Source organism: Argentina anserina, chromosome 2, assembly GCF_933775445.1.
Source record: "Argentina anserina chromosome 2, drPotAnse1.1, whole genome shotgun sequence".
Classification (NCBI taxonomy): domain Eukaryota; kingdom Viridiplantae; phylum Streptophyta; class Magnoliopsida; order Rosales; family Rosaceae; genus Argentina; species Argentina anserina.
The window spans coordinates 21,863,433-21,916,725 of NC_065873.1; the positions used below are offsets into that span (position 1 = coordinate 21,863,433).

General features: G+C 37.6%; 7 protein-coding genes across 9 annotated transcripts; 5 read left to right on the plus strand and 2 right to left on the minus strand.

The window, feature by feature from the left end:
• The first annotated feature begins 7,080 nt into the window (after positions 1-7,080).
• LOC126784537 (pectinesterase inhibitor 6-like) lies at positions 7,081-7,898 on the plus strand. The gene has a single exon (XM_050510001.1). It carries the CDS (start codon positions 7,154-7,156, stop codon positions 7,745-7,747), a length of 594 nt encoding a protein of 197 aa, XP_050365958.1. The 5' UTR covers positions 7,081-7,153; the 3' UTR covers positions 7,748-7,898.
• Positions 7,899-20,337: 12,439 nt separating this feature from the next.
• LOC126785294 (UDP-glucuronic acid decarboxylase 2) lies at positions 20,338-23,726 on the plus strand. Its single transcript, XM_050510933.1, has 7 exons — positions 20,338-21,148; positions 21,262-21,409; positions 21,855-21,934; positions 22,032-22,115; positions 22,209-22,283; positions 23,003-23,095; positions 23,195-23,726. The coding sequence occupies exons 1-7, from the start codon at positions 20,531-20,533 to the stop codon at positions 23,420-23,422; spliced, it is 1,326 nt and encodes a 441-aa protein (XP_050366890.1). The 5' UTR covers positions 20,338-20,530; the 3' UTR covers positions 23,423-23,726.
• Positions 23,617-27,507, minus strand: LOC126785293 (caffeoylshikimate esterase). Of its 2 annotated transcripts, XR_007671037.1 has the most exons (9): positions 27,094-27,507; positions 26,877-26,967; positions 26,727-26,759; positions 25,329-25,475; positions 25,008-25,138; positions 24,784-24,921; positions 24,601-24,699; positions 24,053-24,505; positions 23,617-23,757 (listed from the first exon to the last, which is right to left on the minus strand). XR_007671037.1 is itself a non-coding variant. In XM_050510932.1 (8 exons), exons 1-8 carry the CDS (start codon positions 27,112-27,114, stop codon positions 24,134-24,136), a joined length of 1,032 nt encoding a protein of 343 aa, XP_050366889.1. In that variant the 5' UTR covers positions 27,115-27,507; the 3' UTR covers positions 23,997-24,133. The 2 variants fall into 2 exon arrangements, 1 of the variants encoding a protein (XP_050366889.1); XM_050510932.1 differs by lacking the exon at positions 23,617-23,757 and having other exon boundaries at positions 23,997-24,505.
• A 2,632-nt stretch (positions 27,508-30,139) lies between these two features.
• Positions 30,140-31,889, minus strand: LOC126782073 (outer envelope pore protein 16-4, chloroplastic). Of its 2 annotated transcripts, XM_050507235.1 has the most exons (7): positions 31,774-31,889; positions 31,631-31,682; positions 31,506-31,537; positions 31,388-31,421; positions 31,236-31,303; positions 30,967-31,123; positions 30,140-30,257 (listed from the first exon to the last, which is right to left on the minus strand). In XM_050507235.1, the coding sequence occupies exons 1-6, from the start codon at positions 31,879-31,881 to the stop codon at positions 30,980-30,982; spliced, it is 438 nt and encodes a 145-aa protein (XP_050363192.1). In that variant the 5' UTR covers positions 31,882-31,889; the 3' UTR covers positions 30,140-30,257; positions 30,967-30,979. The 2 variants fall into 2 exon arrangements, with proteins under 2 accessions (XP_050363192.1, XP_050363191.1); XM_050507234.1 differs by lacking the exon at positions 30,140-30,257 and having other exon boundaries at positions 30,790-31,123.
• A 2,238-nt stretch (positions 31,890-34,127) lies between these two features.
• On the plus strand, positions 34,128-35,553 carry LOC126782074 (60S ribosomal protein L22-2). The gene is made up of 3 exons (XM_050507236.1): positions 34,128-34,271; positions 34,366-34,603; positions 35,177-35,553. Exons 2-3 carry the CDS (start codon positions 34,374-34,376, stop codon positions 35,319-35,321), a joined length of 375 nt encoding a protein of 124 aa, XP_050363193.1. The 5' UTR covers positions 34,128-34,271; positions 34,366-34,373; the 3' UTR covers positions 35,322-35,553.
• Positions 35,554-38,682: 3,129 nt separating this feature from the next.
• On the plus strand, positions 38,683-40,338 carry LOC126783261 (pentatricopeptide repeat-containing protein At3g62890). Its single transcript, XM_050508700.1, is given in 4 exon segments — positions 38,683-39,397; positions 39,400-40,026; positions 40,029-40,222; positions 40,225-40,338. Coding segments are annotated over 4 exon segments (1,650 nt in total).
• A 1,268-nt stretch (positions 40,339-41,606) lies between these two features.
• Positions 41,607-45,779, plus strand: LOC126783262 (magnesium/proton exchanger). Its single transcript, XM_050508701.1, has 9 exons — positions 41,607-41,845; positions 42,081-42,504; positions 43,290-43,465; positions 43,800-43,918; positions 44,054-44,220; positions 44,372-44,505; positions 44,596-44,812; positions 44,915-45,044; positions 45,237-45,779. Exons 2-9 carry the CDS (start codon positions 42,144-42,146, stop codon positions 45,532-45,534), a joined length of 1,602 nt encoding a protein of 533 aa, XP_050364658.1. The 5' UTR covers positions 41,607-41,845; positions 42,081-42,143; the 3' UTR covers positions 45,535-45,779.
• The last annotated feature ends 7,514 nt before the right edge of the window (positions 45,780-53,293 follow it).

Here is a 53,293-nt window from a genome sequence, read left to right on the forward strand (position 1 = left end):
CTCTCTGTTTAACCCTTTAGTTAAAGGATCAACAATATTATCCTTAGACTTTATATAGTCTATAGAGATAACTCCAGTTGAGAGTAGTTGTCTAATGGTATTATGTCTTCGACGAATGTGTCTAGACTTACCATTATACATCTTACTCTGTGCCCTGCTAATTGCAGATTGACTATCACAATGTATACCAATCGCAGGCACAAGTCTTGTCCATCTAGGAATGTCCTCTATGAACTGGCGTAGCCATTCTGCTTCCTCCCCACATTTTTCTAGTGCTACAAACTCAGACTCCATTGTGGATCTAGTTATAACTGTTTGTTTTGAGGACTTCCAGGACACGGCTGCACCCCCTAGCGTAAATACATATCCGCTAGTAGACTTTGAGTCTTTCATGTCAGATATCCAGTTCGCATCAGTGAACCCTTCTATAACAGCTGGGTATGATGTGTAGTGCAACCCGTAGGTACGAGTATACCTTAGGTATTTGAGTACTCTTCCAATCGCTTGCCAATGCATAGCTCCAGGATTACTCGTGTACCTACTTAGCTTATGAACCGCATAAGCTAGATCTTGTACAACTTGTTAAGTACATTAGACTCCCAATTATTCTTGAATACTCTAATTGAGAAACACTTTCACCTTTATTCTTGGACAAATGTAGATTCAAATCTACAGGAGTTCTGACAATTCCATAACCTTCCTTGTCAAAATTCCCAAGAATATTGTCCACATAGTGTGTTTGACTCAACACTAGCCCTTCTCATGTTCTCGTAATTTTAATTCCTAAAATGACATCAGCAAGTCCCAAGTCTTTCATGTCAAACTTAGAATTCAACATGTCTTTAGTAGACTTGATCATCTTATCGTTGCTCCCACCGATAAGCATATCATCCACATACAGACATAAAATGATGTATCCATTTTCAGTGTCTTTGATATATACACACTTATCACCTTCATTTATTCTAAATCCACTGGTGATCATGGCATTATCAAATTTCTCATGCCATTGTTTTGGTGCTTGTTTTAAGCCATATAATGACTTAACCAATCTGCACACCTTCTTACTCTGAGAAGGAGCAGAAAAACCTTCTGGTTGTTCCATGTAGATTTCTTCTTCTACATCTCCATTTAGGAAAGCCGTCTTTACATCCATTTGGTGTACTTCAAGTTTGTGCAACGCTGCACTTGCAAGTACCATCCGTATGGATGTTATTCTCGTCACAGGAGAATAAGTGTCAAAATAAACCAAACCCTCATTTTGCCTATAGCCTTTAATAACAAGTCTAGCCTTGTACTTGTCTATTGACCCATCAACTTTTAATTTCGTTTTGAAAATCCACTTGGAAGTCAAAGGCTTACATCCAGGTGGCAAATCCACTAATTCCCAAGTGTGATTTTGCATGATGGAGTCAACCTCACTTTTGATTGCTTCTTTCCATAGATGACCATTAATAGAGCTAACTGCCTCTTTGAAGGTGCGGGGATCACCTTCAACCATATATGACAAGAAGTCAGGTCCATAGGACTTTGCGGTCCTTGCCCTTTTACTTCGTCTAGGTTCAACCTCAGACTCAGATTCGGACTTCGACTCAGATTCTTGATCCTGAGCATCATCAGTTTCGGCTCGGTTGTCTTCACGTGCCCGTTTAGAAGAATTAAATTCCTCTCTAGACTTCCGTGGAAATACATTTTCAAAGAAAGATGCATTTCTCGATTCCATTATCGTATCCTTATGAATTTCAGGAATATTCGAATCGTGGGCTAGGAATCGATAAGCCGAACTGTTATGTGCATATCCAATAAAGATGCAATCACTGTTTTAGGCCAATTCTTCACCTTTTTAGGCTTAGGAATTTCCACTTTGGCCAAACATCCCCAAACTTTTAAATATTTGTAGGATGGTTTTCTCCATTTCCATAACTCATATGGAGTTTTCTCTTCTTTCTTTTTGGGCACCTTATTTAAAAGGTAATTTGCCGTGAGAATCGCGTCTCCCCACATGTTGGGTGGCATCCCAGAACTGAGTAGCATAGCATTCATCATATCCTTTAGAGTACGATTTTTGCGTTCTGCTACACCATTAGATTGTGGTGAGTATGGAGCAGTCCTTTGATGTATAATCCCATTCTGAGCACAAATCTCAGCAAATGGCAATTCATACTCACCCCCTCGGTCACTTCTTAGTGCCTTAATTTTCTTGTTGAGTTGATTCTCAACCTCATTTTTTATAGAGAATGAATTTCTCTATGGCCTCACTTTTGCATTTTAGCAAATACACATAGCAATATTTCGTGCTATCATCTATGAAGGTAATAAAGTATTTATTATTCCCTCTAGATACCGTAGATTTTAAATCACACACATCTGTATGAATCAGATCAAGGGGTTCATTGTTTCTTTCAATACTTTGGAAGATGATCTAATCAGTTTTGTCTCTACACAAGTTCACACTTGTGCATGTTAATTGACATATATTATATTCTTCACTACCATAAATTAGGAAGACTCATATAGGTGTAATAACTAGTTTTTGACAATAAACAATCTACCACCCATGGCTCTATGTCAATTTCAGACAAAACACATTTGTCAACACGGAGTTTTATACTCATAAAACCCTTAAGAACATACATCAATTTATTCGATAATTTCAGTTCTGTTCTACAGATCAATCCAAAAACTTGGTTTGGTCATACCATAGCTCTAAGTCATTTAGTCCCCAGTCATAATCACTGACTTTTTCCATGTTATCATCTGATATCATACAACAGTGGTTCATGTCTGCAACCTCCTGAGTGACGGCTTCAATCAGGTTTGCCTCTCTCTTTTTGTTCCTCTTTGGTTTGTTGCAGTCCACAGACTTGTGACCAGTCTTGTCACAGTTGTAGCACTTGCCTTCAAACCTTGGCTTCTTGGAGATGCCTCCTTTCGGCCCCAGTTTGGACCCATGATACTTGCCTTTCTTGTTTTTGGAACCTTGACCATGTTCCATCATGTTTGCCTTGCAGAGACATCATTGATCCATGCTTTCTTTTCGGATCCTCGGTTGTCTTCCTTAATGCGAAGTCTAACCTCTAGATCCTCCATAGTCATTTCCTTCCGCTTGTGCTTCAAATAATTCTTGAAGTCCTTCCAAGCAGGTGGTAACTTTTCAATAGCACATGCCACTTGAAAACTTTCACCTAGTTGCATTCCTTCAGCGTGAATCTCATGCAGGATTAGCTGAATCTCAGAGAATTGACTCATTACAGTTTTGGAATCCACCATTTTATAATCAAGGAAGCGGCCCACGATAAACTTCCTGGCGCCGGCATCCTCGGTTTTATATTTTTTCTCCAAGGATTCTCATAGCTCCTTTGCCGTTCCCATGCTAATGTACACATTGTACAATGAGTCGGCTAGACCATTCATGATATAATTCCTACATAAGTAGTAAGAATTATTCCATGCATTCACAACAGCAATCTTTGCTTGATCGCCTCTTTGAAATGCAAACCGTTGAACTTCTCAGGTTTTTCCCCATGGGATACTGAGACAGGTACAACGGGAGCAGTAGGCACAGTTGACACCAAAGGTCCCTTGCCATTTCCGGAATTTTCTCCGTTAGTCATTTTTAGAAACTGAAACACACACACAAGGTGTAAGTTTACTTGAAAAAATTCAGATAAATATCGAATACAAATTATATAAGAAATATCAAAATTAAACGTCTTAAGATTGTTGTAAAAAACAGTGATATATTGCATACATAATTTAATAAGTTGAATTATAAATAATTATAAATCAGAAATCAAGAACACGAAAAGAAATTCAACAAAAATACCGAACGATTTGTGATGGAAGAACTAGTCGAGACGTGTGTGATACCACACTGTCCTTAAGCCGTTTACGCCTCCTCTACCGGTGCAAGGATGCTTGGCGTTTGTCTCCCAGGATATAACGACTAAACAATTCTAGAAAGTTGCACTACTAACTAGAACCCTCAACGAACTCGAAATGTACCTCTATCTATCACCATAGAAGAACTAAGAACTTTGAGAGTGGGAGAGAAATGTGTTTCGAATGAGATGATTTTACAATGAAAGGATGGTGGCTATTTATACTGTGAGGATTTGCAATCAGCAATTAATAAGATGGATGTTATAGAAATCAAAAAATCATAACATATATGAGTTATATATGTTACAAACATTGATTTCAATTCTGTTATAATTCTCCATAACACACAATAACTCAGTTGTTACAAAAGAAGAATTTGAACAGTCAAGAGAATTTGAAAAGTCAAAACCGAATTTTCAGAAATGCAAAAAGAATCTGCGTTCCGACCCTCAATTCGGTGTTGCATTCGTGTCCGCAGGTCGCACGGGCATACACGAGTTTCCCTTGCGACCTAGGATTTGCACCCCCCCTGCGCGTGCGCGAGAGGGTTTAAGGGGGCTTACACACTTTACAATCCATACACAATGGATTCTATATAAAGTCTTTTCAACACTTCTCTTTTCCAATGTGGGACAAATACCTTTCCCTAATTCTAAGCAGCCATCTTTGAGTGACAATTTCTTATTCACCCACAAACTAAATTACACAAAGAAACATATGATCTTGTAGCCCTCATTATGGAGAACTCAAATCTATGTTCATCTTTGATTAATTATAAGTTTAACTTAATTTAATTAATCAATTAAAATTTGGTTTTAAATGGTTTTTCCAACCATTTTTCCAACAGTAGCATGGACACGCCTCTTTACCCGCATATCGCGTGTCTGACACGGATACGGACACGAATACGCCCGGATACGCTGGACACGCGTACTAACTACTAAGTTTGGACACGGTGTCAACATATGTGTCTCCTGACCGGACACATAACCGGACACGCGAATAAGCATTTCCCCAAAACTTCTTTGATCTCAGTTGGGAGAGCTCTCCCCACAACCTGGTATTGATGATTACTGCTTTCCACACAACAAAACAAACACCAAGCAATCAGTAAAACCCAGAGTCAAAAACCAACAAAAGCTCAAGACTTGGAAAAACCAATGCATCATAAAAATGGCCGATACAACATGTAAAGTTGCAAGGGAACAAGAGGCGATGTATGAATGAGGATGGGAGGAAGAAGATAATGATATCCTGAAAGGAGCCATTAGAGAATTGAGGAGGAGAGATGGCTGTGAGTATTCAGAGAGTAGTGTTGCTGCCTCCAAAACTCTGTCTTCAGCGACTATAAACATGTCTCTTAAGTGTTTAATACCCTAGCTCATTGTCTCGGTATCTGGGCCTTTTCACGAATCAACCTAATGAGCCCTAGTTGCTTTACAAAGATTCAGGCCCACATTTGTTCAAGTTTTTTTTATAGAGATTATAACTTATAAACAAGATGATAAAAATGGGGAAGGAGTAGCTCGTCAGATGAAATTGGCTTGGCAATAGGTTGTACAATAATAGATATCTTGAGGATATGAGGTCGTTAACAATGTTAAGATTAGACAAGGAGTTCAAACCCAAAAGCATGATATCTTTTCTTTGATAATATTAACACGGCTAATCACTTCAATGATATTGATAGCATTAGGTTAATGCGTTATAAATTACAATAATTTCCTACAATAATATTGTTTTTATATATTGTCAATAAGATATAAATATGTATATTTATATATTAAATAATTTAAATATAATTATAATTAATGTGTCCGTGTCTAATAAAAATTTCATGTACTGTGTCCGCGTATCGAATTGTGTCCAATACAGACACTCATGTCCGTATCCGTGCTACATAGGATATGATTATCGATTCTTAGCGAGTTTAACAACAATTTTCGAACAATTTTCGTAAATGTGTAGTCACTAATATGAGTTTCTTGTCATTGGCATTGTACGTGGTAACATGCATCTCTTTGCTACGTACCTTATTCCCAAGGGAATGCCATGTGGGTATATTATATAGATCGATTTGTGGACTGTGGTGTGTGGGTGATGAAGTTTTAGGGGATCTAGCAGTACGTAGTGATGATCGATGAAGCAAGAGTCGATCAACCTAGCAGTCCCAGAGGCGGTGGTGGAGCTGGAAAAAAGGTCAAAAGGTGAACGAGGCGCTGATCGAGCAAGAGCTTCGGGAACAGGCCGGCCGGAGAGGAAAGAAACAATGGAGGACACGGCTAAATCAACAGCCAAAGCAGTAGGTAAAACCGTGCATGCATGCATGAGACCAAGGATGGAGAAGGTGAAAAGGAGCTTTTCTGACAGAGGGGGTCATTGACCAAAAAAAGAAGAAGACAGGTGGTCGTCAACCTCTCATTAACCTGAGCTGTTTTCTTAATTAGCTTGGGTCGATCTTTCTTAATTAGCTTGTTTTCTTCCATTTCTAGAACAAGTAATTGCCCATGGACCACGTCATTGATGATCCATACCCATGCATGAACCTTAATTAGTTTCCGAGTACTCTTCTTGGTGGTAACTTTATGAAGAGTCCGTGTTTGATGTTTCTCAAGATACGATGATTTCCCTCTTTTATTTTTCGATTTAAAGTACGAGACATGATTGACATGAGATGTTTGTTAATTAAATTGCTCGTAAGGAACTTCATGAGAAAACAAAATACATGGATAGTGCAAAGCGATTAAAACTTTTTGCAACCTCTTCAACTTGCCGGAAAACGTATAATTAGGTAAGAAATTGAAACTTTAACTCGGAGAACGTACAATAAACCAAGTTTAATTAGTAGATCTCCGGTTTGTTGTGAGTAATATATGATCACATAATTCCTATGGTGCTGTGTATGGCAAGAACAAGCCAAGATGGTCATCAATGATCCCCATCTCAATACTAAGTACAAGACAATATCCTTGCACCAAAATTGCAAATGATAAAAGAACAACTTATTCACCTGTCCTTCACATGTTTTTCACCATTTCAACCTCCACTTTTTCCCAGTCTTTATTGAACTCACCGGCCTCATGCCTATGTAGCAAGCCAAACCAAACCTTCCACAAAAAAGCTTCTCACCCTTAAACCCTTTATAACACCACCTCCATAGCCCTGGACCTTCCACACATTCAGATAGAATTTCTCAATTTCATTTCTCAATGGTTCTCAATTTCATCTTCTTCTAGGGATCCAACTCTCCCAATACTACATTTTCCAAAAGATGGCATACGCTAATATCTTTCCGGCATTCTTTTTTGCATTTCTGATCATTCCAACTTCCTTGGCAGCAGGAAATGCGGATCGTAGCTATGTCGAAGACGCCTGCAGCGTGACAAGGTACCGTGACCTATGCATCCACTCGCTAGCATCGTTTTCGAGCATAGCAAAGAAGAGCCCCAGCCGGTGGGCTAGAGCTGGGGTTTCGGTGACATTGGGAGAGACCAAAAACGTTGCTGGGTACTTGGTCACACTCAAGAAGCAAAAGAACGGCATGAAGGGAAAGAGTGGAGCTGCTCTATCCGATTGCATCGAGTGTTTCGGCAATGCAATCGATGAGCTTCACAAATCGCTTGGTGTACTAAGAAAGCTGAGCAGAACTACATTCGTCACGCAAATGGGGAACCTTAACACATGGCTGAGCGCCGCTCTTACTGACGGAAATACATGCCTGGACGGTTTTGAGGAGGATCAGAGAGGAAAACAAATCAAATCGCTTCAGAGTCGGGTTTTGAGAGCAACTCGTTTCACCAGTAACGCGCTGGCTCTTGCTAACAAACTTGCTGCCACTGGCTTGGAAAGCTTCCCTGATCCATAGGAATGAGACTTGTCAAGTGTACTTTATCATAATATGTACTCTATAATAAGAGCAATGCTAGCTGAGCCAAAAGGGCTAGCTGGATTTCCTTTTTTTTCAAACTGCAACGAATTAGTTGTTCTGATTAGTGGTTACTTTATTTAAATTATAAGATTTGATGTTCAGTGTCGGCAGGTGAAATTATGTAAGTTACCAAACGAATTGGAATTAACGACCAAGCAATATAATTGTTGTTGTACATCATAGTTTTCCTAGTTGTAGACGATAAATTATTAAAGTTGGTGGCAGAGTTCATAGCATCATGCTATCAAGGGAAAGAGAGGAAAATGTTGCGAGTCTTAGACTATTGAGGCCCTTACATGTACCATGAGATTGTTCCCCAAATTTGACTCAACCATCTGAATCTTTCCCCGTAGCTATGTTTTGATCATTGGACTCAGCTATCATAACTTTTCTCAATCCATAACTTTCCTAAAGCATATATTATTCCTAATTTCTTATCGAGAAGTGTTGACATTTCGTGCTCATTTGATTACTTCACTATTATCACTTTCGTTGTAGACTTGCACTATACATGCATTTTGTCTATTTCAATCGTGTTCATCTTTGGAAAACAACGTTGAACGTTACGTTGATATAGCAAAGGGGTGGTCGGATTGATTTTGATTTCTGATCCATTGAGGATAGTCACTGAACTAAGTCCACTAAAACAGATTACGTACAGGATTAAGTGATCTAAGTTGACTTTGCATTCTTCTTTCTTCTTCCATGGAAGTCATTTTCAGAGATAAGAAAAATTGACAGAGATCGATTGATCTAACCCTAAATTTCCTTGAAGTAGTAAGGTACATAAACACGTGTGCATCATAGTCAGATCCATTCGTCTTCTATATTTTTGGATGTGGATCCATTTATTTGGGTACAGACATATTAGAGCAGTCCATTTTATGCATTAGACTGTTTTTCGTGTACTTAGCTAGTTTCCACGTACGTTGTTAACTGAATTAACATTAATTCTAGTTAAGGATTAAGAAGAAAAATGTAAAAGTGCAAAATCAAAATCAAAGATTAACTTTACGTTGCAATGGGTAAAATTTAAAAACTCTAAAGCTGTGTTTGTTTCACATATTTTGGAACTCTAGAAAGGAAAGTCGTTACTTCTATCTTATGAACATTAACTAGTCAACATGACCGCGCTTTACTGCGGCTTTGCGGATTAAAAAAAAACTTATCATAGACTAAAATATAGAACAAAATGAAAAATTGCTTGGCAATTTCAGTTATGAAAACAGAAGTTGTTTAATCTATTGTATAATATTGTTTATTACATTAAAAGGGATATGGAAAAAAACTTTAGATACAATTCATACAAAGGATCCTATATTGCAAAAGCTTGTCTGCAATTATGTACACATTTGTATTCAAGTGCTCAAAATTATTTGACAACTTCTATATTGTAGTAGATACAACAGCAAATAGTTAACAATGACCTTAATTAAGCTTCATAAAAGGTAGCAGTTGGATAATTGACCTCAACTAAGCTTCATAATTTCTTTAAATTGTGCCAAAGCAGAAAAAAGCCTAGCATGTGCATAACAAAATGAATGCCGATTGCATTTAGCAATCTCTACCCTGCAAGAATTTTAGAGCAAGAGATTAATGAAGACTAATTATTGACCTATATATAGTTAGTTTAATGCAAGTATTGCAATATCAATTAGAAATCAAGACTGAAACTTTTGTATGGTACAATTCAAACTCCCAAACCCACAAACAAAACCTAAGTATGAGTTTAGCAATAAACAAATCTCAAGTACTAAGCATTAAATTACCCGTCTAGTTAAATCAACTGAGACTTCATTCTAACTTTGAACATGCTCCTTTATTTCTTGTAAAATAAAACAAATGAAAATTTCATAGAAATTAAACATGCAATTGCTAATTGATACTGTATAAAGATCAAATAATAATGAAACAAAGAACCTGAAGAAAGAAAAATTAAAAAGCGGTAAAGAAATAATATTGTAGATGTTAATGATATTCATTTCATTTGATAAGTAAACACTTAATTTAGGTGGGCAAAGAAAGGAGCAAATGGCTTTAAATTTGAGTTTTGTTTGTTATCCTACCTCCGTAATCGTGATCATAGTGCTAAATTTATCAAACACAACAACCTGCAAAACATAAATCACCAATAAATAAATGAGAAGAAAAAATTAAACCTGTAGGATGAAATCAACAACATAGATAAATAACCCACCATGAAGCCCCCATATAACCGAAAAAGAACTCAATTCAAGTAGAATATAACAACTTCATAATAATACGTATCAGCAAACATGTATACATAAATTTTTTTGAAGGGAAATAAATGAAAGATATTACCTCTTCGACTGTCGGTCAATCTAAATTATTCTTGATGTGGTATTCTGTCATTATACTGGATTCGGTCACCATAAACTTAGTCCAGCGTGCTTGATGGCTGAAGTGCCTTCAGATAAGTTGGAACCAAATATCAGTAAATTCTAAAACTTCACACCCAAAATTCAAGCTTACCTAAGCTCAAATTTTCAAATTCCCAATTGAAAAAAAATGCTACAACATATATCGATTGTAGAAGATAAAACTCAGATGACTTTCTCTTTTTCTCCTCATTAGAAGAGGATAAAAGTATCTGGAGAGGTGAAGAAACATGGAATTGAACTAAAAGTAACAACACAAAAACAATTGAAATTGTCTCATGATCCATTAATCTCAAAAAAGAAACTGAAATCCTTACCAAAATTCAAGGATCCGGATTCATTTTCATCACCTAAAAGCTCCACGTAATGAAATTCAATCGAATCCTCCAATTAAAACCACCAATGAAACTGTGTAGAATTCAATCGCCTCTCGAATTACTCTCTTTGTTCTCTCTCAGCCTATCCTCTGTTGTGAAGAGGAAGAAAGCAGAGAATCGACCACGTGGAGGTGGAAATTTGATGGACACAAAGAAGGAATGCCACACGCGTCAATCAAATAACCAAACAGGCTGAAGCCCAATCACTCAGTCCAATTAAGAGCCCGGGCCCGTCACGGTAGCCTCAGCGCGTACTGTAGCAATACTATAACTACACTGTTTAAATTACTACCGGCGTATAATATATAGGAAATTACGAAACTGTTAGTCAACACTTACCCTGTCAAAATATTCTATTGCCAATTCTACCCATTAAAACTCTTTGCTTTGAGCCTCTATTTTCCATAAGTCACAGTAACCAAAGGTCAAGTTTCACATTTGCATATACACAAACAATTAATACAGAAGAGGAATTATAAGGATTGCAAAGTTACTTCTTAATAATTAGTGCAATTTCCTTTAAACAAGGCAATTGAATAGATTTACCGTTATAGTTTGCCTTAAACAACTCTTGTCCTTCTGATTGGGTGTTGAATCCCCGTTCCCTGTTTAATGTTTTAGTTCATGATTGAGTGTCATGTCCTCTTTAGGGGTGTGTTTGATACAACTGGACTTATAAAAAAAGTCAGCTTATGCTGATTTCTGAAAATAAGTGGCTGATAAATAAAGTTGCAGACTGTTTGGTAAACTGGCTTATATAAGTAGCTGTTAGTGACAGAAGTAATGGCAAAGCGTTTGGTAAACTCAAACTAGCTTATGCCTTTAATTTTTCAAATGACCAATTTAGACATGTAAGATAATTTTTAGTTAATTTTAGTTTAAAACAATGCCTAAAAATATATGGCATATTAATATTAGATAATTTTAAAATTATCTTAAACCAATATACTCTGATATTGATAATTTTGTTTTGATTAGGATCATGTCAATACATAAATATTTAATCACGTGCATTCATCAAACTTTGAGCAATCATGTCTCTTAATATATCAATTTCTTGTACGCCATGATGATTTTGTTCATCATCATCATCTTCTTCTTCTTCCTCATCTCCACCACCTTCCCTTTCTTCGTCTCGGACAAAATGTCTATCACGATGTGCATATCTTCGGATATAATTATGAAGTGTCATAGTAGCGATGACAATCTTCACTTGTTTCTCGAATGAATATCCTTGCATGTCTTTTAAAATCTTCCATTTTTTTCTAAACTCCAAATGAGCGTTCTATAACTCCTCTAAGTGAAGAGTGTGCTTGGTTAAATAGTTCTCTTTTATTTCTTGGTTCTCGGCCACGATATTGTTGGAAGTGTTGTGGTGGCCCTTTATAAAGTCTCAAATACCCTGGCAGAGTGGAATATCCTGAATTCACAACATAATATTTTCTTGCAAAATTATCATGTAATAAAATTTGTGAAAATGTCATTTGAAACATGAATTGAAATGAAATTTTTGACTAAAATTAAATATATTACCTGGTGGAGGATGAGGAAAGTTCATATTAGGATTTCGAAGAACGGATTGTAATACTCTTGTATCATGAGCCACTTCCCAACCCGCACATACAAAGATAAATTGCATATCAAAATTGCATACCGCCATAACATTTTGTGATGGAAATCCTTTCCTATTAATGTATGGAGTTTTTTCGCTGAGACACTGTCAAATTTGACAGCCTCCCTATCTTTGTCTTTTGCGTTTCACTTGCTCCTTCACTGAAAATTTCACCCATCTCGCATCCTCACTTTCTCGCCCAAAAATTTCCTGAAACAAGAACTCATCCACCTCTAATCTGTTTTTCAAGTTTAATACCCCCAATAGAAGTTTACTACCTCTAGTAAACTTTAGTAAAAAATTTACTAACCCCAGTAAACTTTATTTTTTGCATCTAAGTTGATTTTTCTCCATTTTAAGGTGTGTTATGGCCTTTAGAAATACTGTTTTTCAAGTTTAATACCCCCAGTAGAAGTTTACTAGAGGTAGTAAACTTTAGTAAATTTTTACTACCCCCAGTAAACTTTATTTTTTTACATCTAAGTTGATTTTTCTCCGTTTTAAGGTGTGTTATGGTCTTTAGAAATACTGTTTTTCAAGTTTAATACCACCAGTAGAAGTTTACTAGAGGTAGTAAACTTTATTAAATTTGTACTACCCCCAGTAAACTTTATTTTTTTGCATCTAAGTTGATTTTTCTCCGTTTTAAGGTGTGTTATGGCATTTAGAAATACTGTTTTTCAAGTTTAATACCCCCAGTAGAAGTTTACTAGAGGTAGTAAACTTTAGTAAATTTTTACTACCCCCAGTAAATTTTATTTTTTTTGCATCTAAGTTGATTTTTCTCCGTTTTAAGGTGTGTTATGGCCTTTAGAAATACTGTTTTTCAAGTTTAATACCCCCAGTAGAAGTTTACTAGAGGTAGTAAACTTTAGTAAATTTTTACTACCCCCAGTAAACTTTATTTTTTTGCATCTAAGTTGATTTTTCTCCGTTTTAAGGTGTGTTATGGCCCTTAGAAATACTGTTTTCAAGTTTAATACCCCCAGTAGAAGTTTACTAGAGGTAGTAAACTTTAGTAAATTTTTACTACCCCCAGTAAACTTTATTTTTTTGCATCTAAGTTGATTTTTCTTCGTTTTAAGGTGTGTTATGACCTTTAGAAATACTGTTTTTTCAAGTTTAATACCCCCAGTAGAAGTTTACTACCTCTAGTAAACTTTAGTAAATTTTTACTACCCCCAGTAAACTTTATTTTTTTGCATCTAAGTTGATTTTTCTCCGTTTTAAGGTGTGTTATGACCTTTAGAAAACTCCAGAATATATTTAATAAAAAATTTAAAACCATTCAATATTAATCCTGGAGTTTTCCTCATCCGGCTCAACCCTTGAATACTTCTTCTTCAAATTCACATCATTCCTAATCAAGTACAAGAATAAGAATAACATTAACATTTTAGGAATGCAAAAACCTTATAATTCAAGATAACAATGAAATTGAACAAATTTTGAAACAAATTAGAGCCAACCCAGAGGTGCCCATGGGTAGAAGAAGAGAGAAGGAACAAATCTAGTTGAAGACGGAGGAGGAGGGCCGCCGTCGGGGGTCGAAGGTGGGAGGGAGAGGACGAAGTCTTTATGGGTGTACTGCCCGGAGAGAGGGAGGTCGCCCTTGGCGGTGGGTTTGGCCTAGTTGATGGTATTTCTGTTTGATATGTGGTGGGTCGTAATTAGTTGAAACCACTAAGGGTACCCATTGGTATTTTGGAATGTTCATTAATTCGCCGCTACAGTGCGCGCGTTAAGAAGTAGAAGCGGCTTCTAAAAGGAGGGTAGGAGCTACTTCTCATTTTGGCTTGAAAAAGCCCCAACTTTTGGAAGTTAGAAGGCAGAAGCCAGTTTACCAAACGGGTTGTTGGGCTTCACTTATAATCACTAGAGCTCATAAGCTTTACCAAACACAGCCTAGGTCTTTTTTCCTGTTTCTGGGTTTTGCTTTGTTGCAGCCCCTGTTTGGTTTCTCTGTTCTTTTGTCTCATCGCCGAAAAAAAAATAGAATTACAGTAATTGCTGACTATATAATTCTCCTACATTACTCTTCCTCTATTTTTGTATATGTCAAATTCAATCTTTAAATGAGTTTGCTAGATAAAATTTGGAAAAATTTATATCAAGTCATTTAGCTGCATGAGGAACAATAGCAATGCGTTTACCATTTGCAAATATTATCCAGGGGTATTGTTGGAACTGTTGCAAATTTTTACTATGCTTTCCTGTGGAAAACAAAAACTGGGAGTCAAATGAGATGTACTTTCCGGAATAGTTTGGCTGCTATACCAAACACAAGAAATGAAACTTGATAGGAACTTCACTTTCTCGTTCCCATGGGAAAGATTCGGGAATTGATTTCCCTTCTGGTAACCAAAGGAGTCCAATGTGTAAGTTTGTTTTGGGAAACAGTTTTTTTTTTTACCAGAAGATCTAAACCTTCTGGAAAGTTGAAGAGTAGTATGTGTTTGACTTTTGATGATGCGTCTTGTTTGGTAATAGAGGACAAATTTGGAACTTTTGACGCAAATTTTCTTTCTACATGAGCTTTCTAGCACAAGTAATCATACTTGCAACTCAGATACATCTGAACATGTGGTGCCGATTTCTAATTTCTAGAGTATTTTTTATATGGCAATTACTAATTAACCTTGGTTTAGCATCTTCGAGCATCGTGGTCAAACTACATTGACAAACACAAACTAATAACATCAACTTACTCGTTATACTGCCTAAAGAGAATTTGAAGATTGTTTTTATTTCTAGGGCTAGTTGATAACTTTTAAAATTATGGTTTTTATTTTTCAATACATTTTAACATCTCATCCGTTTAATTTATAGGTCTATATGAGTACAAAATTTCAGTCAAATTAGTAATTGTTAAAATATCAAACTAGATCAAATTATTGGACGAACCAAATCTGTCAAACATAAACCGTTCAAGTTCATAATTGGTAAATCACACTTATGAATGTTTTCACGATTCTCAATTTGGTTGAAAATTTATATAATAATCTACTCATAAATATATGTAAATTGAGTGTAGTTAAGATGAAAATATAAGATAAAAAAATGACATAAGCTGAAAGTCTTCAATTTAAGGGTTCTAATTAAAAGGGCTCCCATTATTTTATTATTATGTTTTTTTTTTGGAAATGAAGAAGCTTCATTGAAGGGACAAGTAAACCAAGTAAAACAATATGAAGGCTTCTATCGACGTTATTGTATAGCAAAGGACACCAACATTGCTCATATCATATAGCAAAGGGGCCCTTTTTTATCATACAGTTGACAAATTTGATGATGATATAGGGTCGTTCCAAGTTGGCGGGATCTAGCTAGTTGGCTCCAAACCTTTGCCCTACTACAACTAATTAAGTTCTAAATCGATGAGTGGGGCGTGACCTAATTAAGGAACGTTCATGTATGAATCACAAAGGTTGCAAATCGCCATCGTGTAAAGACCAAATGTGACAAATTTCAAATAAACAAATAAAACAAAGAATGAATCATTAGGTTCTTGTACTGAGGTCTCTCCAGTCTCCACTACTAGCTAGTCGACACCAGCGGAGCTGGGCTAGAGTTATTTTGAAGGAACGGGTTGGTGTTTTGGATCTTATTTGGGCATTTTCAGTAGACATGAAATGCCAAATGGCACAGAACATAAATAGATATATATTTTTCTTTTGTGAAAATTACATGCTAGTTATCGTAGTTGAAAAGACTTTTATGCCTACAGCCAATATTTCTCATTCCCTTGTGTAATCTTTTTTTCAATAATATATCTATTAATTCTCACGGAAAAAAAAATTCAATACATAACTAGGTCATATTGGAATAAATATCTGAAGTCTGCCTCTTGGGTTTAAAAAACAAAAGTTTGACCAATCATGGGTGCTGGTGGCAAAATGGGAGAAAACGTGCGAAATCGTTAAGAGGCACGTGTACGGAGCAGCGTCAACGTTGCTTGCATATAAATCCGACGTGCAAACCAAGTCCTATCTTCTATTAGGTGCAACCCTCATAATATACAAATGCCTCAATTTCTAACCCCATGCAAACCCGATCTCAGGGACAACCCAGAGACATCGAGATCTATGACACGATCCGACGTTATAGAGTGTAGTCAAGAGATAATCTTACCATTCACTTCTTCTTAATTGGGGGGTTAATTAGTAGACTATCAAAATTTGCTTACGTAATTACAAAAGTACCTAGCTTTTTTACTAACAAGCTAGCTTCTCCGACGACCAACTGATATGCTTTGCGGCATGTTGGTATGAAAATCACATAAAATATCGTGTTATATGTAGTTTTAGTAATTTCATTCAAAACACTACTCGATCGGTTGTTTTACGTAATAGCGTGATTTGAAATGAATGTACATTTTCTAATTATTTTGTACACCAAAACTTCTTAATGAACGACAAACAATAAGATGCTCATGTATACATATAGTCATCCATTTATTCCTTGTGTGTAATGAATAGATGATGCTATTGTATGGGACCGTACGTAGATATAATGCCAATATGTATAGGATACATAAATGGTAGATCGATCGAGGTCCCCCCCCCCAAACTATTTTCTTGTTATGTCTAATGTCTTAGTCTTGGAGTACCTAATTAGCCCTAGCCAATCCTAATCCTTACCTAACTTGAATACCAAGCCATGCATAGACTTTTCAATTTCCCGGCTTGAAACGACATTGCACGCTCGATTTGAAAATGGTCATTTTTGTTTCAAATGGAAGAAAGTACGAAAGGTAAAGATGCAAGTGTGGCACCATTACCATATGTCTCGCGTCTGCCAACGCACATATCTCATGTGGCTTAGCATTTTCATTACAACATTTTGCATGTTTTATAAACTAATATCATACTAGACCGGTATGCGATCTGGTAGAAGTACGTGGTGTGGCGTATGTATACGTTTATGCATGGATGATAAAGAATGAAAGGAAAAAGGATAGTGTCTCTATTCATCGAAGGCAAGAAAAATTGCTAAACTACGTAAAGGGTGTCTAGCTTTCTTAATTAAGAACCCTAACCGTAAAGATGAAAAAGGGGAGTAAACACGAGGATGCATGTTCTCAATTTTATTTAACCTGTTTCCGTTTGCCAAAGTGTTGTTTTAACCAAGAACTGTTCACCACTTACTCATGAGAAAGTATCATATTCTAAAATTTATCATTAGAACAATAATTTAATATGAATGTGTGAATTATATATAAAAGCGAGCTAGCTATAACGAAAAAAAAAACTGAGAAAAATTCATAATCATCAAAAATTTGAAAGTTACAAACCAATTTGAACTAACATTACGAAAACCTCATGTTAAACAACAATTAGGAAACTCTCATAAAGTTATAAACGTTTTGTATATATGAAAGCCCAATTAGAGGCTTTCTTTTACGTATCAATTAGTTTTAGTCATGAATCCATGATCGAGATACGTCTCACTACTATAATTTCCTTTCTTTTGGAAGATGTGTTGTTCATTGTTTGCTCAAATGACCAAAACAGTCCTTCATAGAATATTAGAACGTAGACCATGATTCTTTGTTGCATCATTGGGCTGCTTGACGAAAAATGCTAAATTTTGAAAAGCCGACGAGCACTAAACTTTCGAGTTTCGAGGCTTTGATCAATATCATTAGCTGGAATTACATGAATGAGTAACCAAAATAAATTGTCATCAAATTCCTAAAATGTAATGAATTGTGACAATATGCGTCGACTTGAGCAGTAGAGCTTTTACGATGCATTAATTCAATCTTTAACTAAACTTAAACTTGGAGGAACCTTAATCGGTGGATTATACTCTGCTTAGATCTTTCTAGCGTTTATGCCACCCTTATGAGAAATCGAGCTAAATCCCAAACAAATTATACACCTAATGATCGACATTTTTGTTGTAGTAACATAACTCACATAAGTACACATGATGAACTTGTAAATATAAAAGGCTCTAATTTAACTCATATACGATTAATCGACACTTTAGTCTAAAGTATTAGCTCGCTCAAAGTATTTTGAGTTACAGCTGAATTCATCCTGTTAATCGTTAGTTTTTTGTTGTCTCATATATGTGATGAAAAGCTTCCATTGAAAACTAATAGAATTCAAGCTCGGATTTATTGACCCAAAAAAAAGAGAGAGAGAGCCTAATTAACGTTTCCACCGAATTTTTTATTGATAAGAAAACAAAAAAGAGTCTGGTGAGGTTGTTTTAAGCCTTAATGAAACATCCGTTTAATCTAATTGAAGATTTAACTGGCAGCCTTACTTCACATAATTCGTGTCGAACGTACAAAGTGCAATGAAGCTGCATGGATTTGCGACTTATGTACAAAAATGCACGATATGCGTGACTTATACCCTCTAACGTTTCCAAATCAACGCTAAAAAAAACTCTCAAATTGTACGTTGACGGGATTTGGAGGTTCTAATAAAGTTAAGGTTGAACTGCACCAGTAATCAACACCATAAAAAAATCACTACAGGCACTGTGGCACAGCTACGTCATGCTTTCACACAAATTATTATTTTCATTTTGTTTTGTTAACCTATATTTTACTAATTTTTTTAATAATAAAAGCAGAATCACTAGTTACATAATTATATTCAATCTTTCTGTCAAAATTAACCGTCAAAATTCTAAATTTGTCTAATTCCAGCTCAATTTTCGAATCTTACTTGTAACAGTGATGAAAAATATTTTACTTGTTTTTATGATAACACTTGTATGATTACCCAAAACAATCACAAGTCAATAAGACGGACGATGCTAATGGGTAAAATATTGGTTGTCAGTATTGTTACAAAGATCGTATCAATAGACAATAGTCATGTGTCAGTTCCCTCCCTTGTATCTAAAGTATGTAACATTGTGATCTTTTGATGTGGCCCCTTGCATTACTGAGATATTGAGTGATTTGAGTCTACCACATTTCCTTAAACGTACGTATTGACTATGTCTCGCATGTTTACAATCTAACGATTTTAGTTTCCTTAATTTGGTTTCCAATGCGATTTCATTTGTGACCCAATTTGCCACATCAATTACGTAACTAAACACAGGCGCCTAAATTATATTTTTATTGTAATTAGGAGTAATATAGTTTTTCTTCTCAAAATTGCAATAAAACAAACAATACTCATTTATGCGACTTTATTTGTCATGAAAACATATCATACAATATTTTAAACTTGCACTTCAATATTTTTGGATGGACTGATGGCAATGGCTGCAGTGTGGTTAGGCAGGGTTTGGCCGACGTCATGTAGTTTTTCGACACCCTTGGATAAGGTTTCAGTTTGGGCTTTGATGTTGGGCCCAACCAAAGTATTTTGCTATTTTTTGTTTTTTGTTTGTGTTATTATTGTTATGTTAATAAGTTCTTACCTTAGTTGTGTAGGATTAGTCGGTTTCGTGTATGTGAGTATACTTTTTGTGCATTGTCTGCTCTAATTAGACGGTGAGTTCCTTACTTTGTAAAATGGTTGTTGTCGTCTAGTGGCAGGGTGAAGTTAAGTGGTGTCAGATTTATTTTTCGGCGGTAACATAGTGAGAAAGTTGTGTTATTAGCCATTATTATTCGCAGTAGTCGAGTTATCTTTCCGATATGTCACCGTTATTTTAAAGCAAATAGAGTAGTCACTAGTGTACTATTTGCTAGTTGGTGCTTTGTTGAGTACAAATTTGTAGATATATCTGATATTATTTCAGGTATTTATAATTAAAGATTTATGCTTAATATCTCCTCTTATCTTCGTCAATTTCATTAATTAAGATTTAAGGTACCTCACAAGTTATCTTAAAAAAAAAAGGGAAGAAGAAAGTATTGCACACCGAAATAGGTATCAACCTCCCCAGCTAAAGAAAGTGATTAAAAGCTTAATCATAATTGTAATCAATAATGAATAGGTAATTAGTTTAATGAAAATTCATTAACCACAAACCTCCGATTCACCAACTATTGACGATTTTGAATCACACCAAATGTCACCCGTTTACTTTTCAAATCGAGAGAAGGGAAACCCAATGGCGTTTTCGCAATTAAACCAAAAATGCTGCCTTGTTCTGAAACCCTTCACTAGTTAAATATACCAGAGCCGTCTGAGAGAGCCTTCATAACCCAGACAAGTGGAGAAAGAGAGACACAACACCCCCGCACCGCCACAAACCGCCACGACTGAGTTCCCGGCGAGTCGAACTCGTCCGACTCAGCCCTCTTCTCTAATTTCTCTACACATTTCCTTCCAAACCCATCACCCTCTTTCAGACTTTCATCAATCAAAACAGTATCTGTTCTGATTTTTGTGAATCAAAAACGTTAGAAATGGGCTCGGAGCTGATATTCCGGGGCGGGCACGACGAGGCCCAGCCAGCTTCCGACGCCTACTCGCCAAAACTCCCCAAGCCGTGGGCTTCGGTGACCCGCCCGATCGGCTACCTTCTCCGTGAACAGCGCCTGATTTTCATCCTGGTCGGCATTACCATCGCCACCGTCTGCTTCACCCTCCTGCCGTCGTCTCGCCCCGCCTACCGCGGCCAGGACCCGATCCCCAACGACATGGTCAAGTTCGACTTCCAGTCCACCCACCTCTCCCACAAACCCGCCTACGAGCGCCGCTTTGGTCTCACCAATTACAATTCTGGCGGGAAGGTCCCTCTCGGCCTGAAGCGCAAGGGCCTCCGTATCGTCGTTACCGGCGGGGCCGGGTTCGTCGGGTCCCACCTCGTCGACCGACTGATAGAGAGAGGCGACAGTGTGATCGTGGTGGATAATTTCTTCACCGGAAGAAAAGAGAATGTGCAGCACCATTTCGGCAACCCTAGATTCGAATTAATCCGACACGACGTTGTTGAACCTCTCCTTCTCGAAGTCGACCAGATCTACCATCTCGCCTGCCCCGCCTCCCCTGTCCATTACAAGTTCAACCCCGTCAAGACTATCATATCCTTTTGATCGAAACCGTGTCGTTTTTCATTCTCAGTTTTGATTTTGGATGCGTTTGTTTTAGTTTCGTTTAGTTTTGTTGTGTGTTTCCTTAATTCTGGTGATCGCACAAGACCAATGTGGTGGGAACTCTGAACATGCTCGGGCTGGCGAAGCGGATCGGAGCTCGGTTCTTGTTGACCAGCACCAGCGAGGTCTACGGCGATCCTCTGCAGCACCCTCAGGTCGAGACCTACTGGGGCAACGTCAATCCCATCGGTAACTGTCTTCTTCTATTCTCATTTTTATTTTTAGAATCGGCGCATTTTAGTTTTCCCTCCCCGGTGAGATATTAGTTTCCAGTTTCGATTTTGAAACCGAAGTTCGGGGAGGGCTTGTCCTTTTCTCGAAGGCACGACGCCACCCACGTTGGACCCACTGGGTGTGGGACCTGCCGAGGAGCAGTAGCCTCCTAGATCCGGTCGGGGTGGGTTTTCAGTATCGCACGGTCTCCCAGATGGCCCGTGATTTGCGGGTCCACTCATCGGACGGTGGAGATGGCTATAGGCCGGAGGGCGTGTCCCGGTAGGAAGGGTAAAACCATAAGCCGGGGGAGGGCTTGGTGGTCATTTAATTTACAAATGATCCGATGTAGATCTGACAGGCACTGAGCCTTGGTCTGAGTATGTGACAAATGATCGTTGGCTGTCTGAATGTGCAACAGGTGTCCGAAGTTGCTACGATGAGGGAAAGCGCACGGCAGAGACTTTGACTATGGACTATCACAGAGGAGCTGGAGTCGAGGTAAATTACTGTAACTCTAACCAATTTTAACTATACTGTATAACTTTATTACAGTAGGCTAATGGTATAGATTTTCATTTGATATGGGGTAATGCAGGTTAGGATTGCTAGAATTTTCAACACATACGGCCCGAGAATGTGCATAGACGACGGTCGAGTCGTGAGTAACTTTGTTGCTCAGGTAAATTCGGCTGTGCGTAGTTGTTTAGTTTACGACTTTTTGTTGTGAAGTGAATGTTAGGGGTGAATTGCTGATTTGTGAATTGTAACGCAGGCGCTGAGGAAAGAGCCTATGACTGTGTACGGCGATGGAAAGCAGACAAGGAGTTTCCAATATGTGTCTGATCTGGTAATTTAGTTTTATTCTTCTACTTTAAAATGCGCAATCCTAGAATTGGCGAATTTATTATTATTCTTGCTGTGATTGTTAGCTAGCTCTACTTTATCAGATTAGATTGTGTTGTTTGCTTATTTTAAGGGTATCGAGCCAAGTGAAACGTTTTTAAAATGCAAGCTAGGCTGGGGTAGTGAGATTTTGATTGGTAGTGTTATAAGTGAATCTGGGTAGGTTCCTGAAGTAGATTGACTATTATGTTTGCCATGTGCATGGCACAAAACAATGGCAGTTAATTCGGGGAACTGAAAGGTGTGCACACTAGATGGGTGGTACTGCCTTTTCTGCATGTGCCAGATTGCTGGCAATTTAAGTTTCTGATTCATGGAGTTGGGTCAATACTCTTCTCTGCATTGTGGTCAATTTCTTCTTGCGGGGTGTAATCACCATCTCGCAATTCTTAATTGCCATATGAGTTGATGAATCTGAGTGAGTTGTATGCAGTTTTTAAGTCTTCCTTCTAGTTGAAACCAGGGCTTTAGGTCTTTTGTGAAGTTTTGGTAAGGTAAAGATATACAATTGAGGAAGTAAATAGTCTTTTCTGGAGACTGTTCTAGTTGATATATTAGGATTGGTATTTTGCTGTTATGTAAGGAAGGGTTTTCTCCCAGACATGCGATTTTCTTGTTAAATGTCGTCGCTGTTGCTGAAGTGCCGTTTGTATATTACAATAGGTGGATGGTCTGATGCGGCTGATGGAAGGTGAGCATGTTGGACCTTTCAATCTTGGGAACCCTGGTGAATTCACCATGCTTGAACTTGCAAAGGTAATTTACAATTTTACATCATGAACCCTTTAATGTTGGCTTAATTTTAAGGTTCAGCAGTTAGTTGATCCCTTTATGATGTTGATGATGCTGGTGCAGGTGGTCCAAGAAACAATTGACAAAGATGCAAGGATTGAGTTCAGGCCAAACACTGAGGATGACCCGCACAAGAGGAAGCCTGATATTACAAAGGCCAAAGACCTTCTTGGTTGGCAACCAAAGGTGTCCCTCCGCAAGGGACTCCCGCTCATGGTCTCAGACTTCAGCAAACGTATCTTTGGTGACCACAAGGAAGCTGCCGGTGCCACGACCACGACCACCATGTAATTCTATCATATCTGTATCGGCATTATGGCATTGGGGCATGCATACTTCTCTCTGGCCAAATGGCATCGGGAAAGACAATCCCTTTCGTTCTTTACCCTCCAATTTCCAAACAAGAATATAGCAGCAAGGTCGCGGCAACAGTAGCAATAGCAAGCAACAGTAGTAGCATATAAGTTCCTAAGTTCTTCTGTATTCGGAGTAGGTTTGGAGGTGTCTTCTTTCGGCATTCGTTGTCATGTCCATCCTTTGTTCTTTATGTATTGTTATCCTTTAAGCTTAATAGACAGCGAGCTTCGTCTTTCAATCTTCCTCACATTCTTTTTTGTGCAATCTGTCTACATTTGAGAAAATAACAATTAGATTACAGTACACAGTTTCATGAGAAAATAACAATTAGATTACAGTACACAGTTTCATGAGAAAATAACTCGATATTATGCAAGCAGTCTACATCTGAATTACCAATCTGAGATTGCTAATTCTAGCTTTAAACCTCAATGAGTTTCAGCAAGAAGTTGTTTAACTCTTCCGTTTATTCGTCAAACTGCTCTAAACTTAATTAGACACGCCAAACTACGTAAAGTTTGAGTTCAATAGAAACAGGGCAACTGTTTTATTCCACTATTTCACCTTTATTATGACTCATGAGAGCAGTTTTATAGTGATAATGCACAAGTGCGAAACAGCAGCTATGATTCCCAGTACGCAGGACTACATTGCCGAGTGATGTTGTAATCTTCGCCCCTTTAGTCCACAGAAATAGCTCCCTTGCTGCCGTTCGTTCATGGTTTCGGGTGATGATGCTGTGGTGTTCAACTTCACAATGCCATCATTAAATGTTTGAAGTGGTTGCAGAACCACGACATTGCTGTCGGTAGTGTGCTTCTCAAGCCAAAGTATGATGTCTGCAAACACAATCTCGACGTTCCCGTCGGGTTCTCCTGATGTCAAGCCATGCCACATTCCAGGGTACAATTTTATGGTCTTGTCTGGGCTGCTGGCTTTTTTGTACAGAGATTTGCTTACTTCAGGGTCTGTAACTGTATCTGCCTCCCCATGTAAAACAAAGAAAGGTAGTTTCACCTGCCCAATATTAACAGAAGGCAATTCTGGTTTAAGTTGATAAATGAATTATTGTGACATATATTGTGATCGAATCATTGGAAGCAGAAACTTACTTCATGTAAAGTGTCTTCAAGGCTCATGCTAGTTCTCAGCATTTCCAAAGCAGTTTTCAGCCTCGGCTTGTCTTGGTAGATAAGCTTGTTGCTTCTTATCTAGAAAATAAACACCATTTAAACACTGAAATATACCCAAAGTTCCATCTAGCTTGCTCAGTAAAGGTTCTAAAAATTAAGTACCACTTCGCGCTTTACAGGGTCCTTGAAGGCGGAATCAATAACGTCTTTGGTGGGTACGATCTTCCATTTCGGTATAATTTCCTCTACTCTGGTCAGTACATTTACCACCAGTGGATGCGGCTTTACTTTCTCTGATATCTAACCATGTCAGATAGAATATGGCAATGAGTTTTGGTAGACCAAGCTGATCCAACAGAACCAAAAATGTACAGATAGTCTTTTACCTTGCACATTGGTGCAACAAGAACAGCACCATTCCAAAATGTAGGATCCTTCTTATGAAGCAATAAGGCCACTGCCCCTCCCATGGATTCCCCATACAAGAACCTACATTTGTCCCTGTACTCTTCCTCGACTGTCAATCCAATTTGAAATCCTAGGTTAGGTAACAGTTGATTTTCGTCTCTCCAAACAAGATAACGCACTCATTTATTAAACAGTATATCTAGATTATCGGTAACACTTGTTGGATGAACAAACATACAATGTGTCTAACAAAGAACAAATGCCTAAGAGCCAAGAGTAATGTAAGTGTCGGAACATACCACAAATCGACTTGAAGAAGTCATTGCAGTCGTTAACAATGTTTTCGAACTTCTTAATGTAACACCTTGCGCCCCGAGAACGCCCATGGCCCTCATAGTCGATTCCAAATACTGCATATCCGGCGTTTGCTAGCCGGACGCCGCATTCTATATGTAACACAAGGACAGATCAGTGCATTCAGTAAGGTCATTATTGGTGATTCTCTATAAACTCTTGTCATTTGCATTTAGTTTTGGAATTCAATTTACAGGGTCAGCTACTTCGCTTGGAGGACCCAACAACCTTAGAGAACCTAATGTTTGGCAACCAAACAAAACCAAACCCAGTTGACCCAAACATATCATTGTGTCTTCCGACATGGTCTACTTATATGACATTTCACTGATTTCAGGATCAAGGGGTTGCTTGGGGGTTGCTGTCATGGCCATACAGCAATCACTGACAAAGAAACATGGAAATAAATAGGCCATCTCTTTTTTCCTGGTTGAAATTAGGAGGAGCTATAATATGATTTTTGTATGCGTCACATATTTATCAAAGGGATAAAGTAGTAAGAGGAAGATAACAAATATATGGATTGTAATGTGGTGCGTCACATAGACTTTGGGAATATGAATGAGATTACAATTATAGTGGCGTAGCAGCAGAGAAGTATGGGAATTCTGGAAAATGACAAATGCTGTTTTGTCCGACTATTTGCCATAATTTTAGACAGGACTGTCATTATTGTTCCATGCTACACTTTTTCCTTGAAAGATAATGTTCTTATCCAGCTACTTTGTTTGTTTTCTAATTCCAATTATCTTCAAGAGTTGTAGTCAATTTCCTGGGTTCTTCATGAATTATCAGGTTACAGTAGGAAAGAAATAATGGGAAAAAAAACTTGAAAATTGAATCAGTGGGTTTTTGCCTAAAGTTTTACCTTTTGCTTTGATATTACAAGCACTAATGTGAAGATAAAAGGAAGGAAACAGAGATGACAAATACAGAAGAGATGAAGATTTTGCTTTTGTACTCTGCTAAATTTCCACATATGTAAGTTAAACTGAAACTAGTCAAAAAGAGAAAGAGGGAGAGAACAGGAAAAGTGGCCCAAAATCTTTAGTTTCTTGTGGCCTTAGATATTTATGATCAAGATCAATATATAAATGCAAAAACTTGCTGTATTATAACTTTCATTCAAGGAAATTAAAGTTCCAACACTTTCCTGTTTTTTTTTTTTGCACTATTGATTTTTCATGTATTATTGATACTAGACTAGACTAAGCAGTGAAAGGCTGAACATATTTAAAAAAAAGACACCTGACATTAGAGAGCTAATAATTCATAACAATGAAATTATGAAGAAGATGATAACGGGGAAGCTAGTCTCATGCATTTAAGTTGTTATTTATTACCTCTCATGAAACCGCTGCACTCCATGCCATAACCTGCAACACCAGTTACAGATCTCCTTAGCTTTTGAACCACACATACGTACTTATGCAAATATACAAGCAAGGATCACAGTGTACTTCAGAGAGAGAGAGAGAGAGAGAGAGAGAGACCATGGCAGAGGAACACAAGGGCCTTTGGGGAAGAGAAAGGCAACCATCTGCAAGTGAAAAGCTGCACTCCTCTGGAATTCCTTATGTAAACCTACACACAATGATGGGTACTTGTTATTAACAAAAACTGAATCAACATTGTCCAAGTAACTAGGACAGTAAAAGAAGAAAGAAAAGGATGTATATGGTAGCTTGTTGATGAGAAACAACGACTTACTTCTTGATATTCACCATCCATGTTCAAAGTTCAAACCCAACTCGACGACCAAGTTTTCGTCGAAGCAAACTCGGATCTCTGTTGTGCGAACTCAACGAGCAAAGACAATGACTGATTTGTTTAACATAACTGAGGGTCAGAGTGTGAATTATATACTACGAGTCAAAAAGACCTGGAGGAGATTCTGGAAAGATCAAGGTAAGCAAGGTTGAAGCTTTCAGAGAGAGAGAGAGAGAAAGAGAGAGAGAGAGAGAGACGGTGTGTGTTTGTCTGGGTTTAGTATATTATATTTCCTGAACGGAAAAGGTCACAAAACAAAAGAAGTACGTGGCATTTGGAAAGGATTGGGAGCACGAAACTTGTTCCAGATTGTTAGTAGTTTGATGACTTTGATCCCAGCGACCCCCAACTGATCTGAACATCCCCCTTGTTTAAAATATGTTCGTCTTCGGATGACCATCATATATATATATTCAGAGTAAAACTTCATTCTAAAATTACAGAGTGAAGTTCCAATTTTGGCACACTTGTCGGTCAAATTTTTTCACCATAAGCGATTCAATATTTAGGTATACTATTCAAGATGACAATGGTTTGAGCTTTCAAAATTTGGATTTACACGAACGGTTCACGTTGAACAGTTTTAATTCATTCATTGATTTAATCTAATTTCAATACCTTAACGATATCCAAATTAGATGAAATTTTGTATAGATGATCTTCAATAGCATACCTAAATATTGAATTGCTTATGATGAAAAAAATTGACCGAAAAGTGTGCCAAAATTAGAATTTTACTTTGTAATTTCAGAATTAAACTTCACTCTGAATATGAACTATATATATATATATATATATATATATATATATATATATATATATATATATAGCTGCTTCTGCTACTCGATCGTGGGCTCACCTCAGCTGTTACGCAAGTACTTACCCTGTTTTCTGTTATTTATTTTTCTACATCATTTTGTTAATTTAGATTTTCTTTCTGAACTATAGGAACACTAGATTGGTCCGATTCGCCGAAAGTAATAAATGAACTCATTATGATCATTTTCAATTTTGTCACCAGGGCTCTCTTTGGATTGATCGCATTATCGCACAGATTTGTAGGATCAAAGACTAATCCTCTAGGGTTGAATCAACTAACGTCGCATTACAGTCCCTCGCATTCACGATTCAAACCCAAGTTGGGGAGTACACTCATCTGAAATAAGAATCGTTTAGGCTCCAAATGATGAATATTTGATGTAGTCGATCTCTTTTACATATTTGAATATTTCAACGTAATCATCAGTTCATACGATAATTTTATAATACAGAATAAAACATGAATTCGGTATAAATGGATGAGTATGGCTATATAACTTCAATATGAACGACATATTGTCATTTAAATTGAAACACTAAATATTTTTCGAGTTGGCAACAACGAAAAAACAAATTTTATGAGCCTCTATTAATGATAGCAGGAATTCGATAATACAAGAATTTTGTTTTCTCAGTCATCACTCCTAGGGCACATCTATTATCTATATCTATGCAGTGATCATTGCAAGTTATTTTTTCACCAACCAGATACCTACTCTTTAATATTCCACTTCACACATTAGCTTCATAGCAAAGTTAATATGCATCTACCACAGTCCACTTGAGAAATTTGGGAGGTCCAACCATTAACAGCTTGTTGAGTTTAGTGATTGTAAAAGAGACAGGAGCTCAGTTTGCTAAACCAACCCCGACACCTACACCAATAATAGCATCGCTAAATTGGGATTCACTTTCAAGTTTCACCTATAAGTCTATAACTGTGATTGCCATTTTATGCTTCTTCTTCATGAAGAAACATGTCTGAGACGGTTTGGTGTGGAGCCTAAACACATTTTTTTTGTAGTTAGAAGATCGTCACCTTCAAGTCCTCCAGCGAGTAATCGTATCAGTAACAAATTCGTCAAAAATCAACAACAGGAACGAAATATTGCAGCGAACAAAAGAACATCGAAGCCATAGATAGCATACACAGAGACGGACACGCCAGCTTTCGAACCATCGGCACTTACAGAAGAGAATAGAAAAACCAACTCTTCATGGTTATTTCTTGAGAAGAATACACTACTAAGACGTTTGGGGTAGCTGTAAGAAGATCGTCACGCTACTAGCCCCTCGGGCAGGAAATCACAGTAACACCAAAGTCGTCAAGAATCAACTATGGAAGAACTAATACTGCAGTGAACAATTTATCAAAGACTTAGATACCACGCATTTGATTTACGAAGAAACAGATGGGCCAACTTTCGAACAATCAAGAGAGAGAGATCTCAACTTCTGCGAATCAAGGTTAGTGATGCTACATTTAACACATGAACATGTGAAGAATACAAAAGGTTGCTATTATTACAAACATAATTATGCTCACGTCTTTTGATCTCTCATCTGGGGTCAAAACAACAACTATTTAGCTTCTTTGCCTCACATGATTTGGAACTTAGAGTAGCGGACCACAAGCGAAACGAAACTACAGCTATGCAATATGAAAGTCCACAGTGACTTGGACATAAAGATTCAAAATGATCTGGTAGATGGAATCCTCAAATTAAATGGTAGTACTTAATATTGCATTAATATGGCTGTACTTGTTTCTAGTTATTCGACTGTAGCACCGACACTTCTAAGATTGGAGTGTCGAAGTGTCCGACACTCCCCAACACAATGTTCGACACGCCACATGGCGTGTCAGTAATATTGACTTTTCCGATACTTCTCTGACATTTTGACCGACACACCACATCATAATTCTAACACGCCACGTCATCATTTTAAATATAAAAAAATAGAAGAAAAAAAATAAAAATAACCCAAGTTTTGTTTCAACCCCATCATTTTCCATTTCTTCTTTTCTTAGATTTATTTCTTTTGAATTGTTATGTAATGGAATGAACTTGAATCTTTAATTTAACATTATTTCATGTGTTATACATTTCATTTATGCATTAATAAATATATTAAACTATATATAAATTTCCGTGTCGGAATTTAGGTTTTTAGATCTGCCATGTCGTGCCGTGTCAGTGTCGTGCTACATAGTTATACGACAATCTGACTAAAGGTTACCTTATCTTTATTGTCGACTCCCCTCAGTGTTTCTTCCAAAATAACTGTTACATATGGATATATTTGCAATTATCTGTTAACCAAGTGACCAAGAAGAACGAGAGAATCATTTCAAAGACTTTAATCTTTAGAAGTAACCTAAGATCTTCACAGATCCCAGATGAACATAAAGAATCATGTAAAACAAGATTGAAGTAACATGAGAATGAGTATTTGGAAACAGAATGAAAGGATCAAATAGGTGATCAAAATAAAACAGCAAAAACTGACGAGAGATATATATATATATATATATATATATATGATACAGAGAACCAATGTTCAGTGTATACATAATTAGTTAACCCTTCCAAATAGCCCAGAAAATAAAAGCCATCAAAAGCAATGACCTAAGCTATGTCAGAAAGTGCAGTTTAATTTTGAGGTGGCCAAACTTGGATTTGTGATGGTATAAAACTTGCGGCAGATGCTCTCACTTTCACACAATAACCCTAAACATAGCAGTAAAGCCAAAGTTGATATTCATAAACAGAGGTTTTGCACATTCATAATAATGCTTCTTGGTGAATCTTCTATAAAACTAGTCTATATGGTAGCTTTGGAGCAAATGATTTACAGAAAAACAGGAAAACGTATTTCTTTGGAGTTTCTGCTACTATTTTTATATAGAGAATGATAACGGAATCAATAAATGAATTGATCACTTGCTAATCATGATTGTCAATCTACACAAAAATTTAGGAAGAGTACAACCTTGCTTCGCCAGTCACATCTTCACATTGCTTCTACCATAGTCGGAGTGTATTTTGATGGCAGAAATAACAAGAGCTGCGGGAATCATCTGTTTCCAGCTTCTTGATAAAGCAGCAAAGGCCGCCCCCGTCGTAGCCCCAGAAATCACACCATTAACCTATTCAGAGAAGAAACAAAACAGACATTATCCCTCAGCTTATCATCATAAATCTATATCATGCTGAAGTCCTCCCTATTAAGAAGTCAGTCAAGGGGCTCAAGGCACTAACCCAATCATCCTTTCCGCGATGGTTTCGAATCTTACAGTGGGAAGCAGTAGCAACTCCAGCAATGATTGCTGCAAACCCAGTAAAGGTTAGTTCCACCCATATATGCCGCACCAAAGATAACCAAAATAACAAAACACAGACATACAAATTACCATATTGAAAGGAATAGCGGGCAACATTTTTTGCCTGTACAAAACCAAATGCATTACTGAAAACTTTGACTAAACACACACATAACACCAACTAAATGATACAAGAAAGAGTTGGTACCACAAAACTAGCTCGGTCTATTCCAGTCAGGCCTGGATTAGCAAGAACAAACAAGCAGAAAATCAGTACTGGATTCACAATTTCGAATCCAAACAAGAAAAGAGGAAGAAAGGTTCGAAATTTACCGTATTCACGAGCTTCGTGGGGACCGGCGCATAAACCCCAAATCGCACCGGCCTGAAATAAGAGGGAGTAAAATCATAAGGGTTTTGGAACTAGAATGAAGTATTAAGTTGGGAGAGAGAGAGAGGGGGGGGGATTGTGTTACCGCTCCGACGTTGAGGATTGAAAAAACGGTGTTGGAAGAGCACGGCGCCAGGTCGTACGGGTGTCCCTCCGTCGCCCCGCCACCGAGAAGTGAATCCCACAAGCTCATTCTCAACTCTCAACTTCTCCAAACGATGTCGTCTTGTTGTTCGGAATCCTTTATATATACCGAATTTAAATATAGAAAATAATTAGCAAGATCAATACTTTCAATCATAAAAAAGAAAAATCAAACTAGCTTCACAATTTATAAGCTAAAGAAGGTACGTAGCTTTGAAATTTATAATCGCAGTATGGGTGAATTAGTAGGTATGTCAACTTCATTTTTTTAATATTATGTAGCGAGCAACATATAATTGGTATAAAAATTCTACTATTTAAATCAATTAATAACGTTGGTATACCAATTAATTGGTACAATTGTTAATTGACTTCTACCAATATGTTTTAAGCCAACAAATTTAAAGGTCATATCCAAATAAGTAATAACAAATAACAACACAAATACAAAGTTTTATACAACTTCAACCAAATTACCAAGTACAAAGTCATAAATTTTACATGTCAGTCCAAAAATTATTAATTTAACAAAAATCTATGGTTGAAATTTATTTTTCATTAAATCTACGGCTGAAAATATTTATGGATATATATATAGTTTTTAAGAATATATATATTGTTTTGCATGAGTTGTTGTAATTACAATGATAGTTTAGTGGTAGTTGGCTTCAATTTGTATAGAAGAAAATCAAGTTCGACTCACCACGGATACATATATTATGAGTTTTTTTTTCACAAAATTTTTATTTCGGTTGGTATGATTAATAGACGATGGTGGAAGCAAACGACGTGACCTAGAGGTGGTAGTCGAAGTCGAGAAATTCTGCTGTGGGGCGTGCGTACCACATGGCAGTAGAGCTATCCAATAAAAACACAGCCGGATGGGTGTTTTGGGTATAACTATTGTTAAAGTGAGGACATAATGGGAACTGAACAATAAAATGCTGGATTTTGATTGGATTGCCGCATGGCCACGTGGCCACGTGGTGGGGAAGTCCCTATGTAAGAATTTTTCGTCGAAGTCGCACGAGTGTTCCTCCATCACTTCCATCGTAAGAGTGTTTTTGACAACTGAGATATAGAGGCTGTAAAATAGTCCTAGGAGATGAGGGTGTTTTAGGATAAATTTTGATAAATGACCCCTTTGGGTGCTTGAATTGATTTTTTACCATGTTTTTAGAAAGAGTTGAAAAATAGCCATATCAAAGAATCAAAAGTCTTTTCTGCCCTTATCAAAGAAAATTTATGTAATTTATTTTCTAATCTTTCTCAATTCATACAATTGTCCAAGGTGCTCTTCCCCTCGCCATTTTTTTTCCTCAAATTTGCTCCTTTATTTTTTATTTTTTAAAAATTCATTCAAGATTTTGATACAAAATCAAAATACTGGATTAATTGAAGGTGATTGATAGAGTTTCTAAATCGATAAAGGCTAGCTTACTCACACCAAATTAGAGACGGACATCCATTGACAATTAGAAAATTTCGGTAAAATTTTACAGTACTGTTTGATCAATGATGAGTCAGAGTTACACCTAGGGAACTTGACGAATTAAAATCTCTTGTACTTGCATATGGTGACACAGGAGAAAAATGATGCTCAATTGCCAAGTTATATCGTGAGCGAGTTTCGCAGCTTGAAGATCTATGATGCAAACTTTAACCTTAATATCTGATATTCAAATTGTAGTATTTGATGTGTGCTTTACATACATAGAGTATCGCCGAATGTTGGCGAAATCTTTAATCGAATGCATAGATGGCTTTCAACTCATCTACAATTGAAATATGTAGAAATATATATATATATATATATATATATATATATAATTATTTATGTATATATTTCAAACCTTCAAATAACAGTATAACACTCTTTGGGCAATAATGGCTTAATTACAGCAAAAACGTTTTTGAAGGAGATAAAAGCTAGCAAGAGGCCACGGTGGATTAGTTCATGTTTTGGTCCTTGATTGAGAATCTGAATGAATAATAGAGAAATTTTTAAAAATGGTATTAAAAACTTTTAAACAGTCTATATAGTTATTTTTCAACTTCTTGATAAAAGATGGTTAAAAATCAATTCAAGCACAGGAAAAAGGTCATTTATAAAAATTTATCGTGTTTTAGTTGTAATAGGCTTATCATGTGAGTTAATTAGTTGTAGGGAGCTTTGCCTATTTGTCTTTGTTGGGGCTTGATTTAATAGAATCATTTTTTACTTAAAGTGTTTATAAGATGATTAAGATCTAGATAGGGCCTCTTAATTTTTATTTTGGCCCAAATGTAGGCACCATCAACTGTGGCCCAAAAAACAATAAATAACCCTAGCATGATATTATTGTTGCTGGGAGGCAATACAAAACCCTAAATTGCAGAGAAGAGACTAAACGCAGCCGAAGCTCTCTCGCCGTATCACATCTCTTCAAAGACCCAAAGGTAAGCACTGCAGCCTCTCTCTCTCTCTCTCTCTATGAGTTTCTAGGGCTTCCTCCCTGAGATTTGAGTTGGCTTATGGTTGTTCGAGTCGCAGAAGCGAAAATGAGCCGCGGAGCTGTTACCGGAGCCAAGGGGAAGAAGAAGGGAGCTTCCTTCGTGATCGACTGCGGGAAGCCGGTGGAGGATAAGATTATGGACATCGCATCGCTGGAGAAGTTCCTCCAGGAGCGAATCAAGGTCGGCGGCAAGGCCGGAGCTCTCGGTGACTCTGTTACGGTCTCTCGTGAGAAGAACAAGATCACCGTCACTTCTGGCTCCACCTTCTCCAAGAGGTAACACCTTGCTGCTTTTGCTTATCGTCTAGTTTCTACAGATCTAGTGGTATTAGTCGAGTCATGTTTCTGCATATGGTTTTGGTTTTCTAACTGTTCTGTGGGGCAATACAGCTGGTTTCGGCCATTTTTAATTGAACTATTAGCTAACTGTAAATTCATTTAGTTAATTGAACTGTTGAACTTGATGCTTGTTATAGTTTTAGTCAATTCAAGCTATAAACTTGCATAGTATACAATTGCTTCTGTGTTTATATCGTGCCTATATATTCTTTTGAATGTTTGAATTGCTTCACATGTGAGAAAATGTTGTATTTGTTATCTCTTTGGAGCTAAGATTTCTAATTTGCACAAAGAAGGTTGCTTTAGTTGGGAATTTCTGCTCTACTGTCCTGATTTCGTGGATTCGTCAACTTTCTGTTCTCTTGAACTTCTGCAACTTGAGTAGTTGAGTTTGGTGCGCAATGTTTGTGATCCTTGTATCTTTGTCGCTTTTGGTTACAATTGGAAATGTAGATTACGAGTTATTTCCATGAAGAGTGTATGACATTGATATGCTACTTGACATGGCAGGTATCTCAAGTACTTGACCAAGAAATACTTGAAGAAGCACAATGTGAGGGATTGGCTCCGTGTGATTGCATCCAACAAGGACCGCAATGTGTATGAATTGAGATACTTCAACATTGCAGAGAACGAGGGCGAGGAAGAAGACTGAGAAATCAGCCACCTATTTTGAGGCACTATCCATTAAGCTTAGTTCTAGAACTTATCGTGTTTTCCCCTGGCTTGATAGACTTTTATTTGGGCTTGACTGTGAAATTAAGTTTTTATCCTCAAGAGTATTTTGCACTGAGACTCAGGTTTTTGGTTATCACATTGTCTTTCTGGTTGGTGCAATACATATTGCTCTGAAGGTTATTTAAGTGATTATGAATGATTTATATTTTCATCACTTTGCAAATGATTTATATTTTCTTTTGCCAGTCCTACTCCGCAACATAGCCTATGGGATCACAAGTTATTTTTAGAAACCATATGCGGCCATAGAATCTGTCATTTTTATTGATGAATTTGGAGCATTTGATTTATATAAACATGGAGTTAATTTGAGAATTATAATGTTGATGTCTAGATATCAGAATGAGGCCTGACCATTTGCTTTTACCCTTTCCTTCATCAACTGTCCTAAATCATAGGATTTTGTTTGATGCAATCCATAATGTAAACGATTTTGGTTTATGTTGATTTTTTACATAAATAATCTTTAGTAATAAATTAAATTTTTAAACGGTTAAATCATGTATTTATATTCATAAATTGTGCAAGTAAATGAGAGTTCGGATGCACGTACATACTAGTTTGTACGCAAGTTTTTCTCAATGCGTAAATCTCACCTTTGCATATGCATTTACAATTACTGCTTCACTGTAGCTGAAGCCATAGTTTGTACTTCGTAGGGATTAATTAAGTGATGGGCCACCTAGCGAGGCTTCATTGATATCATGATATGGACTTGCTCAATTGTCTTCTTCATCTTTAGTTTGCATCCAAATATTCGACATAGATATATACCTATATTTCGCTATGAAGATTGCCAAACTCTTGTTTAATCCAAGGACTAAAATATCGATGATGGCGGAAATATCGACATTCCGAAAATTGGATATTTCGATGGAAATATCGGAAATATAGTTTAAATAGCTTTTAGATAAGGATATATATAAATAAATGTATCATATAAGGGATCAAAGTGGGAATGGTTGAGGTGTTTGACTCCCTTGTAAGGGATCAAATGTTGGATTGCTGCATACTACAATTGGGCCTATTTTTACTTCCAAATTCTAAGCTCACATGGGACACGTGGCAGTCAAAGACAAGAATATCGCGAGAAATTTGAGAAATTTCCAGTATTTCGGGATAGTTTCGGAATTCTAAGCTCACATGGGACACGTGGCAGTCAAAGACAAGAATATCGCGAGAAATTTGAGAAATTTCCAGTATTTCAGGATAGTTTCGGAAATATCGCGATATTTCCAAAATATCCCCCGAGAGAAAAACAATATTTTCGACGATATTTCGTGGAAAATATCGATTTTTCAGTCCTTGGTTTAATCAATGGCGGAGCTAGGATTTCATGCTTAGTGACGAGACATAGATATAATTTTCTCGTATATAAAATTAAAGTTATATGGATGCTAACAAATTAAATGACAAAAATACAGTGTTTTAACATACTTCACTACGAAAATGCAATGTGCAATAATTTAGTTAAGAAATTCATTTATAAATTTATTTGAAATTGAATTAGGCAGCGGTATTCTTAATTACATTCCTCATTAGGTAATTAATCCTCATAAGTCATAATTAACAGAGAAAAAGTTTTATGTTGAATGTAAAAGCTTTTTATATGGACACAAATTAGGTGTTTGTTGCTATTTTTTGACATAGCAAGTTAATGATAATATTAAAAATCTTTCCATATAGATATAACTTGCAGCTTGCATTGGCCTTAATTCAAACTTATGGGGGGGGGGGGGGGGGGTGGTGCCGCCATGGCACCTAGAGCCATGAACGTAGCTCCGCCCCTGTGTTCAATATCCTACTTAAACCTGTTATATATCTCAGATAGGTCTGCTTATCCTTAATTAAAATCGCCAAACTAACTCCCAGATCATCTTTTTGCAATACAACACAGGGACTCCACTGCAATTTTGTAGAGACGTGAAGAGAAAACTAGACATTTTTCTTCAACTCTTAACACAACTACTATAAATCTATAGTGAATCAACAAGCCTGAACCATTTCTCTTTTTAAAGAAAATCATATAGGGATTATGGAGTTTAAGCAAAACAAATTTGGACATGACATGTCTTGAGTCTTGACTAGGTCCTTGATACCCCTCCATCTGTTTGATGAAAAATCTGCAAACACAAACTACAAATCGAGAATATGAATAAATCGAATTGAAGTGCACAGTTTTACTTACTAGGACGGACACATATGGAGCTGGAGCTAGTCCTAGATGTTGACAATCCTCCTTCACCTTCTCCAAATCCTACTTAATCTCTATCAAGCACCATAACCACGGAGCTCGATAGAGATTAAGAGGATTAGGAGAAGGAAGGGGAGGGGTGACAACCTCTAGAACTGAATTTCTAAGCTGGGGGAATGAGTTTATGTGTGTGTGTGTGTGTGTAGATAGAGGGAGGCTTTATAGTGTAGGGATAGTCCAACATTGATTTCATCCTTTATGTTTTGCATCTGCCCCTAGCTAGTTCAAACTCAAAGCAACATCCTTGTCCTTCTGATAAGCAACTTTATTTTGCTGACATTGACTTGTGCCAAAGAGTATATTGTAATATATATTTGAGGGTTGCAGCTGAAACCGGTCCAGTACTTCCTTTGGTAAGTTGCATCAAAGAAGAAGCAAGAGTTTAAATGTTAAAGGAGTTGCTCAGGCACGCTTTCTCTGTTGGGTTCGGTCTTTATGTTCCTAATTGAAGTTTCTACACAATTGCTTGCAGACCTACATTACTGAAGTCTGTGCAGACTGAGCTGTGCATTTAGTGTTTGATGATGTCCATTCCAGCAATAGCATGGGAGGGTTTTGAACTTGATCTTAATTTTTTTCAATTTTAAACAGAGGTTAATTTGAGAGAGAGTGGGCCAAAAATCTTACTTTCCCGACTTAAGTAGAGCCTTTGCGTATGCAATTCTCAGTTGCAATCGCCAACATATTGAAAACAAAGCTGTAGTTAAAACCATAATACAAATACTTAATTTTTAATCTAAGGCGGTCGTCCAATCTACTAATTACTATTCTCTCATCTAATATCATCGTAAGATACCAGAACCTAAAAATCAACGATATCTTCAACGGAATCTAATTGGTAAGTCGCGAACTCATCCGACAACCCACCCTAAATCGGAGAGACCAAAAGTTTAGGTTTAGAGCTTAGAGAGCCAAGAAAAGAACCAGGCCTAAACTACAAAAAAACAAAACCCAACGTAAACGCCGAGTGCTCGTTTAAACGTTTTGAATACTTTCCCGCCATGCAGCACAGCTAAAAAAACATATGCGAGCTTCTTCAAAGTTCATGTCTCTCACACACCCAAGTCTTAATCTTTCCCATCCCCCACCCTCGTCCGAGCCCTTGGATTCCCCAACTCACTCCCCCATCTCCATCTTCACTCGAATGCGCTTAGATCGAGTTCAACCCGATGACCGCACCTTCCCTTTTCTCCTTCCATCTTCCAATTCCACTCCTCATTTCCAATCAGGGCAACGAGTTCATGCCCAAGTGTTTCTCTTCGGGTTCGATCAGGACCCGTTTGTCCAGACCTCTCTCATTCGCATGCACTCAGCCTGTGGGGAACTGAAGCTTGCACGCCAAGTGTTTGATGAAATTACCCAACCGGATTTGCCGTCGTGGAACTCGGTCATGGATGCGTATGTGAAAGTGGGTTTGGTCGATGCTGCGAGGGATGTGTTTGATGAAATGCCTAAGTGATATGTGATTTCTTGGAGTTGTATGATGAAGGCTTATGCAATGTGTGGTGGTTATAAGGAAGCACTTGCGCTGTTTCGTGAGATGCAATTGTGGGATAGTGTGAGGCCTGATGAGTTCACCATGTCGAGTGTACTTTCGGATTGTGGAAGATTGGGTGCACTTTAACATGGGAAATGGGTTCATGCTTATATTGACAAATGTTACATGAGACTTGATGTTGTGCTAGGGACTGCGTTGATGGATGTGTATGTGAAATGTGGAAGTATTGAGAGAGCAAGAGCGGTTTTGATTGTATGAGACCTCATAAGGATGTGATGGGCTGGAGTTCAATGATATCGGGACTCGCCGTGCATGGACATGCTATGGAGTCTCTTGAATTATTTGCTGAGATGATCAAGCGTTGCGTGAGACCTAATGCTGTGACTTTTGTCGGTGTCCTTTGTGCTTGTGTTCATGGGGCTCTGGTATAAGGTAAAGAGTATTTTAGGAGGATGGAGGAGGAATTTGGTATCAGGCCTTTGATCCAGCACTATGGTTGCATTGTTGATCTTTATGGAAGAGCTGGGCTGATTGCAGACGCATGGAGAGTGGTGATATCCATGCCAATGGAGCCAGATGTTCTTGTGTGGGGTGCTCTACTACGTGGAGCTAGGATTCACAGGGACATAGAAACGAGTGAGATTGCGGTGAACAAGCTTATTCAGTTGGATCCAACTAATAGTGCTGCATATGTTCATTTATCAGATTTGTATGCAAAAATGGGGAAATGGAGTGAAGTAAGACGAGTGAAATATCTTATGGAGGAAAGGGGGATCAAGAAAGTTCCCGGCTGTAGTTTGGTCGAGGTGGGAGGTGTCCTTCACGAATTTTTCGTCGGCGATGAGTCTCACCCTGAAAATCGAGAGATATACACGATGAGATCATGAAGAGGTTAAAGATGAGGGGTTTTGTGGGAAACACAAACGAGGCATTGCTCCAGCTTGATGAGGAAGGAAAGGAGCAGGCTCTCTCATTTCACAGTGAAAAATTGGCACTTGCTTTCTGCTTTTTCAAGACGAGTCCTGGTACACCAATTCGAATAGTAAAAAATCAGAGGATATGCTGCGTCACGATGCCATGAAAATGATTTCCCAGGAGTTTGATCGAGAAATTGTGATTTGAGATTGTAACCGGTTTCATCATTTTTGGAAAGGACTGTGCTCTTGTAAAGATTATTGGTAAATTATAAGTAAAACCTTCATTTTTACTCCTGGATCAAGATATGCATCTACCATACAATTCAGTTTCACTCAAAAAGATAAAACATGTCTCATGTGTGCTGACCTTGCTTACCCTAATCAAGGGTACAGACCGTACAGTTATTGGACATGTCCTAATCGTGCTGGTCACAGCCACCTGGATTGTTTTTCTTTTTGTAAATGCATTGATAAGCTCATATAGTACAAACTACAAATCAAGGTTGAGGATGAGAAGCCATAAACATACACGTGAATAGATATGGTTTGTTAAATATGAAGGACATAAATTTCATATGCAACACAGTTTGATAAAGAAAAAAAAAAGTGCAACACCGTTGCAACTTGCAAGACATGAGAAAAACTTTCAATTAGGTGTTCATCAGCGCATACTTTCATTAGGATCTTTACAAATTTACCAGCTTATATTTAAAATAGTTATGCATACTATTCTTTTGAGAAAATATAATTAGAAAATTCAAGGCCAAAAGCACATATATCAAATGTGGTATTTTTGTTGCAATTAGATGGACAACAAGCTACCATATAATCTGATAACTGATAAGTACCTTCAGTGCATACTATTATTATCTTTGAGTGAAATATTAAAATTTTAACATGGACGAAAAGATTTCCTATGATCCTATCGTGGAGATCCTGCAAGCTAAGACCAAACCGAACCGATGAAGCTAATCTCGTGATAGATTCCAAGTTGCATGTGTGAAATTATTGAAATGATTGAAATCCTTCATGAAATTTAACCTGTTGTTCGTATTTGTTTTCAAGGATTGCATGAATTAGTACTTGAAGTAGGAATTTCCGTTCTAGCGCGCCAAACTTGCTGTAGTACCTATTTAGGAATACTCCCATGGCCTATTTATGATTAGAAGCTTCGCCTTCACAGCCTAAGTTGTTAGTCACATATCTCTATCTATCATTTGGGGAATCATCAAATCAAATATTGTGGAGTATCAAGCAGAGATAGATCAATTCATGCTGAATTTATATCATTTAAGCACGACACGTTTGAGACGGTGAAAGTTGCAGCATTCTATACGAGGGTAAAAATTATTGGGCATTTGCGCCAACCTATTCTAATTTAATTGTTAAAGAGCTAGTCGTTTAGGTATATATCAAATCTTGTTAACTATAAGATCATTGATCTAAGTTTAGATTCTAGCTTGTGCTCAATCTTGTCAACTATAATAATTGAATTTGTGACATGGACGTGATTGATTTGAGTGTGGTCTCCTGGTTCTGATGACGTTGTTAAGTTCAGCCACTCAAAGTTAGAAAACGAAGCACATGAATCACATTCCACCGCCAAATTGAACCCAAAAGCACTACAAAACAATGTCTTCTCGGACCAATCCCAGAATTATAATTTAGACCTTCCAATCCATTCCATGCACGTTTCCCTCATCCCAATCTTTCGGAATTGAAACCCAATTGTCCGCTATTCGCCGCCGGCAGTTCTCGCCGGCGACTTTCAGGTTGGTCTTTTATCTCCCCTATCTCGTTCATTGGAATCAGATCGAGTTGTGTTGTTCAACATAAGTTTTGCAGATTTTACTTTTTCACCTTTCGGGTAATTATGGGTCCAATTCATTGTGTCGATATAGAATGCAGAATTGTGTTTTCAGAGCTAAAGTTTCAATCTTTAGTGATGGGCTCATTGATATTGAGCTAAAGTTTTGAGCTTTTGACCAAGTTTCTTATGTGGATCAGGTGCTGCAATTTTTGTTGAGATTTTGAGCTGTAAGTAGTTTGATCAAATAAGCAGCAAGAAGAATGCCTGAACTTCCCAAAACAATTGGGCTGGAAACATGTGGAAGCTACTTGATTTTCGAGGGCGAAACTGCACTAGGTGGAGGTGTTCGGGCATTCTTGTATGTTGCAGGTCTTGCTTACTGTTTCTTTGGTTTATCTGCCATTACTGCTCGTTTTTTTCGATCCATGGAGGCGGTTGTGAGCCACACAAAGAAGGTGGTTGATATTGATCCTTACTCTGGTGATCAAGTTATAAGGCATGAGAAAGTGTGGAACTTTACCATTGCAGACATTAGTCTGCTGGCCTTTGGAACCAGCTTTCCTCAGATATCATTAGCTACTATAGATGCTATACGAAACATTGGGAGCCTCTATGCTGGAGGTTTGTTTTCGGAGAACTCACTGATTGGCATAAGGGTTTTTGATTTCGACAGTTTGGCTTCATTGCTTGTTGTTCATTCCATTTTTCTGCTGCATCAACATGCTGTTTGTTTTCTGTCACATTATCTCTACTACTTCAGTAGCCTAAAATGCATCAAATTGTACACACATTATCTCTACTTTCAGTATGTAATATCTGGCTAGCATGCATAAAATTTTACACATGTAGATATACCAGACAAAACATGAGGATGGTAATAGTTATATGTCAGAAACTTCATGCGTACTGTAACAGGGTGTAGGGGGGACATTAACATATGGTATCGAGTTTCTTTGTTCTTGAGAAGGTGATAGAATAACGGAAAACAGGTCAAATCTTGTACCAACATTTTAGAGGAGAATTGCAAGTTATCCACCAGTTGAATTGTCAGTGATACTCTCAGCCTGGTTGTTACAGATCTATATAAATTAGAACTTTCTATTCAAAACTCAAATATCCCAAAATATGGATATAATTACATATGTAAAAGGACTAGTGCATTATCATTGTTCCCAAGGAGCATGATCGCCCAAGACCTACCTTGTAATTGAAGTCAACAGTTGAATGCACTGGAATTTTGATAATACTCATAATAGATATTACTTGAACTTTGCTTTCTCCTATCTTTTGATTACTGCTCATGGTAAAACTGCAATGACTTTTTCAAGTTTCTTCTGTTTCCACATAGATTTAGCTTCAACTCAGCTTGTTCATAACTTTTTATATATCATCTATCTTACTTATAGGTTTGGGTCCTGGAACACTAGTTGGTTCTGCTGCATTCGACCTTTTCCCCATCCATGCTGTTTGTGTTGTAGTTCCTAAAGCTGGAGAGTTGAAGAAGATTGCTGATATAGGAGTCTGGCTGGTTGAGCTCTTTTGGTCCTTTTGGGCATATATTTGGTTATACATAATTCTAGAGGTAATTATTATGTATATTTGGTTAACCATGAATTTTTTTTCCTCCTTGGACGAAGTAGAAGATGAAGATTTTCATTTCGGCCTTAAATTTTTTTACCTAGAATATACTGGTGAATCATAGGCTCTCACGTTATTTTCTTGTTGGCCATCATGAAACCAAATTATGATTGACTGCAAGAACAGAATTCCATTCAATTAAGAGCCATTGGTGGATGATATTGATTGTATGGATTTTATGATTAAACAAACCCAAATGATCCAGTATTGGGTTAGGACTTGTGATTTACTATATTTACAGCTCTGTTGAAATATACTAATTAATGTTAATGCTTCAGGTCTGGACACCAAATGTGATTACAATATGGGAGGCCTTATTGACAGTATTACAATACGGATTACTGCTGATACATGCTTATGCTCAAGACAAGCAGTGGCGCTACTTTTCTCTTCCTTTGTATGTGTTTCTGTTTCTCTTTGAATTTTAACAATGTTATTGTCTTGTCTTTGTTATATTTCTTAGATGGGATCAATGAAACATAGGTTTAATATTCTGACTAGTCTGCCTTTATTTCTTGATGTATATCCCAAGGCCAAGAAGTGAGAGACCAGAGGACTGGGTGCCAGCTGAGCCAGTCGGATGCAAGCTTGATAGTTGTCTTTGTGATGAGTACTCTGAAATGTTTCATGTTGGGGAAGATGAAAATAGAGAGGTTGTTGATATCTTCTCCATACATTCAGAAACAGGAAATGCTGTAGGTACTTATCCTGAAGTTCTTATGATTATGAATGTCTTGTTTCAGAATTGCTTCATGAGATTTCCACTATTTTAGCATCTTTATATCTTTGTTCAAAAAAGGAAAAAGTATTCAAATTCAAAAAATTTCAATATGAAGACCTCACTTTGCAGGTCTAGTGTATCAACAAGTCTCTGGGATTGACGAAAATCCTGAATCCTCTAATAAAAATTGTCAAGAGACAATGGTTTCAGAAGATCATCCAGTTTTCACACTTTGGAAGCAACAATTTGTAGATGCAGTCCAGGTATTGTATTGTATAATACAATTCACACTTTTAACTGTTTGTTATCAAGGTTGGTGATTCATGTTTGCGGTGATTCTTTTCTCTGAACAGCTCGAAAGCACAGAGTCAAGAAAAATGAACAACATCTATTTGCGAGTGGCAAGAATTTTTTGGCAGTTACTTCTTGCTCCCTGGAGACTATTATTTGCATTTGTTCCTCCTTATAATATTGCTCATGGCTGGGTTGCCTTCATTTGTTCCTTAATTTTCATCAGCGCAATAGCTTACATTGTAACGCAACTGACTGATCTCATAAGCTGTGTAACAGGTAGTGTTTTGTGCCATAAGCCCATAAATTGCGGATAAATTACTTGATAATTATTTGTTCATGAATCACTCAGAAGACTAAATACTTCTCATGCTATTTCAGGAATAAATCCTTACGTAATCGCATTTACTGCATTAGCAAGTGGAACTTCGTGGCCAGATTTAGTTGCAAGTAAGATTGCTGCCAAACGTCAGTTGACAGCTGACTCTGCCATTGCAAACATCACTTGCAGGTTTACTCATTAGCTCCATTTTTAAGTTATGATTTTGTTACATCAAGTATTTCCAGTCTGGAAGTGCGACATAAATAATACACTTGAAGATCAAAATTATTCAAATGTTCTGCTACTCAATACCATATTCTTTTCTGATCATGAAGGAACTTCGGGATCTGAACTTTCCTATTTGTTCATGTTAATTTGCAGCAACTCGGTGAATATATATGTTGGCATCGGTGTTCCATGGCTGATCGACACTGCATACAATTATTTTGTATTTAAAGAACCACTTCGGATTGAGAATGCAGCGGGTCTTAGCTTCTCATTGCTTGTATTTTTCGCAACTTCAGTAGGCTGCATTGCTGTTCTGGTAATTAGGCGTTTAACATTGGGTGCAGAGCTTGGAGGACCAAAGATTTGGGCATGGATTACCTTTGTGTTCTTTATGTTGCTTTGGATAATCTTTGTAGTGCTCTCTTCCCTCAAAGTTTCTGGCATCATATAAGAGATCTTTTTTCCCCTTCCATTATTTGTACCCCAATATTGTTTCGGGTGATTCTTTACCCTCTCGGTTAGTTATATGAAAGTGAATGTATACAAAAACCCTTACAGTGTAGCATTGCTATATGATTACAAATGTATTATGCAGTTAATGGCTTCAAGCCATGTTATCAAATGTACCCACCCCTTCATCGTACGTCCTATGATCTTATGACTCTTTAGATTGTAGGAACGAGCTTATATTGTTTCTTAGTTTGGTGATACAGAAGATTTATATAGCTTGATGGTGTTTACTTGTTCTAGTTGCTAGTGTTTCCTTTTACATTATTGTTCACTGTTCAGTATGTTACTTATATGATGAAGAGAAATGCAGAATATCAGATACAAGCATATAACTGTTGACTCTTGTCTGACTCAACATGGCATTTCCTGGGCTAGTGATTGAAGGAGATTTTGGCCGACTGTTTGAACCTTCTTCAAGATTTTGTCATTCTCAAGATTTATAGAATTGAACTTTGATCACAGCATTTGTTCTTAATAAAGTTTGTATTGTCGTCGTCCTTCCTGATCATCAGGTTAAAGTCATGGTTCTGGCTAGTTGTGGAATATGAGGACCATGGACTTATTAGATATAAAAGAACCAATTAAGTTTTTAGGTTATTGAACAACACAAATGGTCCGGCAAACATAACTTCTTGCAAATTGTTTTTCCATGGTTAAAGTCAGTATCGAGTAATGTCAACAGAGAACAATTGTCATAAGCTACTCATGCTATTCCAATTTGCTTTCATTGTCATTCATACTAAACAAGTTATGGGATACACACATGACCTTTCTGAACCACTCATGCTATTCTAGGCCTTGGATTCATTTTCATTTATACTAAACAAGTTGTTAGATACATGATCTTTCTTCTCTAAACCACTCATGCTATTCTAGGCGCTGTATTCATTTTCATTATGTCCTGATATAATTATAGGATTTATAGCTTATAACTGTTTCAGGATGAAAAATTGTATATTATTGAATGATGTTGGGGCCTATATATATAGGCATTACATCACCTGAATCCCGTAGGATTCGGAATCCTAATCTATTACAGAGATGCGAATTTATCTCTAACAGGAAACCTAATAAGGCTAAGACACACACCAAGGGTAGAATAATAATTCTCCCGGAACACTCCCCCTTGTGTCGCATGCCTAGGTTGCATGGTGCACACATCGTTGCCTAGATAAAAACCTTGTCAAGCAAAATAAAAACCTCTTGGGTAAAAACAAAAGCTTGATCGAAGGGAAAAAGAGCACAATGCATTGCCTCCATTTGATAGCATCATATGAGGTAGACTCCTCCTAAAGTCTACGAAACAACTCCCCTGATTAGTGCCATAATCATAGAGTACAAAAAACAACGTATACAACGTTCATTACATGCTTCTCAAACGTAATCTTGGGCTAATGATTAATCATTAATCAAGCCACACATCCTTAGATCATACATGCTATACTTAGCCAAACTTAGATATTAGGAAACAAGATTGCATAACAACTCAAAACAAGAGTTTGTAATGACAATCAGATTCTCGGATAGAATGACCTTCACTCACTTAAATTGCCATAACTTCTTCGTCAAAATAGGATTAGCGAACCGTAAAATGTTCTGAAAAGTAGACACCCGTGGCTTTCCAGTGACATAAATTTCACAACTTAATTCGATTGGAGCAATTCAAAGTGCTCTGTAGAAGTTGACTGACTTGCAAATTTCCGGACATGACTGTCCTATTTTGCTAAAACGGCCCATAACTCACTCAATATGATAGCTATAAACAAATGGTTGGTGTCCCCGAAAAGTAGACACATAGACCTTTCCAACGGTACCAATTTCACCATATTTCATTGATTGAGATGTCTTGTAGGTCTCGTTGAAGTTGACCTACGAAACTAGACAGATTCTAATTTGTCACATTCAATGTGTCTTTCACAAAGGAATGGAGGAATGAACCAATGAAGGACTGATTTTGGTCCGAAGCGGAACCGTACGTATCCTTTACGCTACCAGTGTCGACTGCTACACCAAGACGTACGTTGATGTTGCTGGAGCTGCTGGCGGTGTTGGTGTGGATAGGATTTGTGTTGGTTCACTAAGTGTAGAACTAAACCCATGTCAAAGGAGCAATGCAAGTCCAATGACGATGCATATGCGCATAGTTAATCACGTCATAATGAAAGCAATAGTGTCCCAACAACACTTACATATATGAATCTATAGCTCATTGAATCTCTTCATCATCTTTACTTAGACGGAATAGAGAATCAATAATTAGCTTTCATATGAACACATATGGGTATGAGTTCTTGCAACCAATTGTACTACGTTCTCTCGAACGTCGCAATCTGATTACATAAGCTCTCCGTGGTCTAGAGGCATTTAAAGTCCCTCGGGCACTCTCATATCTGCGTCAAGATCCCTTTACAGATATTCTATGACCACTATCATATGCTGCAAATCAGTTTTCATGGACACTACTACTGATGAAGTAGCGGAAAACAATTATATCCATAACGAGAGAATATAACTCATCGTATTCAATACTAGGTTAATGAGACAATCTTTGCGCCATAAGTCTTGCAAATATCGCATGACTTCATCATTCTCATTACACTTACGAACAACGACTAACATAACAAGTCTAGTTCAGCCTGTATTGATTCTTTCAACTTCGGTCAAGTTGCTCATCGTTGATGCTTTACAACGAAATAAGAGCATAAGTGAATACATGATCAATCATGAGAGATCAATCTATTAAACACATGCGCGCGCTGTAAAATCAATTCGTGAGATTTCTATTCTTCTCTAATATTAACAAAAGGAGTCTGTAGCGTCCCATAGAAACTTAGTTGATACACATGTTTAGAGAATATCTCTTGATGATGGGCGAAATACTTGTGCCTACGCACCTCGCTTCTTTCTGGTTTGGATTCCAGAGAATAATGGTCTCCCCCTCATCTAGGTAGGAGCCAAAACCGAAGCTATGACCCTTACTAGTCCATCTTTGCGTTTGCCACCCTTGTTTTGTGGTGCAATACCACGGGCGCTGACAACACCACAACGTACGATGGTGTCATCGCCGGCTTCCTTTCCACTGTCAGGGATGATGTCAACGGTGCTAGGACCAGGTCATATGAAATTCTCCCATATTCTGAGAGTTCCAACCTTACCGGCACATCACAGAATTTATGTGTGATCTCGTCACTTTCGTAATATCGGTAAAGTCATTGAGTATCAAATCTTTGACTTTTTGGAGGTAGATAATGCGTTGCACATTTGCTCACTTTGAGTAGTGCGGGATCTTAATGAGACATAGTACCACACCACGTCAATTCCTAGCGTTAAAACCGGAATGGGAGCATTCCATATCTCCCCCTAACAACGGGAAGTATGTCTTAACAAAGTGACCGTATGCTAAAATCACAAGATAGAGATTCACGGTTGTAGATTAGAAATAGCGGACAAGTGTTGGTGATTCATAAATCATAACTAACCAGAATACTTAATCGTTTCAAATAGACTCATTAAGATAACTACAATAGAGGCACATAAACAACTTTAACCAAATAGGCGTTTAATGAAAAGAACGTTGGGATCGTATCCAGTAACCATTTGGTACACACTAAACGCTTGGCAAGTTGTGGGTCTAAAACGAATAAGTGTCGCTGCATGCAACATCATTGCATATTCCCATGCAAAAATCGGCATGTAAGTACCCATAACCAAATCCGAGCTCTGCTGGATCATGCAATGAATGAACATGAGGAATAATATGTTCAACGACAATCCCATTAGATATGCAAAACGAAATCATCAAAGTCGTGGAGGTGAAGTCTCCAACGGTATCCAATCAAATAGATTTGAGAGGATGGGAAGGGTGGTGATCCCTTAGTATGATGATCATAGCTAAAAACTTAGCAAATGCAACGTTCCTTGTGAAAAGCAAAGTGACGTGTGACCAACGCGTCGATGCTCTTAACCTATACCATAAAAATACCGAAAAATGTCCGCATTCGGTTGGATATGGTCCACTAATGTCACCTTAAATACTTTGTAAGAATGGAATGTTCTCGGTTAAAGCCTTAGCAAATAAGGACTTCCTTGAAATCTAGCAAGATAACAGCTTTGCAAAATGAGTGATGGGCATAAGAGATTGCTATGAAGGTATTAGAAAACACGGGAGGCATCACAAGCTTCTGTGAAGGAGGGGATGCCGCCATCGATGACTTGAATGCCATGGAGCCGCCGAGAGGGGCAGGCTCGGCCTCACAGTGCATGGCATGGATATGTATGGCCTCACCGTGTGGAGCACGGGTGAGGTGATCCTCCAATCGCTTCGTGAACATGAAAAATAGATGATCATGTGAATTTCAAAGAACTCTAATCATCATATCTCATTCAAAATGACCAAAAAATGATCATGTCAAAACCGAGAAGACAGTAAAACCGAACCCATGATTCAAAGAATCTTGAGTTACATAAAGCTACTGCTGCAGGCAAGCAAATCTATGTCCGCAGGCTAACAAAGCTACTATCTAAGCTTGAAAAAGCTACTGTCAATGAAATCTGACAGATTTATTCCTCTTCATTCTTAACACAAATATCAAGATGAAAATTCATCATTGGCATGTTGGGGATTTGAAAACTTAGCAAGGCACGAAGATATAGAACACAATCTCCGCACGAGATCCGTAAAATAACTACTTGCGCCGTAAGACAGTCTGGGTGGTTACGCAATTGGCAAGACACTCGATTTCACGGCGGGACATACTTAAAATAAAATTAAGAGAGTCATCGACGCGGTGAGCGTCTCTAGACAATACGCCGTAGAATATTGTAAGAGGGGGGATTGAAACAAATGTGCAATCTCATCGAGTGTATCACATGGCAATAGAACTACATTCTTCAACTTAAGAGTTGGAAAAACATGGTATTGGAGTAGTTGAATACCAAAAAATTAGGGTGGAAAACCATCCATTTGGTGCGGGTGGTCACCAATAATAATAAAATCGTTTGAGCTATGAAACGACTTGAAGAAAACCGGAAAATTAACTGGAAAACCATGTCAAAATAACTCAAAACCGGGTGAAATTTAGACTGGAAAACGTGGCAGTAAAAACTGCGGGAAATATGCCGGAAAAATGACGAGAAACGACGAAAAAATTGTCGAAAAACTCACCGAAACCGGCGGCAGTCAGAGCTGGCCGAGGCTGCTGTCCGACTGGGGACGCCGGGGCTGTTGTCTGACAAGTGGCCGGAAGGCGGCCAAAACGCCGGAAAACATTTCGGAAACGCCGGAACAGTAACCGGGAAAAACGATGTCAATTTTGACGTTTCGAGGGCCGTTTTCTAAATTTCAAGGTCCAAAATCACAATGTAGTGATATTGACGTCTCATGTAACCCAAAAGCGGCCAATTTAAAAACCACGTGACTTGCAAACGTTGATCATTTATGCTAGGTTTAAGGAAAATAAAATTCTCACGAAATCATCTTGTAAACAAGGAATATGAGAAATTTTATTGAATATGCCAATATTTAATACAACACAAACAAGCTTCCAATTCCAATAGACGACTTAAGCTAAAGTCGAGGAAGAAACATGGAAATGCCAACGTCATACTTGAAAAATAGTAAATAGAAAACATAGTCAAAATAGATTGACTAATCAAAAGTTCGTATCAACAAAATCTTGCATATCGGATCAGGCAGAGCCTTAGCCAGAGGCTCAAAAATGTTTGCTTACTTGAGAATGGAAGAATGTTACGTTTCTATCTCCAAAATTCCCTCAAGAAAAAATAGATACATGTGCCAAAAATGGCATGCGTTTCTTGGATGTGGAGCATGCATTAAGGTCAACTCTGATAATACAACGTCATAGACGTTTATTGAATCACTTTAAGCGTGTCCCATTAGAATTCGTTATTTTTAGGATCGTTTGTCGGCAAATATTGATGCTTCAGAGTAATGAATTTCAACTCAAATAAATGAGTACATAGACCTTGGGATTATCGTTTATAGACATGAGTTTAAGAAAACTCAAACATTCAAATAACAGTCGCGAGGACGACGCATCCATAAGAAACGAAGGTTGTATAGGTTTCGAATAATCGAAACTATTCAAGTATGTAACCGGAATTAGAAGGGTTGTGATGTATATGGTCACAAAATAATTGATGCATATCGGCGATTCTCATAATCGCACCCAAAATAGCGGTGCACTCAGGCGACCACACAAAATCGATTTCTTCCCTTTAAATAATAACGTGACTCCCCCAGAACCGTCACACAAAAAACGTCGACCAAGAGGGGAATCATATCTCTCTTTGGTCTCATCAGCGTTATAATAAATGCCGGAAAGAAGACATGAAAAAGGCTAATAACGCCCGATAATTTATATATATATATATATGTATATGTTCAAAAGCATCAACTTTAAGAAAAAAATACTTGTTGATCTGCCAAATAGACCGCATATAATTAAATTGCTCTACAAATCGATCGTCATGCAGGAAGTTGCTTGATGAAATCCTTTTCGATCTTCGTCCGATGACATAAAAATCTTCTGAGAATACGATCGAAATCGTATGTGAAATATCGTCCATCTCGGCATGAGTGTCATCACCATAGTACGACGAGCAATGATTTTACCTATACGAGCACGTGAAATATCGTTAGAAATAAAAACGTGATAATGAACATTTAAATAATGAAATAGGAAAAAGGAAAAGAAAATATAGTATGAAGCCCAAAGGGCTATTGGGCTTGGCAGGCCATAGGCCCAAAAGGGTAGAGAAGACGAGAATAGCTTCTCTTGAGCGAAGACTTTGCTTGTGAAGCTCGCGTTTCTTGCGTGAATATGCGGGGGGAGAAATTTTAAATGCTTTAATGCAGGGACTTGCGGGGCAAAAAGATGTTTTTGCAGAGCAAATGCGGAGGAGACCCTGCGGGGCTGCGTGTAGGGACTGCGGAGGTCGCAGGGGCTGCGGGAACTGCGTGCAGGGGGGATTGCAGGGTGATGCAGGGGGTCTGTGGCGGCGGCGAGCAGGAGCGGCGGCCGACAAGGAGCACTGACGGGAAGATGCCGGAGGCCGGAGACGAAGGCGGCCGGCGGTGGAGAAGAAAAAAAAATCTAGGGCTCTAAAAGTTCAGGGTTTTAGGGCAAAGTGCGTGATAACGTGTTTCAGGATGAAAAATTGTATATTATTGAATGGTATGAGGCCTATATATATATGCATTACATCACCTGAATCCCGTTGGATTCGAAATCCTAATCTATTACAGAGATGTGAATCTATCTCTAACAGGAAACCTAATAAGACTAAGACACACACAAAGGTAGAATAATAATTCTCCCGGAACAATAACTAAAAAACTGAGATATTGGAGAAAACTTAAATATTAGAGGTGGAAAACCAGAGCATAGATTTTGGTACAAATTTAGTTTTGTTATCGGGAAAGAATTTCCTCATATATTACCATTACTACCAAGTGAACAATAGTTGAATGCATGACAGAAGAAGTATGCCACCGGTCTGCTTTGAGCCCAATATCCACCTTTTGACTCAAATGTGATAATCTGAATTGTATTGTACATTTGTACATAGATTGTGATTGAAGAGTGCAACAAATGACAAGAGTTGTAATTATCTAAAGAAGATGTTACCTATAGTAATTGACAAATTACTGAAGAGTGAGGTTTGCAATTATTGCAGTA

Bases quoted from the DNA above. Each gene is read 5' to 3' on its own strand.
- LOC126784537 (XM_050510001.1), top strand. From the start codon at position 7,154: ATGGCATACGCTAATATCTTTCCGGCATTCTTTTTTGCATTTCTGATC.
- LOC126785294 (XM_050510933.1), top strand. From the start codon at position 20,531: ATGGGCTCGGAGCTGATATTCCGGGGCGGGCACGACGAGGCCCAGCCA. The intron at 22,116-22,208 runs GTAAATTCGGCT...ATTGTAACGCAG, and splicing joins TGAGTAACTTTGTTGCTCAG to GCGCTGAGGAAAGAGCCTAT. The intron at 22,284-23,002 runs GTAATTTAGTTT...ATATTACAATAG, and splicing joins TCCAATATGTGTCTGATCTG to GTGGATGGTCTGATGCGGCT.
- LOC126783262 (XM_050508701.1), top strand. From the start codon at position 42,144: ATGCCTGAACTTCCCAAAACAATTGGGCTGGAAACATGTGGAAGCTAC. The intron at 44,221-44,371 runs GTACTTATCCTG...CTCACTTTGCAG, and splicing joins AGAAACAGGAAATGCTGTAG to GTCTAGTGTATCAACAAGTC. The intron at 44,813-44,914 runs GTAGTGTTTTGT...ATGCTATTTCAG, and splicing joins TCTCATAAGCTGTGTAACAG to GAATAAATCCTTACGTAATC.
- LOC126782073 (XM_050507235.1), bottom strand. From the start codon at position 31,881: ATGAGCTTGTGGGATTCACTTCTCGGTGGCGGGGCGACGGAGGGACAC. The intron at 31,683-31,773 runs GTAACACAATCC...CTCTTATTTCAG, and splicing joins CAATCCTCAACGTCGGAGCG to GCCGGTGCGATTTGGGGTTT. The intron at 31,422-31,505 runs GTACCAACTCTT...GGTTTTGTACAG, and splicing joins TAGACCGAGCTAGTTTTGTG to GCAAAAAATGTTGCCCGCTA.
- LOC126782074 (XM_050507236.1), top strand. From the start codon at position 34,374: ATGAGCCGCGGAGCTGTTACCGGAGCCAAGGGGAAGAAGAAGGGAGCT. The intron at 34,604-35,176 runs GTAACACCTTGC...TTGACATGGCAG, and splicing joins GGCTCCACCTTCTCCAAGAG to GTATCTCAAGTACTTGACCA.
- LOC126785293 (XM_050510932.1), bottom strand. From the start codon at position 27,114: ATGGATGGTGAATATCAAGAA. The intron at 25,139-25,328 runs GTATGTTCCGAC...TTGGATTGACAG, and splicing joins CTTCTTCAAGTCGATTTGTG to TCGAGGAAGAGTACAGGGAC. The intron at 24,922-25,007 runs GTAAAAGACTAT...TGACATGGTTAG, and splicing joins TTGTTGCACCAATGTGCAAG to ATATCAGAGAAAGTAAAGCC.